General features: G+C 43.5%; 1 protein-coding gene across 2 annotated transcripts; it reads right to left on the minus strand.

Moving 5' to 3' along the window:
* Nucleotides 1-7,051: 7,051 nt before the first annotated feature.
* AGTR1 (angiotensin II receptor type 1) lies at nt 7,052-57,055 on the minus strand. 2 transcript variants are annotated; one of them, XM_029586385.1, is made up of 5 exons: nt 56,726-57,055; nt 47,028-47,196; nt 27,421-27,516; nt 12,197-12,293; nt 7,052-11,172 (listed from the first exon to the last, which is right to left on the minus strand). In XM_029586385.1, the coding sequence occupies exon 5, from the start codon at nt 11,124-11,126 to the stop codon at nt 10,065-10,067; it is 1,062 nt and encodes a 353-aa protein (XP_029442245.1). In that variant the 5' UTR covers nt 11,127-11,172; nt 12,197-12,293; nt 27,421-27,516; nt 47,028-47,196; nt 56,726-57,055; the 3' UTR covers nt 7,052-10,064. The 2 variants fall into 2 exon arrangements, with proteins under 2 accessions (XP_029442245.1, XP_029442246.1); XM_029586386.1 differs by lacking the exon at nt 47,028-47,196.
* Nucleotides 57,056-68,607: the final 11,552 nt, after the last annotated feature.

Consider the following 68,607-nt stretch of genomic DNA (forward strand, 5'->3'; position numbering starts at 1 on the left):
GCTGGGCTTTTAAAATGTACCCATAGGTGCAGGGATACTTGTGGTAGTGCAGTAATGGATTGAATCCTGAAGGTAGCATAAAATCAGTTTTGAGACCTTTGGTTTAATAGGTGAATCTGAGATATATTGTATAATTGCACACCTGGGAAGGCATTCAAAAATTTTGTGGAAAGGATTTAGAACCCTGTTACAGTACATAGTTCTCAGTAATAGGCCTTACACATGTTGTAAGACGGTCAACTGTTACATTTCAGGGGCAAGAATCTCTCCATGTTTCCAAAGTACCTGGAGGAGCCAGAATCCACCACACCTTTCTTAATTATAGCTGAAGATCATGTATGACAGAGCTTCCCAAACCTATCCTGGGGACCCCATAGCCAGTTGGGTTTTCAGGATATCCACAATGAATATGCATGAGATAAATTTGCATATACTGAGTCTCCTTGATATGCAATTTCTCATGCATATACATTGTAGATATCCTGAAATCCTTACTGGCTTTGGGGTTCCCAGGACAGGTTTCCAAAGCCCTGATGTAAGTAGTATCTAAGGTCCCATTCCCATAATTTTAAAATATTGTACCGTATTTACACTGCAAAAAACCATATTTAACTCAGGAAGATAGCAAGGGCTGCCTACTTTCAGACAATCTATTCTGAGAGTTATATATCACCTTTCTGGTCCAAGAATGGACCACCCAATGTGGTATAGAGCAATAAAAGTTCATAATCACATCCAAGATACATAATCAAAATATCCAATACATCATAAATACACTAATCAAAATTCATGAATGTTAGGGATATATTGGAGAGTTGTCCAAGCTTTTCATGTGAGAGTCCACATTGCAAATGTTTCTCAGTTGGGGGGGGGGGGGGGGGAGGAAGGGAGGATAATGAGCCATCCATTATTGCAAATATAATTAACACCACAAAAATGTGCCTTTTTATGAACAAGCTTCAAATAAGAACGTATTAACTTACATTTTTGTTACTACATTGAACAATGTTAGCTATCTCATTAAAACAGAACATCTCATCCTAGTCACGCCCAAAGAGACACACACTAAATCCAGATGGAAACAAATACACACCACGCCACAGCACAACAGAGAGATTACATCACAAAGAGACAGATCCCTGTGTAGAGCTGATACTTCTGCTAGCTGATATATTAAAAATTAAACTTTAGTTGTGCTCCATCCCACTATTACACAGTCTTTTCAATATGCCCTTGGCTTGCACACCCTGGTCTTTTTTTCAAAATATTTTTATTTATAAGGAATTAAATCTTACAGAAGAAAGGTAATGCAAAAGATCAATTAAGAGAAACAAACAATCATAATTATACGTCAAAAGATCCAGTCATAAGCAGAAAGCCCACCGAGTGTAACGGAGAACCCAGAATCCAAAAATATATCAAGACAACATCAGGCAATAAAGAACAGCTATTGAAGGTGAAAAGCTAGACTGAAGCATTCAAAATAAAATCAAAATAGATCCACCAATGAGGCTCCTCAAAAATAACTCCAGATCCTCTGGTTCAGAAAAGAGGCACAAAGGGAAAGACAAACGCCTTCGACTTCCAGGTGCTTTATGAAGTACCGGTAACACAAGAGCCTGCAGAAAAAGACACTCAGCAAATATGTTGCAAGCCTGCCCTACCAAAACAGAACTAGCTGTCAGGACTCAAACAGCAATAACCCTACTTATGAAAAGGCAACACTGAAAATATTGCAGTCTGCTCTAGAACATCAATACACCTTCTTTTGGGAAGTGAAGATTAAAAAGCAGAACAAGCTAGACCGGAATCAGTATCTGCGCCTCATATGCAAATCACAAGCAAAGCCTCACAAATACAGAATAAGTGACTATGATACTAGACTTTATGCAATGCAATACAGTGAGTGTATCCAGCCACCAGGCCAAATGTATAATCACACTAGAGACAATGCAGAACAGCCCCAGAACTTGGATCACCAGGCAAAGAGGAAGCAGTGCAGCTGGTGGGGATCCCAGGCCGCATCAGCCAAAGAAGAGAAGCTGCTGGCAGTCGAGGAGGGAGAACAGGGGGTAGAGTGGTACGAGAGGGAGAGGCTCATTGGTGGGAATACATTCAGGAAGCTTAGATATCAGTCTAAAATGTTTAAGAACCAGGGAAATTTTCTTAATTATTTCTCACTTTTTCTTCTTTGCCATTTTATTATTTTCTTGGCCATTTTTGTCCTCGCTGTGCTCTTTCAGTTTAATTATTTATATTTTTATTCTTCTTTCCTTTTTCTTTTGTGCTTTTCTGAAATCTTAGGCTCCAGGTGCCAAAGTGTAAGGGCCCAGGTGATCTTGACTTCCAGGATTTTTCCAGCCTTTGAGGTGGTAAATGGGCAGGAGAGAACGAGGGGAAGAAGGGAGGGAGATAGGAAAAGGATGGGAGTAATAGAGAGGAATGAGTAGGCGATAGAGAGTAGGTAGGAGAAACAAAATGGATAGAGGGGGAAGGGGAGTAGATGACAGAAGTAAGGGTAAGGAGAGTGGAAGAGATAAGAAAGGGAGGGAGATGGAGGTGGGAGGATAAGTAGGGAGTTGCATTGGAGGGATAGTACAGGAAGGCGAGAGTGCATCACTACCACCAGCCTCAGTGGCCTTTGAACCCCAACCTCTCACATGTTTCCAGATCCTCAAAGGTCACCAATATTCTCACTTTCCTCAAGCAATGGTTGGCACACAGGAAGAAAAGGGATACCATCTACTTACCCTCTTTTCTCAGTTAGTCCAGCCACCAACCAGTGGATCCCTCCTTGCTGTCAAATAGCGCCGCCTCCATGGAATCACAATTGGCCTGATTTACTAAGGCTTCCCCCCCTCCCCAGGCTGTGTAATTAGGGGGTGAGGAGCTTAGTAGTTCAGACCCTAAATTAGTAGCTTGCCTGTAGTCATTTTATTTTATTTGGCCATTGCTCTCACAGCAAGCAAAATCAAAATTTTAAATTATCATTATTTCATTCCACTCGATATTCTGCATTTTCTACAAAATGATTCCAAGTGGATTCCATGAAACAAATTGTCACATTTTATGTGAAGCTGCAAAACAGCTGAATTGCGTTGATGCACATGCATTGCACATTCACCAATATTATCAACTATCAAAGGGTTAGGCAACAGTGTTTGTTACGGTTTCATTTTAGATCACTATTGATCCATCTTAAGGCTGCCTGAATCTCTTTTTCTGTAGGACGATGTTAAACAGCTTCTTTCTGGAATCTTCCATGTTCCATTCAACACTTTGTTTCCATTGTTCTTTATAATATTTGAATTTCTCATTCACAAAATATATATTTACACATTATGATACTAATCGTTGATAGGTGTAAGAGTCTTACAATCATGGAAATGCAGGGATTATTGAAAGCAACATATGTACTGTAGATATAAATGTCATCACTGGGGCTAGACAAATTTTCAATGAGCTGGATTCCATTCAGTTACAGATCTAGGTATATCTGACTTGAATTTCCTCAGATAATCAGAGCCAGTATCAAACTGGTTATCTGGATTTCCATTTTTCCTGAAAACTTTGGATTTACTGAGGTTGGTTCGCATTGCTCCAACTGATGCAAAAATTCACATTTACACATGCTCAAATTGTTCAGAGTTTTTGAAAATAATGCAAAGATTTGCACACTTCAGCTGTTACGTGGATCTTTTGTTTCATGCAGTCTGCCAAATTGCTCCTGTCCACTTCACCGCTGACCCAGTTGGGTATTCTGTCTCATGCCTTTGCTACCACTCTTTGCCTCTATGAAGATTCATATCCAAAGTAGGCCAGAAAGTTCTGAAGCAGGGAGACAAAGAAATTCAAGTCCAGGCATGAATATTTCAGGATTTATGCAAACGAGTCATGGTTTGTGTAGGTGAACTTCTGGTTTTCTGAAAACCTCCTTCCAGTTTCGATGGTGTTTGGACATAGGGTCCTAACTTTCAAACCTATCCATGGTACAGCATTTGTGTGTGCAAGTGAATGTGCTAGTATTTTATAAACTGTAGAGCGGGAGCTCCAAAAGCTCTGCTCCATAAGTACGTGCTTATCTTTCAATGCAAGAAAACATACTTTCGTTTTCCATTTTATAAACAAATGCATGTATATTCTGCGCATGAAATAACTAACATGGCATGAATAAACACCCAGAATTAAATGCGGAGGAAGGTATTTTATAAAGTATACGTTTATAGGGCCTTATTTTCTAAATGTATCGCACGCGGTAAGGGACGTTTCGCACGCGAAATGTCCCTTTTCGTGTGCGATACCAAAATGGGGGCGGAGTCGGCCCCGGAAGAGGAGGAGTCGGGGCGTCACCGGGGCCGACTCTGCGAAGCCGCCGCAGACGACGAAAAGGTAAGGCCCTTTTCGCGTCTGCGTTCGCTCCCAATAGCTACACCTCCTATGGTGGCGCTATTGGGTGTGAAACCGGCAGCCATCGCACTGCGACGGTGCGATCGCTGCCAGCTAGCGCAGGCCTGCCCCCCGTTTCGGTCCCCTGCCCCTCATTTTCTAAAGTATCGCAGGCCTGCGATACTTTAGAAAATGAGGCCCATACTGTTTCGCTAATACTTACGTGTGTACCTGGCATCACCAGTTTGCTGATACCAGGGCCAGTTCACGTAGTCCCTCCAGCACTGCACCCTGAACACCTACCAATTCACTCAGTCCTCCCACCCAAAAATTGTATACAACAGACAAGTCTGATTATACTTGCAGGAGTCATTTAGGAGGTGGAAATTGTACAAGCAAGTTCAATAATGTACATGTGTAATGTATCTTTATTACAAAATAGTAACTACTCATACTTCTGAACCCCAGATACTTGATAAAATATACTCATTCAACTGCAAATATGCGCACACTCTTGATATTTATAAAATGGCATATATGCGAATATATTATTCTTACGTATTTGCTATTTTTACACACAGAACCCCTTTGAAAATTCACTCCTATGTGAACTGGTTTATCCTTTCCCTAGTTAAAATGTATTATCATAATTCACAAGCTGATGTAGATTCAGCATCAATATATTTCTGTTCATAAAAGCAAGGTATCTAAAAATGATTGTTCTCTTAGCCATCTCATAATTAATTTAACATTTTAATTTAGTATATTTTTCAATATAATGTATTGTACTCTGTTCAACAATAAGGTATATGAGCTTTTAAATGATTTTTAAAAGTACTTACAATGTCAATTTTTTCAGATTGAGGTAAGGTGCACCTTTCTGTTGTGTCTATTTTATACCAATTATTTACAATTCTTACCTTTGACAAATTAGTTGAGTGTGCATGCCTATATGAGAAATAGGCATGCACACTACCTCAACATTTACAGCATTTTCTTTTCTTTTAACTATTTATTCTTGAATCCTAAATATGTGCTTTTAGTATTTTTCTCTATTTAACATCTGTTTTACTATGCTTTACTTTTAATTTTTCTTTATTTTAACAGCTAATGTGTTTTGTAATTTTTGATCTTTTAATTATTTTAGCTGTTAATTCTTTTCTGATATGATTGTTATTTCATTACTTTTATGTATTTTATTGAAATGTTAACCGCTGTGAAGGCTATGCTGAGACAACGGTATATAAATGATAAATAAACCTTAAACCTTAATATCATTTGGTATGGCCAAAATGTCCTTGTCAGGAATTGCGTCTTATTGGGATGCACATCTAATATGTTTTTGTTTCGCTGCATCCCAGAAGTTAAATTTAACAAGCATTATTTTGTGTACAAAATTAAACTTTTGGTCCTGGCATCTAGTTAAGTGCTAGTGTGCCAACCCAGCTTGGCTGGGTCATCATGCTAGCAGAACAAAAGGGAAGAGGCACTCTTCTGTTTCTCCTCTCCCAAAAGCAAATCCTTCCCCACATCCCATACACAATCTGCCCTCCAACCCTCCCAATCTGCTCCTCCAGATCCTTGATCCCTAGATCCTCAATATGACCCCCTTTTCTGCCTCTAAAAGCTCAAAAAATGAAGAACCCCTTCACCTTTCTAAAGCTCTTCAGGCTCCCATGAGACCTCTCAAAAACACTTGACCTGCTGGCAGTAAGACCTTATCTTACCTTCAGATGACTTGTGCTTAATAAAAAATGGTGCTGATTGGTGGTGCTGTTCACTATGGCCCATGGGGGAGTGTGCAATTTGTAAATAAAGGAAAACACCGGTGTATAATATCAATCAAGCAAAAAAAATAGGCATCTCAAGGCGTCTTTGTGGTAGCTGCTAACAGCACCGATTCATCAGTTTTCTTGGCGTCTTAATAGTAGCTGTGATCCGGTACCGAATTCTCATGCAAGATAAGTGAAAATTATTTTATTTTCCTTATGGGCAAACATAAACAGAAAGAAAAGGAGAAATATATAGTGACATGGTGAATCTGGTTCTTTTACAGAACTGTTCTTTCGAATGAAAAATTTAAAAGAAACCGGAAACCAGACAAAAAAACTTTTAAGCAATAATTTGAATACAAATCAAGAGAGGTTTTTCAGACCTATGATTGCACCAACCGGTACAAAAATATGATGAAATATTCAGTAGAAAAAAAAACAGCTCTGAGGTATTTTCCTCTAAAAAAAAAATTAAAAAAATTATTAATTGAATATTTAAAAATTTAAAAAACAGACACATTGTTTTATAACAGCAGGAATATTTGTTACACCAGCCATGGTGGATTATGCCAACCAGTGCCATTTGGAATTTGACATTGTAAATTATGACCCATACATGGGTCACAGTGTACAGCACCAGCTGCAAGTTCCAATTTAGATTCAGCTCAGGAAGTGAAATGAGGTAAAATAAAATCTTCCTACTGGTAGGAAGGAAGAGCTGAAGGACCCTCAGGAGGGTCAGGAAGGGGGGGGGGACTGGAGGATGAAGTGTGCACTTTTGAGGCTCAGGAATAAGACATGGGAAACATATTGACCATAAGTATCAAGACTACGTGCCTAGGATAGGTGAATTGGAAAGGAAAAGGATCAGGGGCTTTGTATTTTTTTTTTTGGGGGGGGGGGGTTAACTGGAAGAAAGGGAAGGAAATTGGAAGGTTCTTTGCTCATGAGGAGGAGGGACAATTGGAAAGGAAGGGAATGTGATGAGTGGCATTGTGAGAACTGGTTCAGGCCGAGAGATTCCCTTGAACTAACTAATTCTTTTGTGTGTATGTATGCAATATGTATGTGTGAGTGTGTGTCTGTATATATAAATAAAATAGCTCTCTTTCCCTGCATGATGAGGCCTGTATCCATGAGGAGGAGAGTTTTCAGAAACAGTTTATTGGGATAAATACTGATTTACCTGGGTAACAGGGCTGAGTGAAAATCTTCTGCCCTTATCCCAGCTGAAAGTGCATGCGAGGGTACAAAGTGTCTGTACTTTTAGCCAGATTAAAGCATAGCCTGGGGGAGGGGAAGGGGGTTGAATTTGGGATGGATTAGCAAAAAGCATTTTCAGATGCATGTGTGCTATTTCCTGGCCAAATTTAACCGCCACAAACAGCAGGTGCAAAGCTCCTGGGCCAGCTGGATCCATGAGCAATTCACAAAGGGAAAGTCCAGAATGCTTTCCCTGTGAAAACTTGTACAAAGTCTTTTCATGGACTTTTCATCTGGGTGGCCTATTTTGAAAACTTCCTCCTGTAAGGATAACTGTTCACTAAAACTCTAATATTCATCAGTGACTTTACCCTGAATGATAAAAGAGATGCTATACATGCACATACACAGTGAGAGACACTTTAAAACATAAGATGCTTTTGCTCATTCTGCTAGACCTTTGGATAAAAGAGGCTGATGTTTAAATGATAGGGTTTGTCTAGATGACAGGGATCAAGGAGAATGAAGTGAAAAAAAAAAAAAAAGCTTCTTGATTTTTATTTTTACTTTTGACACTGCAATGAAAGTGTCTGTGCTATAAACAATGGTTACATTTTTTGGGGAGAGAGTGAACACTTGGCAAGTAAGGAGCTCACCTTCATTATTCTCAGTTTCAAAGTACGACATTGAAATGGTCTGGCAAGCGGTGTTCCTGCTAAAGCTGCCTGCAGACCCTCCCATTTGTGTCTTTCTGCGGGGCACTGCTCCAGCAGTCTCACGGTTTTGAAACGTTCAGATGTCTGGAGGCCCCACCAGACTTTGGGATTGAAACTGGAATGCTGTTGGGATGGTCAGGTGGCAAGGTGCCAGTGGGATGGCCAGGTTTAGTTTAGCGGGAACATTACTTGTTGGTGTGCTGGTAACAGCTGCGTATTTAGGGAGCTAATAAATGTAGTTGCATGTAATAGCCCCTTGTCAAGGTGGATGAAACGAGCCAGTCCCGGTTTTGTCTTATTATATAATATACATGGAAATGTAGCCCTGCCTGTCTTTACTGACTTTAAAAGGGAAACCAGACCTACATCTCCATGCTTTCAATAGGGTAAAAGCAGGACTGGCTTAGCTTGCCCCCTGGACATGGAGCTGTGTTCAGTCACCCTAGATAAATGGTACATCAATATGAGGATGCAGACACACACACACCCCTAAGATGCATTTCATAAATGCTTGTCTAAGTTTTTTTTAGGCTATGAATCTTTACATAAATCTGAAAGCTAAAGCATTTCAGCGCTAGCTATTCCTTATAATGCTTTGACAAATACAAATCCTAAGGTAATATTTCAGATCTTCAATGTCTTCCTAAAACAAATGTGACAACTTACATGTAATACAGGAGTTGTTAGAAAGCAGAAGATGCGAGTCATATTATGCCTGTAAGAAAATACATTTAAAACATTAAATATCCTGCCTCCCCTTCCTGGAATAAGCACGCCATCATGGTTCTGCCAGCAGAACCTCCCTGAAAAATATGTATATTTGAAACATGGCAACAAAACACAATTACAGCATGGCATTAAGATTCCATTTTTTACAAAGCACATCCAAGATGGATTTTATAGACATAGTGCATGATAGATATAAAATGCATGTATGGAAAGAGATTTTACATTGCATGATTGAAAGCACTTAACGATTGCTGTCATGAATTAGCAACCACCAGCATACCCTTTAGGATTTATTTTCACTAGAGCTGGCTTCATTTTATGTTAAATTCTGAAAAAGAGAGCAATTTTCAAAGAGTAGGGGGGAGGGGAACAGAGTGATTTGGCAATATTGCATTGAATTGTTAATGGATATTATTTGATGATGCTTGCTGCTTTGAGTCATTTTTGGAAAAGGTTGGGGCTAGAAGCACAATACCATTAAAAATAAAAGTGCATGTGGAGAATTTGATTTTCACATTTCCACATGGGCTTTTCCCCATAGACCTGACCCCACACACAGAGCAAGTGCATAGCCTGCAGATGCGTTTTTACCCACTGGACCCAGTTGGTTGGATTTTCAAAGGGAAACGACACAGGGACCTTTCCTTTGAAAATCAGTTTGCAGACCTGCAGGTTCAGAAGTACCTCTGGTCCTGCAGCCTCCACAGGAACATGGAAAAATTACCCCCAGATATCTGAACACCACCATTATAAAAACAGAAGACTTCACAGTCTATCTCCCTAAAAGCAACATAGATTGAAATATAAAACCTAAAATATACAGTGGTTTAAACGCATATTATTACTATATTTCCAGCAAGCACCTACAAGATTTACAGGCCTCTTTTTATATTGTATGTACCACACTGCATGAATTTTCTGTTTTCATCTCTTGTTCCAGTCATATCAGCAATGCACCATCCTAGTTAAAGCTTTAAGTCAAACATCATAGTGTGGATTTCATTTTTACTCTTTGTATTTATAGTATTGTGAAATTGTTTTATAAAACAAAATTTGTTTGGGAGGTATGTAAGAAATAATACCCTTGTTCCTCACATTGTTCCACACCCTTGTTCCTCACATTTGTAGTCTCCAAAAAGATAACCAAGCATCTTGCATTAGCAGGACATTTGAATATACTTAGACTTCTACTAAATTTCATTACTTTTGCTACTTTATAGACAAAAACACCTTGAAGACAGGTGAATTTAGTTATATATTAACACTCAGTGCCAACTACTCCACAGGACTTTTTAACAGATAGGTTTGAATGATCTGAAGAGCGATATGAAAGAGTACTCAATTTGGTAGTCAAGCTTGGATGGGCATTCATGTTTCGTGGTATATATTTCAGCATCTGAAGGAAATGCTTTCTGAAATTTTTCCCAAAAAATCCATAGAAAAAAGGATTCAGACAGCTGTTTAAGTAAGCCAGGCAGATAGTGATTGGCATGCCTGTATCCACCACATCTTCAATGTTGCAGTCTTTAATAACTTTCAGGTGAAGTAATATGTCCAAAAATGTGAACACTTGATGAGGGATCCAGCATAAGAAAAAGACCAGCACTATTGCTACAATCATCTTGAAAATGTCATCACTTCTGGACTTATTTCTCTGAAACTGATAAGCATTCTTCAAGGCTTTTCCAATCAATGTGTAACTTGTTGAAATCACAATAAAGGGTATCAAGAAACCCAAGATAATTTTTGTCAAGCCCATGCCAACTGGATAAAAGCTGTTGTAGAAACCACAGACCGTCACATTTGCATTTGGAATGATCAATATTTTGCGGTAAATAATGGCAGGCAAACTGGCCAAGCATGCCATCAGCCAGATGGCAATGCAAGTTATTCTGGCGAGAAGCAAGGTGCGCCGAAGCCGAGACTTCATTGGATGGACAATGGCCAGGTAACGGTCTATACTGAGGCATGTGAGTAGGAGCACACTAGCATAGAGGTTGACGGTTACTGCGGCTGATGCGCATTTACACAAGAAGCTTCCAAAAGGCCAATGATAGTGCATTGCAGTGAAGGCTGCCCACAATGGTAAAGTGATGAGAAAGCACAGATCAGCTAGGGCCAAGTTCAGCAGAAAGATGCTAGCCACTGTATTTAACTTTATGTAGTAGTAAATTATAAATATTACTGAGCTGTTCCCTAATATACCTACAACAAAGATGATGACATAAACAGTGGGGACCATAATAAAGATGTAATTATGCCTTCCTGCACTGGAGCAGTTAAATGTGCTTTCCTTTTCCGTGTAAGAACTGTAGTTCATTCTGAACCTTTAGATGCTGGTTCCATCCACACGATGAAATATTAACCTGTGAAAAGAAACACAAATATCTCTTAGTCCTAATTTTGTAATAAAATATTATGGGCTGTATGTACTAAGCATTTTCTCCTTAGGCAAACAGAATAAGATGTACTCAGCAATTCTCCCATAGACACATGGGAAAAGCTCTTTGGTAAACTGGCCCAAAATGGGAGGAAACCCATAGAGGATAACTTTCAAATAACTGTGTGTGGTGCCTTATGGCCGTATTCAAACTTATGATAACTCATGTGTTTCTGATGCTCATGTATTATAAAATACGTGTATCATATGCACATATGTATGCTTGTACGCGAATACATTCAATGCATTTCAGTACATGCAACGCATGCACTTTTCCAACCAATTTTAAAACTATGCATGTGTATGTTTTACATGTGAAAATAAATTAGCATTTCTTCACGAAAATCCCAATTTATGGGCCGGATTTTCGAAAGGTTATGTGCGCCAGGCCTATTTTAAAAAGGCTTGGCGACACGAGTAAAGCCCCGGGACGCATGCAAGTCCCTGGGCTCTACTAAAGGGGTGGTCCGTGGGCAGGGGCCAGAGGCCTCCGACATAGCGGCCATTGCCGCTGTGTCGAAGGATTGCGTGCCGGCAGGCTGCCGACGCATGCAACTTGCGCCTGCCTGGAGGCAGGCGCAAAACGTAAGAAAACAATTTGGGGGGGGGGGGGGTTAGAGTAGGGCTAGGGGGTAGAAAGGTTAGGGGAAGGAGTAGGAAGGTTAGGTTAGGGGGAAGGACCCTTCCAGGCCGCTCCAATTTCGGAGCGGCCTGGGAGGGAATGGGGGAAGGCAGTGCGACTTGGCGTGCACAAGGTGCGCAATTGTGCACCCCCTTGCACGCGCTGACCCCTGATTTTATAACTTGCACGTGCCTGTGTGCGTATGTTATAAAATCGGGTGTACATGTGTGCGTGCTGGGTAGTGCGTGCACAGGTAGGCCCGCGTGCACCCTTTTAAAATCTACCCCTATGTGAGTCAGAATATTTGAAGTGAAATGGCCTGTTTTACCAATTAGTCCACCAGTTTGCCCAGTCCATGTGCAGGTCATCGAGACCCTCCTGGTTCTTCAGTCTGAACTCCCCATAGCTCACACAGACCTCGCACCCTGTCAATAGTACACAATAAAAATGTTTAAGATCACTTAAGCAAGATAATTAGCAGGTTTAAAATTATGCAAATATTCTTCAATATTTTATGAAAATATCTTCCAAATTCTGCAAGAACATTCACATCTTCCACTCATTTTGGGAGGTGATTTTAATACTGTATTACAACCAACAATGGATAGACAACCGCCACACCAAACTTCCAAGATAGATGAAGGGCGAGGTCTTCCATTTATATGTAAATTATTAGATCTTGCAGATGTTTGGAGATTGTTACACCCTAATGATCTTAACTTTACTCATATTTCACGAGCTCATGGATCACAATCTAGACTGGACTATTTATTGGTTAGCTCCACTTATTTTTCTAAAGTGACAGGTTCAGATATAGGGCCTTTAGTTATTTCGGATCATGCCCCTGTTTGGGTGGATTTTGCGGGATTTAATAGCACAGGAGGGGGTAAACATTGGAGATTTCCAGCCAAATTATATTATGATGAAGGATTCAAATCATATATAAGAGATAAATGGAAAGAATACGACTATTTCAATAACCAGCATCAAGGTGATCCAATTTTATATTGGGACACGGCAAAGCCAGTCCTGAGGGGAGAGATTATATCATATAAAGCTAAAAAACATAAGGAATTGTCAGCGACAATAGTTTGATTAGAAAAACAATTAAGGAAAGCTAAAGCCCATTTTACCTCTTTTCCTACAAGGGAAAACCGCATAAAATTTTACTCTCTCCAAAGTACTCTTCATGATTTTATACAACAAAAAACACAAAAAAATCTTCTCTACTATAAGCATCGGTTGTTCCAATTTGGTAATAAGACAGGGAAATTATTAGCTGGATTAGTAAAGTCATGGGAAGGAAAATCATATGTTAAAGTATTAAGGGATTCAACAGGACAAATAAAGACATCCACTAAAGATATTGGGAAAATATTTACAGATTACTATCAAAAATTATACTCAGTGGATACAGACTATCACCCAGACATTCATAAGTACCTTTCTAAGATAAAACTCCCCCGGGTAAATAAAAAGGACCTATCATTAATTAATGCTCCTATGGGAAAAACAGAATTAGAATTGATCATTAAGGATTCTGCTCTAGGTAAATCTCCAGGTCCAGATGGATTCACGTATGAGTTTTACAAAGTCATGTCTGATTTAATTAGTAGTTCTATTCAAAAAGTATATGATAGGCTTTCTTCGGATGAATTACAAACTTGGCAGGCGAATAAAGCAACTATAGTAGTACATCCTAAGTCTAATCGAAACCCGGAGTTACCTGGCTCTTATAGACCTATATCCCTTATTAACTGTGATCTTAAATTAATAGCTAAAGTAATGGCAGATAGACTTGCAACGATCATTACTAAACTTATTTCTCCTTCTCAAGTGGGGTTTGTCAGAGGTAGGCAGGCAGTAACAAATGTCCGCAGAGTTCTGCCATCTATTGCCTTCTCAGAAAAATTACATTTAAATTCTCTTATAGTGAGCTTTGATGCTGAGAAGGCTTTTGATCGAGTGAACTGGGTATTTTTATTTGAAGCCTTGAACCATTATGGATTTCAAGGCTCCTTTATTTCATTTCTAAAAAATCTATATAATCAGCCAAAAGCTAATATTTGGGTAAATGGGGAACTTTCAGACTTTACATTGTCTCGGGGTACTAGGCAGGGTTGTCCCTTGTCCCCTTTATTATTTGTATTATCTTTGGATCCTTTATTACGTATCTTGGAGGATAATAAGAACATAGAAGGGATTAAAATGGGATCAGCAAAATTCAAATTAGCTGCATTTGCGGATGATCTCTTGTTGCATTTGATAAACCCCACCAAATCTCTTCCAGTTGCTCTTCATGTGATTGAAGAATATGGTCTTCATGCAGGTTTTAGTTTAAACCTCGATAAATCTGAGGCCATGGTAATAGGTCCTGCTGCATCTATACCTTGGTATGGGAAATTCCCCTTAAAATGGACAAATGATAAATTAAAATATCTAGGTATTTGGATTCCAAAAAGCCTTTCCAAGCTATATGACTTAAATATATCTCCAATGCAACAGAAAACTAACAGCTTTTTAAATGCTTGCCACTGTTTCCCACTCTCTCTTATTGGAAGAATACACTTAGGGGCGGATTTTAAAAGGCGCGCGAATAGCCTACTTTTGTTTGCGCTCCAGGCGCAAACAAAAGTACGCTGGATTTTAGTAGATACGCGCGGAGCCGCGCGTATCCACTAAAATCCTGGATCGGCGCGCGCAAGGCTATGAATTTTGTATAGCCGGCGCGCGCCAAGCCGCGCAGCCTACCCCGTTCCCTCCAAGGCCGCTCCAAAATCGGAGCGGCCTCGGAGGGAACTTTCCTTTGCCCTCCCCTCACCTTCCCCTCCCTTCCCCTACCTAACCCACCCGCCCGGCCCTGTCTAAACCCCCCCCTTACCTTTGTTGGGGGATTTACGCCTCCAGGAGGGAGACGTAAATCCCCGTGCGCCAGCGGGCCTCCTGCGCGCCGGGCCGCGACCTGGGGGCGGGTACGGAGGGCGCGGCCACGCCCCCGGGCCGTAGCCACGCCCCCGTACCCGCCCCCAAAATGCTGCCGACATGCCCCCGAAACGCCGCGACGACCGGGCCCGCCCCCGACACGCCCCCGACACGCCCCCCTCCGAGAACCCCGGGACTTACACGAGTCCCGGGGCTCTGCGCGCGCCGGGAGGCCTATGTAAAATAGGCTTCCCGGCGCGCAGGGCCCTGCTCGCGTAAATCCGCCCGGTTTTGGGCGGATTTACGCGAGCAGGGCTCTGAAAATCCGCCCCTTATTGAAAATGACATTATTACCATGTTAGCTGTATGTGCTCAGTGTTCTACCTCTTCTATTAACTCAGGTGACTATTAGCAAATATTAGAGAGTAGTGACAAAATTTTTATGGCAGGGGAAAAAAACAAGAATTAAACTATCTATCCTAATGAAACCACTATCCATGGGAGGTATGGGTCTTCTGGATTTGAAACTCTATAATCATGCAATTAATTTACGATACATAGGGGACTGGTTGATGGGCACACAATACTTTTCAGACACCTATATCGAAGTACAATTGCTTATTCCAATATCGCTTCGTTATGCTTTACATGCTCCTAACGCTTCTTTATCTCGCACAATCAAATCAGATCTGCTTTTACAACCTTTAAGAAGAACATGGATATGGCTAATGCGGAAGAATTCGTTATCTGACAATATATCACCATTTCTTCCATTTTGTGGTAATCCAAAGTTCTTTTTAGGATCGGATGCATCACGATTTCGACTTTGGGACTGTGCGGGACTCAGATGCATTGGACAATTAATACATATGGATGGATCTTTTCTTACTTTTAAAGAACTTCGTTCTTTTTATAAACTCTCAGCTATTGACTATTATCAGTACCTTAAAGCTCGACATTATATACAATCGCTTGGTTCACCAACCTTCATGGACACTAATTGGCAATTTCTAAGTAACTGGTTTGATCCAGAAAACCCCCAGAAACTTTCTATATCATATTTGTACAAACAATTAGAGTCTTCATATAAGATTTGGTCCTTGGAGAAGGTGCAACTTAAATGGCAATTAGAACTTGAGCAACCGATATCAGTTGCAGTATTGAAATCTGCATTTGTTAGTACGCGCAAAATTACAATTAATACGCTCTTACGGGAAACTAGATATAAAATTATATATAGAATGTACATTTCCCAGCATCAAGCATTCAAAGCAGGTTTCACTAACTCTGATATATGTATCAGGTGCAAAGGAGGACCAACACACTTGGGTCATTCCTTTTGGAGTAGTCCAACAATTCAAATATTTTGGAAGAAAGTTTATCATACTGCAAATAAAGTTTTGGGTTATAAAATTCCATTTTCTTCATTGGTGGCACTTTTTGGAATCTTTCCTAACTCATTCAAAAGAAATAAGGTCTCGATTCTCTGGATTACAAAAGTTTTTTTATTAGCTTGCAAAGCCATACTAACAGCCTGGAGAACTTCAGAAGGACCATCTATATTATTATGGCGTTCTTCTATAATAAATCTACTAACCATGGAAACCTTGGCTATTAATCACCTGTCTATCAAGACTAGAAGAGCAATAAATGCAGTCTGGCTTCCCTTTATTCTAACCTTACCACATGAATCTAAAAGTCTTTTTTTAAATCGTATAGATATTTGATATGTGATCCTTGCGCTTCTTCGATGCAGGGAGGGAAAGAGGGATGGGGGAGGTAGGGTTATGGGAGGAGGGTTAAGAATATGTGTAGAGTTAAGAAAATATTTATTTAATATTATGTAATAGAATATATATAATGTACCAAATGTTATGCTTTGGTAATGTTCATTATTTATAATAAAAACAGATTTAACATAAAATTATGCAAATCTTTGCACTTTTCTTTTAAAATAACAACGTATGCATGCAAATGTTGGCTCCTTCTTGGAACTCCACCTAGACTACCCCCTTTTTACACATTTATATGTACACATGAAAGAAAAAATATGCATGCTTGTTTGATGTTTATTAAACAGCATGTTCACAAGTAAATGCTACTTATGTGCAAATATGCCAGTTCTTACAAGCATAACTCTGAAAATTCACCCCATAGGGTTTGGGCCCAAATTTTCATTAGAAGTACATAAATTCTATTAAAAAAAATATATAGCAACTTTATGAGAGAAAAACGAATAAAACAGTTACATCACTAGTGAGGAAATGCTACAAGTTTATATATTTGCAATCATCAGTGCTAAAGAATAAATTATCTACCTTATAAATGGCCTGTGACCGACGGCCCGCAAATGCGCAGTAGAGCGCAGCTCTACTGCGCATGTGCGGGCAAGGACGTCGATCAGAAAAAAAAAATGGCGGTGGGGCCGCAGGAGCGGGAGGAGAAGCAGCGGCGCCGCGCGCGCGCGGTGCCGCTGCTTCTCCTCCCCAGATCTGCCGGCAGATCTCGGGGGGGGGGGGAGGGTGTCACTCCCGCGCCCCCCGAGATCTGCCGGCAGGAGCGGGAGGAGTCAATGGAGCCGGGTGAGGGTTGCGGGAAGTCGCGCTTACGGCGCCGGGAGGAAATGGAGGTGGGTGAAGGGAGGGACTGAGTGGGAGGGAGGGAGAGGGGGACTGAGTGAGTGGGAGGGAGTGGGGGGACTGAGTGGGAGGGAGAGGAGGGAGTGAGGGAGAGGGGGGACTGAGTGAGAGGAGAGGGAGGGTGGAGAGGAGTGGGTGGGGGAGGGGGGTGGTGAAGAGTGAGGGGAGAGAGAATGAGGGGGAGGTGAGAGACAGAGGGATGTAGCCCGTTTTAACGGGCTTTACGGCTTGTACTATATATTCCAAATCTATTTGTTGCACTTGATTATCTGATTTTTAAAAAAAAACAAAACTAGAAATGATTTTTTTCACAAATGATTCTCAATATTTCAAACTACCTTTTTCCATAAATCTGCAGCTTTACCAACCTTAATGCGAGGAGTAGAAGCTATTGTTTTTTGAATCACATTCTGCAGTTCTTTATATATGAATAAAACAAAGATAAGTAAAACATGCAGTTTCTCTACTAGAAATTATGGCATGTCTTTTTAATACAGCTTTTAGTTAAGGAGATTGACCAAAAATATATTTTTTAGGCTTATTTATGCTGCCAGAGTTGTTTTATTCTGATCTTGAATTTATGTTGTCATTTGCTAAACAGGCTGATATGATTTGTCTATTGCATGATGGAAGTTGGGAGGAGGTTGGATAGTGGGCTTCTGGGGTTAGAGGGTGGGGGCAGTGGCAGTTTTATTAAATAAATAAATACAATTTATTAATTGCTTTCCAGATTGTCTTTAAAAAAGCACCCAAAATGATATACAAATAGGAAAACATAAAACAATATATATAACAAAATAACAATAAATAAAATGAATAAAAACAAAAATATCCAACTCAGCCAATGTTTGCCTCTCCCTACCTTAAAGAAATTATATATAGAATGTACATTTCCCAGCATCAAGCATTCAAAGCAGGTTTCACTAACTCTGATATATGTATCAGGTGCAAAGGAGGACCAACACACTTGGGTCATTCCTTTTGGAGTAGTCCAACAATTCAAATATTTTGGAAGAAAGTTTATCATACTGCAAATAAAGTTTTGGGTTATAAAATTCCATTTTCTTCATTGGTGGCACTTTTTGGAATCTTTCCTAACTCATTCAAAAGAAATAAGGTCTCGATTCTCTGGATTACAAAAGTTTTTTTATTAGCTTGCAAAGCCATACTAACAGCCTGGAGAACTTCAGAAGGACCATCTATATTATTATGGCGTTCTTCTATAATAAATCTACTAACCATGGAAACCTTGGCTATTAATCACCTGTCTATCAAGACTAGAAGAGCAATAAATGCAGTCTGGCTTCCCTTTATTCTAACCTTACCACATGAATCTAAAAGTCTTTTTTTAAATCGTATAGATATTTGATATGTGATCCTTGCGCTTCTTCGATGCAGGGAGGGAAAGAGGGATGGGGGAGGTAGGGTTATGGGAGGAGGGTTAAGAATATGTGTAGAGTTAAGAAAATATTTATTTAATATTATGTAATAGAATATATATAATGTACCAAATGTTATGCTTTGGTAATGTTCATTATTTATAATAAAAACAGATTTAACATAAAATTATGCAAATCTTTGCACTTTTCTTTTAAAATAACAACGTATGCATGCAAATGTTGGCTCCTTCTTGGAACTCCACCTAGACTACCCCCTTTTTACACATTTATATGTACACATGAAAGAAAAAATATGCATGCTTGTTTGATGTTTATTAAACAGCATGTTCACAAGTAAATGCTACTTATGTGCAAATATGCCAGTTCTTACAAGCATAACTCTGAAAATTCACCCCATAGGGTTTGGGCCCAAATTTTCATTAGAAGTACATAAATTCTATTAAAAAAAATATATAGCAACTTTATGAGAGAAAAACGAATAAAACAGTTACATCACTAGTGAGGAAATGCTACAAGTTTATATATTTGCAATCATCAGTGCTAAAGAATAAATTATCTACCTTATAAATGGCCTGTGACCGACGGCCCGCAAATGCGCAGTAGAGCGCAGCTCTACTGCGCATGTGCGGGCAAGGACGTCGATCAGAAAAAAAAAATGGCGGTGGGGCCGCAGGAGCGGGAGGAGAAGCAGCGGCGCCGCGCGCGCGCGGTGCCGCTGCTTCTCCTCCCCAGATCTGCCGGCAGATCTCGGGGGGGGGGGGAGGGTGTCACTCCCGCGCCCCCCGAGATCTGCCGGCAGGAGCGGGAGGAGGCAATGGAGCCGGGTGAGGGTTGCGGGAAGTCGCGCTTACGGCGCCGGGAGGAAATGGAGGTGGGTGAAGGGAGGGACTGAGTGGGAGGGAGGGAGAGGGGGACTGAGTGAGTGGGAGGGAGAGGGGGGACTGAGTGGGAGGGAGAGGAGGGAGTGAGGGAGAGGGGGGACTGAGTGAGAGGAGAGGGAGGGTGGAGAGGAGAGGGTGGGGGGGGGGGGGGGGTGAAGAGTGAGGGGAGAGAGAATGAGGGGGAGGTGAGAGACAGAGGGATGTAGCCCGTTTTAACGGGCTTTACGGCTTGTACTATATATTCCAAATCTATTTGTTGCACTTGATTATCTGATTTTTAAAAAAAAACAAAACTAGAAATGATTTTTTTCACAAATGATTCTCAATATTTCAAACTACCTTTTTCCATAAATCTGCAGCTTTACCAACCTTAATGCGAGGAGTAGAAGCTATTGTTTTTTGAATCACATTCTGCAGTTCTTTATATATGAATAAAACAAAGATAAGTAAAACATGCAGTTTCTCTACTAGAAATTATGGCATGTCTTTTTAATACAGCTTTTAGTTAAGGAGATTGACCAAAAATATATTTTTTAGGCTTATTTATGCTGCCAGAGTTGTTTTATTCTGATCTTGAATTTATGTTGTCATTTGCTAAACAGGCTGATATGATTTGTCTATTGCATGATGGAAGTTGGGAGGAGGTTGGATAGTGGGCTTCTGGGGTTAGAGGGTGGGGGCAGTGGCAGTTTTATTAAATAAATAAATACAATTTATTAATTGCTTTCCAGATTGTCTTTAAAAAAGCACCCAAAATGATATACAAATAGGAAAACATAAAACAATATATATAACAAAATAACAATAAATAAAATGAATAAAAACAAAAATATCCAACTCAGCCAATGTTTGCCTCTCCCTACCTTAAAGATACTTAGTCTTGTCCTAGGTACGAACCATTCTTCCCTCCACTTACCTGTCATCAGCCATGTCTTTAATTTTCTCCAGAAATGTATTAGACCTTTTCCATCTCTAATTTCCAGAGGTAGCTCATTCCATAGTCTAGGTATTACCGGAGAAAAGGACCTATTCTGAAGCCTAACGTGACAACAAGCCTTAGCCGGGGGAAGCTGCAACTGATCTGTTAGGAGCATGGACCCTTGAGTCAGCTGAGATGGATGGTGATGCACTGTGGGAACCCACAGTGGATGTGGCAGCTGGGAGGCAGCGCTGAGAAGGCCCTGGAAGGCTTCACTCTTGGAAGCCCGTGGTCCCTCTGGGAGGAGTCCATGAGGACCCGAGCCGCTAGGACCTAGGCAAGATCCTCTGCAACCGAGGACCTCAGGAGATAGGCCCGGGAAGCAGCTGGCACCAGGAGGTCGATGAAGACTTCACCCTTGGAAGCCCGCATCCTCCCGGGAGGCGCCTGTGAGGACCCGAGCTGCTGGGACTTCGGCGAGGCCCCCTGGTGGGTGAAGAACCCTGTGGTTGAAGAGAAGCCAGAAGCCGGAGTCCAGCCGGGGGCAGAAGCTGAAGCCAGAAGTCAGTGGACGAGCCAAGGTTGGAAGCCAGGAGTCAGAAGCCGAAGATGAAGTAAAGGACGGAAGCTGAAGCCAGAAGTCAGTGGATGGACCAAGGTCGGAAGGCAGGAGTTAGAAGCCGAAGTCAAAGCCAAGGATGGAGGAAGAATCGGAATGAAGCCGGAGTCAAAAACCAGAAGACAGAAGCCAAAGAGACAATCAGGGATCTGAAGCAGCAACTAGTAACTCTAACAAGAGTGAACCTCGTTGCAAAGCATTGGACAGGCCTAGCTGCAGGGTTTAAATACCCCTGCAGTGTCTGACATCATCGGAGGGCTGTCTTCAATTTTCCCACATTGGCCCCTTTAAATCTGGAGCCCCCGCGTGCACGCGCCTAGGGGCTGGGCCTGATGTGTCGGGCCGGCGGCGTCTCCCTCGAGGAGGGAGCACCACGGCAGGGCCAGGATCGGGCCTTGCCGGCTGAAAAAGAAGCTCAGTGGCCCGGGCCAGCCTCGAGGCCAGACTCGAGGTGAGTGGGAGGACCCAGGCTCGGCCCGGGACCATAACAGTACCCCCCCTCCTACGCCCCCTTCCTGGGAGTCTTGGTTTAGCTGGGTGATCCACATGGAACTGATGGAGGAGGTCCTTTTCCAGGATGTTGGAGGCTGGCTCCCAGGAATTCTCCTCAGGCCCGTAAACCTGCCAAGAGAGAAGGTACTCCCAATGTCTGAGGTGGAATCGCACATCAGGTACTTCTTTGACTTGGTAGACCGTACCCTCGTGCGCTTCAGGTGTGGCCGGTGCGGGGGTCTTCCTATGGAAGACAGACAGAACCAATGGCTTCAACAGGGAAACATGGACGACATTGTGGACCCTGAGTGTAGGCGGGAGGCAAAGGTGGTAAGAAACAGCCCCCACATACTTGCGGCTCCCCTCCATGCTAGGCGCATGGAGGGGAGCCGCAAGCGAAGATATTTCGTACTTAACCATACTTTGTCCCTGGGGAGAAATACTGGAGCCGGACGTCGTAGACGGTCTGTGTATTTCTTAGTGATAATTGTATTGCGTTGCAGCTTCTGTCGGGTAGAATTCCAGAGACAAAGTAACTGTTGGGCCGTGAGTTGTACGGCTGGAGATGGTACTGCCAATGGCAAGGGCAAGGGAGGTTGAAGACATTTCCCACACACCATATAGAAGAGAGAACTGCTGGTGGCAGAGTATTTATGGTGGTTGTACGAGAACTCCGCCCATGGAAGCAGAGCCACCCAATCATTCTGTAAATCTCCCACAAAGGACCGGAGGAAAGTTTTCAACGTGCGGTTCGTGTGCTCCACTTGGCCATTAGCTTGAGGGTGGAAGTCAGTCGTGAACTCTAACTGGACCTCAAACTTTTTACAAAGCACCCTCCAATATTTCTCCATGAATTGCAATCTGTCGGGGTAGTCCATGAAGGCGAAAGATGTGGTGAGTAAACAGGTTCACGAGTTCAGGTGTTGTAGGCAACTTAGCGAGGGGAACGAAGTGGGCCATCTTGGAGAACCTGTCAATTGTAACCCAAATCACCGTCTTTCCTTCTGAAGAGGGTAGATCCACAATGAAGTCCATGGAGAAGTGGGTCCATGGCTCAATGGGGATAGGCAGTGGATGAAAAAGACCCCAGGGGCGGCTGGTAGGAGTCTTCTGTTGAGCACAGGTCGGGCAGGAGCTGACATAGAGCCATATGTCCTTCTTAAACTGGGGCCACCAGTAGAACTTGGAAAGTAATTCCTGGGTTCTAGCTACCCCTGGGTGACCTGCGGTCAGGGAGTCATGAGCCCAAGAGAGTACCTTCTTCCAGAGGCGAACCGGTATTACCGTCTTCCCCATAGGAACCATGTCTGATGCCGCGAGAAGCAACTTGGCTGGGTTGAGTATGTGTTGAGGAGGATTAGGGGTATCCTCCATCTCCACCATGTGGGAGAGGGCGTCCGCCTGGATGTTCTTGGACACTGGCCTGTAGCAGAAGAGAAAGTTGAAGCGGCTAAAAAAGAGGGACCACCGAGCTTGTCAAGGGTTGAGACGCTGGGCGTGGCATAGACATTCCAGATTCTTGTGGTCCGTATAAATGATCACTGGGTGTTGGGCTCCCTCCAGCCACTGGCGCTATTCCTCGAAGGCCATTTTGATGGTCAGAAGTTCCTCGTTTCTTATACCATAATTTTTCTCTGCAGGTGAGAATTTCCGGGAAAAGTAGGAACATGGCAGTCATCTACCGCTGCCGGATATTTGACTCAGGATGGCTCCGACCGCCATGTCAGAGGAGTCAACTTCCACAATGAACTGATGTTGGGGGTCCGGGTGATGGAGACATGTGTCCTGAAGGAAGGCTGTCTTCAGTTCTTGGAATGCTCATAGTGCAGCTGCAGGCCAGTTTCTAGCGTCGGCCCCCTTCTTGGTGAGGGCCGTAAGCGGAGCCACCATCCTGGATTAGTAGGGTATAAATTGTTGGTAGAAATTGGCAAAACCAAGGAAGCGTTGAAATGCCTTGACCCCCACAGATTGAGGCCAAACCTTGATGGCCATTACTTTCTCAGGGTCCATATGGAAACCCGTGGAGGACACAATATACCCGAGGAAGGGTAGGGATTCTTGCTCAAATTGGCACTTCTCCATCTTGGCGAAGAACCGGTTATCCCAAAGTTTCTGTAACACCCTGCGGACATCTCTGCGGTGCGAATCCAGGTCCTTCGAGTATATCAGCACGTCGTCCAGGTAAACAATGACCAAAATATGTAACATATCCCTCAATACCTTGTTTATGAGATTCTGGCAAATCGCGGGAGCGTTGCAGAGGCTGAAGGGCATGACCAGGTATTCGTAGTGGCTGTCCCTCATGTTGAACACGGTCTTCCACTCGTTGCCTGGTCGAATCCACACCAGGTTGTATGCCCCACGGAGATCCAACTTCATGAACACCTTGGCTCCTTGTAGTTGATCCAGTAGCTCTGGAATCAATGGTAGTGGATATTGGTCACGACGTGTAATATTGTTCAGACCACGATAATCTATATAGGGTCTGCGAGACCCATCCTTCATTTCCACGAAAAAGAACTCAGCTCCGGCTGGGGAGTTATATGGCCGAATGAACCCTCTGTCCAGGTTCTCCTGGATATACACGGATATGGCCCGAGTTTCTGGGAGCGACAAAGGATATACCCGTCCTCGTGGCAGCATGGTACCCGGGATCAAGTTGATAGCACAGTCAAAGGGTCAGTGCTCCGGAAGGAGCTCGGCCTTTTCTTTCAAGAAGACATCCCTGTAGTCTTGATATCGTAGTGGCAGCACCAGAGGAGCGGTCAAGAGAGGTATCGAAGGTCAAGGAACAGCGGTCAAACAGGTGTCAAAGCAAGATGGACCCCAGGACGCAACATGGAGAGTATCCCAATGGATTACCGGGGAGTGCTTCCGAAGCCAGGGTAGCCCCAAGATGACTGGATGCATGGACTTTTCCAAGATGAGGAACGAGATTTCCTCCACATGCAGGAGACCCATGCGTAGCATGAGGGGCTTGGTACAGGTAGAAATGGTCCCTGGAAGGGGGGTCCCATGAATGGAAAACACATGGATGGGAGGTCTTTGAGGTTGGACCCCAATCTGAAGTTGTTGGACTAAATCCCAGAGGATACACTAGCGCTGATTGACTCCAGCTCCGGAGTCAATCAGAGCTAGTGTATTGAAGTTCCCTTCGGGAAGGAGTATGGTCACCGGAAAGTACACATGGAGGCAGAAGTGGTGTTACCTAGGGTTAGATCCCCGATTATCCCTAGGTCCGGGCATTTCTCGGATGCTCACCACACCAAGCAAGGAAGTGTCTCTTGCCACCACAATATAGGCACAGACTCTGGACACGACATCTTCTTCTCTCCTCTTGAGAAATTGGGCCCCGGCCCACCTGCATGGGTTCTGCATCTTGATTCCCTGGAGAGGCAGAAGAGGAGGGCACTGGTTGGGAAGGTGTGGTTCCAGAGCTCCTGGGTCTCCGAGCGGACCTCCCTTCCTGGAACCGGCGTTGGATATGGTGGTCCACGCGACCCGCCAAATCGATGAGACTGTTCAGGTGGTCAGGGAGATCCATGGTCACCAGCTCATCTTGGAGTCTTGAGGAGAAACCCTCCAGGAATATGCCGTGAAGACTGTCATTCCCCCAGTTCAACTCGGCTGCAAGTGTCTGGAATTCCACTGCATATTCGGAAAGGGGCCGATTACCCTGGCATAGCTGAAGTAATTCTGAGGTGGCTGTAGGTCCGCGGGAGGACTCATCGAAAATCTGTCGGAAGGTGGCGACAAATTGCACCAGGTTAGCCAGGTGGGAGTTCTGACGCTCCCATAGCGACTAGACCCATGCCAGGGGTTTCCCATCCAACAATGAAATCACGTAACTAGTTTTGATCCGATCTGTGGGAAACTGGGCTGGCAGTAGGTTGAACCGAATGAAACATTGATTAAGAAATCCTCAGCATAGCTTTGCATCCCCAGAGTACTGTGATGGTGCTGGCATTTGTGTGGGCATGGCTGGTCCGATGTCGGCCACGGCTACGAGTACCGAGGGGCTGAGTGTGGCGGCGGCTCTATCAATCCGGTCAGCTAATCTCTGCACGGTCATCATCAGGTTGTCAATGCAGATTTGCTGTTGTTGCAACCTCTATGCAATACCTGGAATGGCTTTCAAGCCCGTGGCATCCGCCGGATCCATGGCCTTGCAAACTGTTAGGAGCATGGACCCTTGAGTCGGCTGAGACAGATGGTGATGCACTGTGGAACCCCCAGTGGATGTCGCTGCTGGGAGGAGGCACTGAGGAGAAGGCCCTGGAAGGCTTCACCCTTGGAAGCCCGTGGTCCCCCCAGGAGGAGCCCGTGAGGACCCGAGCCTCTGGGACTTAGGTGAAGCCCCCTGGTGGGCGAATAACTGGATACCTGTGGATGAAGAGAAGCCAGAAGCCGGAGTCCAGCCGGCGGCGGAAGCTGAAGCCAGAAGTCAGTGGAAGAGCCAAGGTCGGAAGCCAGGAGGCAGAAGCCGAAGACAAAACCAAGGATGGAAGCTGAAGCCAGAAGTCAGTGGAAGAGCCAAGGTCGGAAGCCAGGAGTCAGAAGCCAAAGTCAAAGCCAAGGACGGAGCAAGAATCGGAAGTCCAGGATTGGAGCCAGAGTCAAAAACCAGAAGTCAGAAGCCGAAGAGACGATCAGGGATCCGATGAAGCAACTAGTAACTCTAACAAGAGTGAACCTCGTTTCAAGGTGTTGGTCAGGCCTAGCTGCAGGGTTTAAATACCACTGCAGCGTCTGACGTCATCGGAGGGCTGTCTTCAATTCTCCCGCGCTGGCCCTTTAAATCTGGAGGCCCCACACGCGCCTAGGGGGCGGGGCCAGATGAGTCAGGCCGGCGGCGTCTCCTTCGAGGAGTTAGTGCCGCGGCAGGGCCAGGATCGGCCTTGCCAGCCAAAAAGGAAGCTCAGCGGCTCGGGCTGGCCTCGAGGTGAGTGGGAGGACCCGTGCTCGGCCCGGCACCGTAACATGATCATAGTAATGTCACTATAAACTCCTTTTCAAGTGGTTCCAATTAAAACCAATTTTTCAAATGTGACAGGTCCTTCCTCTCAAGATTTTAAATGCCAATACTAAAATCTTAAACTTACAATGCAGCTTTATTGGAAGCCAATGTAGTTTCAAAAGTATGTATGATTGGTTTTATTTCACAATGTCAATTGTAGCCTGTGCCAACGCTTTTGATTTTGGGCAGTATATCAAATGATATTAAGCCTAAACTTAGAATAAGGGATCTATTTCTAGAAGAAATTCCTATTTTTTTCTATCACAAGGCAAGCAATGTTGCATTATGCAAGGTAGCAATGTACACATGTGTTTTGGGAATTTTACCGTACCTATGCCAAAACATCTTGAATCCTGTTATCAAAATATTTTTTAAATCCATGACACTTATTGAAGGGAGAAAAACATCCGACAATAGGGTTCAGTGCATGGGGAGGATCATTTTCAAAGACATTTTATTTATGCGGGAAAATAACGATTTAAGTGCGTAAAACAAGCCTTCTAAAAAAAAAAATCACCCCCCTCAATGTGGTTGAAGCAGAAGTGCTGACAGATGTGTTGACAGGAAGCTTTCTCAGGAGCGTACGCAGATGAGAGGAGGAAAAACTACATAGAGAGATGGCGTTTTCAAACTCTGCATGCACAATGCAAAAAAGAACATTACCTGCGCAGAAAACAGGGGCAGGCGCACTTCTGCTGGGAGAATAAGTTGGCACCAAGCAATGGTCTATGTCCTAGTGCAGACAGTATGGAATTGGCCCTGAAAGAAAAAAATTAAAAGTTAAAAGAAAAACAGCACAGAAAAAGAAGGTAGAGCTGAACGCATGGATCAAAGCAAAATTTAGTGCATACTTTGGCTTTGAAAACTGGTGCAAAGTTCAGCATGGACCTCGTTCTGAAGCAGAAAATTCCCCCCCCCCCCCCCCCTAATAACATTGCTGGAGAGAGGTATCACATGAATTGGAATACTCTGTATTAATGGAATATTCTGGAGTGTATATTTTTAGTTCCCCTCTGTACGTGCAAGACCGCTCCACACACTGGGGCTGATCTACTGAACCGTGACAAGGTGATTGCCTTGACCTATTTACTAAGGGCCAGATTTTAAAAGGGTTATGAGTGCCGGGCCTATTTTAAAAAGGTTTAACAATGCGCATAAAGCCCCGGGAAACGTGTAAGTCCCAGGACTTTACAAGAAGGACACTCCGGGGGAGAGGTGTGGGCGGGGTGATCTGGAAAAGCGGACATATTAGCCGCTGTGCCGAGGATCGGGTGCCGGCAGTCGGCCAGCGCGCACAATTTGCGCCTGCCTGGAGGCAGGCGCAAAAGGTAAAATAAAGGTCGGGGGGGTTAGAGTAAGGCTGGGGGGGGGGGAGGTTAGGGGAAGGGGTGGGAAGGTCAGGCTAGGGGGAAGGTAACGGGGAAGGCAGTGCGGCTCGGCATGCGTAAGGTGCACAATTGTGCACCTCCTTGCGTGCGCTGACCCCGGATTATATAACATGCGCACGCATGTTATAAAATCGAGCATACATGTGCATGCACCGGGTAGCGCGCGCACATGTAGGCCGCACGTGCTTCTGTTAAAATCTACCCCTAACCGTTTACTGCTTAGATGAGTCTTGGGCTCGCTTAGGCAAGCACGGTAATAGGCAAGCTAACGAAGAACCTGAGTACTTCAGAACTTTTGCCCCTAAAGTAAATGTGATGCGTGCCATATTCAGGCATCTCAACCTGGCTTTCCTTCTAACCTGTGTCAGTTCTGTTTGGAGGCTCAGGGGGACTTCTCTCCATCTGATTTTACTAAGCCCAGTCCTTCCCAGCACGATGAGGGAATGGAAAAAGTTGCCAGAAGTTTCGCCTGGTATTGGGGCTCCCCTAACTGGTTTATCAGCAGGGGAAGGTAGTTCAGGGGGCATAGGACAGATGCCCCCTGGTTTTGGCATGGACCCCTCTGCCTTTTTATGGGTGGAATTTATTTCAAGGACTGCAGTTCTTTTTTCAGGCACAGTCTTCGGCACCAGCCAATCTTAAAAGAGCAGGATCACAGGCTGTGGATTCCCATACCCCTGGTGCTGTGAGTAAGTGTTGGGTACATCTAGACCTGCTGCAGGTCACACCGATAGGGACCCGGATGATGAAGCCAATCTTTACTCCCTCAAGGATGGGTAAATTTCTTCAGGGCTGGAGCCGAAAAGTACTATGTTGTGTTTCTTTCATAGAGATAGAAGGACTAGGGGGCACTCGAAGTTAGCAAGCAGCACATTTAAAACTAATTGGAGAAAGTTTTTCCACTCAACGCACAATTAAACTCTGGAATTTGTTGCCAGGGGATGTGGTTAGTGCAGTTAGTGTAGCTGGGTTTACAAAATGTTTGGATAACTTCTTGGAGAAGTCCATTATCTATTTATCTATCTATCTATTTATTTATTGAATTTTATATACACCGTCATTCAGACGTACTATCACAATGGTTCACAAAGTTAAAAAAAATACAATAAAATAATTATAAAATTTAAATTACATATAAAAGTGGTACCTGCTATTAATCAAGTTGACTTAGGGAATGGCCTCTGCTACTACTGGCATCAGTAGCATGGGATCTTTATTTAATTTATTTATTTAATTTAATAATTTTTATATACCGTTGTTAAGTTAATAACATCACGCCGGTTTACAAATAAGGCACACAAAAATAACATTAAATATCTAAAAAATACTAAAAGTTAAAAAGTGCCAATCAATTAAAATTCGGTTACAAAAATAGTCTCAAGTATCAAAATTTAAATGTATGTAAAACAACTAAAGACTAAATCCATTTCCCAACTTTATACTGCATTTAAAAATTCAAACTATTTTAAGATGGCTATGTAAAATAAGATAAAATATATAAAACAGCTCTCATATTATGCAATACAGAATTCTTCAAGGTGCTAAATAACATAAAATAATCTGCCTGTTATATACACAACATATCTTTACTTCTCATCAAACTCACTCTGAAAAGCCTGTTTAAAGAGCCAAGTTTTTAAAATGCCTTTAAATAGCTTCTTGGTGTTTGGGTACTTGCCAGGTACTTGTGACTTGAATTGGCCACTGTTGGAAACAGGGTGCTGGGCTTGATGGATCCTTGGTCTGACCCAGTATGGCAATTTCTTATGTTCATTATGGAGCATGGGAACTTTAAGGGTCGGATTTGTTGAATCAGGGCCTAAGTAAGAAAAAGAAAAGGCCCTGAAGGTAGTGTTCAGGGCATATTGGATGAAGGAGGGAGAGCCCTTACTTCACAGGACAATAAACCGGGGCCTTGTGTTTGGTTCTGGAGTGGCAAAAGGAAGACAGGAAGGATGAAGAGAGAAAGAGGCAAAAGAGGAAGAGGGAAAGAAGTGAGAGAAAAGGAAGAAAGAGTAAATGTGATTGAGGGAAGAAAAGTAGGGGGAAACTCCAGGGGACAGCAAAGGAGACACAAGGAGACCCTTCAGAGGAGGCCATGCAAGCAGTGCAGATCCAGGACCCTCAATCTGTTCCACTCCGAAATCAGACATCTGGAAACTGACCTTCCCCAGCACGTGGCACTCCATAATGCATGCACGTTTAGCCACATTATGAGATGAGGTTCCTGGGGCAGTGTGTAGGTCAGGAAAGGAGAAAAATGTGCGCAGATTGCATTTTCAAATCTACGTGGGCTATTTTCCATTAAAAAGCTTGGGCAATGCAAGGGGCTGTCGGTACTTTGCACCCACAACAATTTTCAAAGAGAAAAGCATGTGGCTACAAAATACCCATAGACTTTGGGGGTCATTTTCCAAGGAGTTACCGCAGGAGATAATTCCACAAATCACGCTAACAGCCGTTAACGCGATTTGCAAGTTTGTATTCAGGGGGCAGAGTTTATGTAAAGTAGGAAAGAGTTATCATGGAGAGAGAGAGAGAGAGAGAGAGAGAGAGAGAGAGAGAGAGAGAGAGAGAGAGAGAGAGAGAGAGAGAGAGAGAGAGAGAGAGAGAGAGACTTGCTATAATGTCTACTCCCTAGACAGGTATTTGTATCCCTATGGGAGGCCCACCTAGTAACTCGAGGTGGGGATTAGGTATGAGTGTAGGGGGGTTGGGGCCACTTTCACATTCAACATGAGACATACGAACAGAACAGTGGTCTCTTGTGAAGATTTGATGGCCTTCGGAGTAAGGAAACTCACTCCAAGATGAGATTTGGGCAATGTTCTCTCAAACTAGCTTGATGGACACTCTACCTGGGCAACAACAAGCTAGTTTGAGAGAACATTGGCCAAATCTCATCTTGGAGTGAGTTTCCTTACTCCGAAGGCCATCAAATCTTCACGAGACCACTGTTCTGTTCGTACGTCTCATGTTGAATGTGAAAGTGGCCCCAACCCCCTACACTCATACCTAATCCCCACCTCGAGTTACTAGGTGGGCCTCCCATAGGGATACAAATACCTGTTGTCCCAATGTGGACAGTTTAAACACTTTACTTTATACAAGGTTCTGCTTTACCTAGAAAACCCTAAAAGAATCAGGTGTTCTTCCCGCAGCCAGACAAACCCGAAAGCGCAAATGATCGGGCACTCGATTCACATCCCTAGGTTCAGGCACCTCTTTTAACCAATGTTGACTGTTGTCATGCCTTTTTCATAGGCCTGTCCAAAACATAGACTATGAGCTATACTTGCTGTTACAGAATGCTGCTGCTTGTCTGCTAAAGGGCGAGCTATGAAATATTGCAACCTCGATGTTGGTTAAATTATATTGGTTACCTGTGGAGAAGAGAATTAAGTTTAAAATACTAGTTCTGACCATTAAGTAAAATGGTCCAACGTATTTATCTGTATTTTTATTTATGTACGAGCCCTGGCAGATTCTACGCTGCCAAGATGATCTGCTTTTAGTTATACCCCGTCTCCTCCTCCATAAGCTAGTTTGACGTGTGATTGGGCCTCAGCTAAGGACACCCTTACCTAAACAGTTATGACTGATCCAAGATGTAAAAATCTTCCGAAGACAATGAAAAGCCCATTTATTTACCAAGGCATTTGCTGACGTGATACCATGTTTTAATGTAGCCTGTTTAGGAATGTATGCTTTGTTATTGTTTTATAAGTCTGTTTTATAGTGATTTATGTTCTTTTGTACATCACTGACTAACTTATTTGTTATATGTTGTTTATAAGTATCTTTAATAAATAAATAAGTAGAAGCGCTAAATATTACAGTTTTGTAAATGAAAAATTGATTTGATACAACAACTTCAACCAGTTTATACCATACCCAGTACAAATTTGAAAAATACAAAAATTTATACTTTTATTGTATGACTATCTCGTAGAATTTACATATGGATTTTGATAGAATAATCTGAAAATATTTGCCCTCAAGTTTATCTACCTAGTTAAGACTTTAAGATCACAATCTGTCTTCTTAAAAATTCTAACATATCACTTGATTGTGATTTTTCTTCCAAAATTTCATTTTTATACATATAGCATATGCAGGAAACTCTACATAGATAAGTACCCTTATGTAATAAATACCTCCAAACTAACAGGGACTGCAAGGAACCAGCTACTATTCAACATTCAGAGCCTGATGCAAAAAGCTGAGTGTTAATACTGTGCGTTGAAATTCAGTGCTCAATTTCCTAATGCACACGATACATTTTTTATTAACTTCTGATGCAGTAAGCTAATGTTATGCTAATGCATCAGGAGTCAAAATGTGTGCAAACACAATAATGTATGCAAAATCTGAGTTAAAACATGCGCTCAGTATAGGTTGAAATGTACATTTCAATCTCGAGTTGGGGAGGGGAGGGGAGGGAATTCACTGAAGATAGGAAAGGGAAGCTCTGCTGTGTGGGTTCCCTGATGAGAGAGAGAGGTGGTCGAGGCTGTTGCTAGTGCAGTTGTAACAGACTCCTATGGGGATTAATAAAATGTCCTCAAGTGTTTTATAATGGTGAGAGTAGTAGTTTCTTCTCGCTTTTACTACTGGGTGGCTGCAGCTGGGGTGCTAGTTACATTTGTACCTTCTACCTAGATCTCCATTTTCATATTGTGCTAAAGAGATGCAAACTGAGGTTCGCAGATGATCAGCAATTTAGAAAAACTCTCCAGTTATTTATTTATTTATTTAACATCTCTTTTATACCGATATCCGTTTGCACATCGCATCGGTTCACAATAAACAAAAACTTTTGGGCGGTGCCCTTACATGTAACAGATAACTTAGTGAACTAGGAAAAATACAATTAACTTTTGGGAGGAGCCCTTACATATAACAAACATCAATGGGTAGATGCAAAGCAATAGAACTGTAACTATAACTATATACATGAGAGTGCACAGTACAAAATCAGCGGACATAAGGCGTTCATAACAAAATGACATTGTAAAATTCACAGGGGGGTTTTATGTAATAGGGGGTGACATGTGGTAGGCTTGTTGAAAGAGCTAGATTTTAAGTTTCTTTTTGAAAGTGGGGGTATATGTCTCCATGCGAATATCATGGGGCAGGGAGTTCCATATGGTGGGGCCGGCAAGAGAAAAGGCTCTGTTTATAGTAGAGGAGAGTTTAAAAGATTTGATAGATTGGGCACGAAGTGTTCCTTGGAGGGCTGGGCGGGTAGGTCTCTTGGAGGTGCGAGGTAGGAGGGGGGGATTAAGCCAGTTGAGGTTGGAATTTAATAGACTCTTGTGTATGATAGATAGAGTTTTATATAGAATTTGTGACTGTATAGGGAGCCAGTGTAGTTCGATAAGTGTGGGAGTGATGTGATCTCTTTTCTTTGTGTTTGACAGTATCCGAGCGGCGGCATTTTGTAGGAGTTGTAATGGCTTAGTGTGTGTTGCGGGAATGCCAAGGAAGAGTGCATTGCAATAGTCAATTTTCGATAAAATAATAGACTGGAGTACTGTGCGGAAATCAGTGAAGTGTAGTAGGGGTCTGAGTTTCTTTATCGTTTGTAGCTTAAAATAGCAATCCTTTATGATGGATTTAATGAATGGTTTAAAAGAAAGGTGATTATCAATAATGACTCTTAAATTACGAGTGTGTGATGGGAAGTTGGTAGACGAGTAAGCAAGTGGGATGTCTGGGAGCGGTTGCCTATTAGATATGATTAATAGCTCAGTCTTGTTGGAGTTTAGAGCTAGGTGCATGTCCTTTAGGAGTTGGTTGATGGAGGAAAGACAGGATTCCCAGTTTTGTAAAGCAGTTTGGATAGAGTCAGAGAAAGGGAAGATGAGTTGCACATCGTCAGCATAAATAAAATGCTTGATGTGCAGGTTAGTGAGAAGCGTGGTAAGGGGAATCATGTATATATTAAATAGCGTCGAGTTACTTAGAATTAGGATATCTATTGCATTATTTTATCTGTATTCTTGAAACAAATGAGGCATTGGGGCAGGGAAGGACAAGGGCCTGTTACACTTCTAAAGGTCTTCCCTTTCCAGTTTAAGAGCCTGGGAAAATCTTCACTTTAAAACACCTAAGTAAACCTCTGAAATAAACCAGGTGAGACATTTCAAGCCAATTCAAACATTAACCTGGAAAATTGCTGAAACTGCTTTCAAAAAAAGCCTATTCAAAATAACATTTTTAAGTAGTGTTCAGCTTCCTTCTGATTTTAACCATAGTGTCTATCACAATTTGTTGGATACCCTGAAAAAGTTTAACGTACTATCCTAACCCTTTTAAAGCTGTCAACTCTCTGTGGCAGAGAGTGAATTTCACTATTGAAGCAATGATGATTTGTTTTGCAAATATATATGCTAATCTCCAGGGTGTGATTACAGATTGCCAGCAGCTTTAAATGGCAGACAGTATAAATTCTCAGTATCCACGGATTTACTGTGCTAGTTTACGATCTGTTAATTGAAGTTTCTCTTTTAATGCAAACGTTGTTCAGCCTTAATCTTGCATTTCCAAACTGGTCCTTCAGGGGAGGGATTGTTAGTATATTTTATTCTTCAAAACATAAATCAGATCCAGATGCATTATGATTCAACGCATTTACACCAGGTTACAATCTTGAGACCAACCCTTAAAATTTCTAATCCTCATATTAATCCTTTTTTTTTTTATTACAGATATTATGGAGTTTAGTGAACAAGTAAGTTCTGGAACTCTTTAAAATCTATTTAACTTCCAGAATATGAACTTTTCTCTCTCTTGTTTTTGTTTTTTTTTAATAAATGCCCTTTTTAATTTTAATATAGTGGACCTAAAGGTCCACATCATCTATTAGATAATTATGCTTAATGAAATAAACAGTTTTCAATTCAAATTCCAAAAAATACATTTTCTCTGTCAAATTTAACTTTTTCCATTTTCAGGTTTTCTGGAATAGACTGGGATTTAACTGCAAGAGGGATAATTATTCCTTTATAACAAATTTCATGCTCTCTTTTTTTGATATTACAGAACTATCTGCAGGACTGTATGGAATCCTATGCATTTCTGGTAAGGTGTACCTTTTTGTAGAGATTTTTAAAGCTAAGAATGGTATAGTGAATGCACTATTGAGCTAATGCAGTCCTTAAAGCTCCAGTGATGTTCTTTTTCATGTTCCCATGGAGATCACTTTGACGCTCGTAAAATCGTAACGTTATCTTAAAAAAAAAAGTCTCCATCTAACCCCCTTCTACAGGCCATTTCTTCCGTATTGTTCCTGATGCAGCCCCACCTCCTATGCGTGTAAAAAACATTCCATCCAATCTGGAGCTGAACACATTTCTTTCAGCTCAAAATCTCAACATTCTATTTATAATAATTAAAATGTGTATGACAGGTTCTCCCCCTTCGGGGAATGGCCCTGGAAGAGATTTTGGGTGGGGGAGCTGGAGATTGTTGTGTGTGGTACCAGTGAACCACCACTAGATGGAGGCACATCAATTTATGGAAATTTAAAAGCACTATAGTTCTGAAACTGAGAAAAATACCCAAAATGAGAGCCTCAAAGTCTCTCTCCACCTTACACTGGGTGTCAGGATCACTAGAACTAAAATAAAACCTGTGGAAAGGATGTCTGTAACTTTGCTTGCAAACACGTTATCGCCCTAAGTAGCAAAGACTGGAGAGGGGAGAAATGAGACCCTCTTACATCCTCTCTCCTTATAAGGAGGAAAGCGTGAAGAATGCCTTCCCGGATCCTGCCTCCTCCTCCATATTAGGAGGAGAGAAGATAGGGAGGGGCATATGCTCCACCCCTACCCCCACCATCCCCTCTCCCTACGAGGAGGAAGCTGATTAGAGGAAAAGCATTCAGGTCTCCTTCCTCCTTTCAGTGACGACAGGCTTGGATGGTGGTGATGGTGGTGGGAGGGTGGCTGGGGGCGAGTACTCCATTTCTCTGATTCGTCCGCCTGTCTCAGGCAGGAGGGTACACTCACATGCAATAAATGTGATATGGATTCACTTTGCAATCTCTGATTCGAGGGGAATCCACATCAAAATGTGACCAGAGCCAGAAAAAAAAATCAGGCGAGTCCGATCAAAGGCAGGTAAAAGTTGTCTGGACTGGGTATGCCGCATTGTGTCTCCGTATCTAAAATTCACTGTGTTGAAGGATCTGCATCGGACTTTGTTTGACAAACTCATGTGCTGAAATGGAAACTATTTTGGGGGATTCATAGAACTAGGTTACCAGCTTTTGAAAAAAATATTTCACACATTTCTTCTTGAAAACACTGACCAAACAAATGAATATGTAAAAAGCCCATATTTTTATTGAAGAAACTTTTTAAAAAAGTACAGAACAGGAGAGATGAATGCATTGGAAACCTGATGTTTTTTCAGTTCACTATTTAGAGCCATATAATTAAATTCACTCACTATTTTGTAAATGTCATGATGCAATGTGGTGAGCAGAGAACTAGGCCCACCAAATAATTTTGGATAATATTACTTCATCCCCAATGATAACAGATGTCTTATTCCCAAGTTGAACATCTTGCTTTCATTCTGGAGTAAATATGACTGTTTAATAAATATTTTTTATGTGAACTTTTTCCCATTTTCTGGAACTGGGGAAGTGTAGCATTCTAGTAGCCATATTGGTCCTGGAGAAAGCAAGAATATTTAGAGGCTGTGATAAATTTTAAAAAGGGCTAACAAAAATGCTGTTGGGAGTCAGGATGGTGACTAGGCAATGGCTCCCGGGGCCCAGGCCCTGAAACTAGGTGATAGTGCCCGGGGTTTGGTGCTTTTGACACATAGCCGATGGGCAGTAGGTCTGGAGTGGTTCGCACAGTGCCGCCGCCTCTCCTGCCCTCTCTCCTTGCCCCGTGGCATGTGCTGAGCAGACACAGAAGAGCTGCTGTGATCTCTGCAGCTCCCCCTCCTGCGCCTGGCCCCCTCTCCCCCCCCCCGTTGCCACGGGGACTGGAAGGGGTCACGGCAGCAGCTGTTCTCTGCTTCCAGGTCACCGGATTCTGTGCTGCTGGCAAAGACAGGAAGCACTAGGCAGTCAGGCAAGCTGGAATGATGCAGGGGGAGGGAAAGGGGGTTAATTATTAAAAAGAGGATAAGGTGAGGAGAGTGTGAATTCTGGGTGGGTGAGAAGAGCGTAAATCAGGGCTTCCCAAATCTGTCCTGGCTGTGGGGTCTCCAGGATATCCACAATGAAATTGCATGAGATAAAATTTGCATGTACTGAGTCTCCATGATACGCACAGGTTAGGAAAAGGGACCCTCATAAAATTAAGGGTCCGTTTTCCTAACTGGCTGAGAGCCACTTCTCCTGAGTGCCCGCTGCTGAGGAGTCATTGAGGGTGCACACTTTCCCCTTAGTGCCTCCTTTTTACCGTGGCAGACCATTTGCATATTACATGGGGTGCTCCAGAAAGGTCGATCGGCGTGTGTTAGGAGAGTGGGCACTCAATCATGAGCACCCGTTTTCCGTGCGCCTATATTGCATTGGCCTGTATGTGAATACGGCGCAACATTATCCAATTAGGGAACACTCCGTAATTTGGATTTTAAACAGAAGTACAAAATATTTAACCATAACAGGTGTCAACAAAATGAAGCACAATAAACTGAGCGCTTGATTATTGATAAATAAAATATGAATAGAATTTTAAATGAACGTTAAGACATGTTCTATGTATCTTGTCTTTGTAATTCCTTTAAATTGTTTTGCTTGAAGGGCTGTGTGATGGTTTATAGGACTGTGAGCCATGTCATTTATCTGGAAGGACTGTTTTAAAGTTACTAAGGCAGCAGGCTTTGCTGAAAGAGTTGAAAACTGAGTTACTGTGGCTGGAACGGGGGTGGCTGATTGAATAAAAAAAAAACTGGGCATGCTAATCAAAGCAATGACCTGCTAATCCTTCTTGTACTCCACTCTCCTGTTTGACCTCCTACATTTAATGGTCAGTAATCTCTCGTCGTCATACACTATTTTGTAGAGATGTGAATCGGAACCGGAATCGGTTCGGATTCCGGTTCCGATTCACATGTGGGGGTTTTTTTCCATCGGGCCTGATCACAGTTTTGTTTATCGGCTGCGCCCGAGCCGATAAACAAAAAACCCACCCTGACCCTTTAAAACTAATCCCTTTGCTTCCCCCACCCTCCCGACCCCCCACCAAAACATTTTTACAGGTACCTGGTGGTCCAGTGGGGGTTCCGGGAGCAATCTCCCGCTCCCGGGCCGTCGGCTGCCACTAATCAAAATGGCGCCGATAGCCTTTGCCCTTACCATGTGACAGGGTATCCGTGCCATTGGCCAGCCCATGATGGCGCTGGCCATCCAGTGCTCCCTCCATGTGACAGGGGCTGGCCAATGGCACGGATACCCTGTCACATGGTAAGGCCAAAGGCCATCGGCGCCATTTTGATTAGTGGCAGCCGACGGCCCGGGAGCAGGAGATTGCTCCCGGAACCCCCACTGGACCACCAGGTACCTGTAAAAATGTTTTGGTGGGGGGTCGGGAGGGTGGGGGAAGCAAAGGGATTAGTTTTAAAGGGTCAGGGTGGGTTTAGGGGTTATTTTTGTGTGCCGTTTTTTCCGCCCTCCCCCAAAACGATACAAGAACCCCCACGATCAATATCGTGGGGTTTTCCTATCGTTTCGGGGGAGCCCTCGATTTCTGACGATTTTGAAAATATCGACGATATTTTCAATCGTCTGAAGCCCGATTCACATCCCTACTATTTTGGACTGTTCTGTCTCATGCGATTTGTGGAATGGACATGTAGCTCACATTTAAGTTGCTTTGATAAGTAACTGGGATGCTGCACCATAAACCCCATCCCAATTTTTGTCAGCTGAGGTCGATGCAATAAGTTGTGCTCAGCAGACCGCACAGTTTTATCCATAGTTGTATGTGCATTTTATGAGCGTAAACTTTACAAAGAGCTTTATGTTCTTGAAATGTGCTTGTATTTCCTGTTTAGCAAACTTGCATGGAAATCCTATGCAAATGAAGGCATTAAGCACTACCCCCCATGCAGAGCAGGGAAGCCTGAACCTTTTAAGCATGGGAGCAAAGATCAACTTTTCTAGCTGGATATCCTTTGTGCAAAGATCATCCTTCCTCCCCTGTCTGACTCCCTTAGCATAGGTGCAAACATTATCCTCTGCCCTCTTCGACCTCCTGAACAGGGGTGGGCCAAGCTTAGCCTCCTCCTTAGAATGATTCAAAGAGGAGAGCTGCAATGAAATCCTGAGATGGGCTGTGCCATGATGTCAGTGCTAGGGACTGGCTGCAGGAAGGAGTGACTGCAGTCCTCTGACTCAGACTTCACCCTCAGACCTGAAATGTCGCCTGCTCTGCTGCAGCCTACACCAACTAAACCCCTGTTAAAGTTACACTTTTTGACTAGGATAAGTTGCGTTTTCTGTGCCCACATACAGGCCGATTCAGTAAAGTCCGCGGGAGAGCGGAGGAACGCCCGCTCTCCCGGCGCGCGCGATTCTGTATTCAAATTAGATGGTGCGGTAGAAACGGGGAAAAGGAGGCGCTAGGGACACTAGCGCGTCCATAGCGCCTCCTTTTAGCCCGGAGCGGCGGCCGTCAGCGGGTTTGACAGCCGATGCTCAATTTTACCGGCGTCGGTTCTCGAGCCCGCTGACAGCCATGGGCTTGGAAACCGGACGCCGGCAAAATTGAGCGTCTGGTTTTCGGCCCGACAGCCGCGGGCCGACTTCAAATTTTTTTTTTTTAACTTTTTTTACTCTTCGGGACCTCCGACTTAATATCGGAGGGTGCCAGAAGAAATTAGCGCCTACCTTTGGGTCGGCGCTAATTTCTGAAAGTAAAATGTGCGGCTTGGCTGCACATTTTACTTTCTGTATCCCACGCGCATACCTAATAGGGCCATCAACATGCATTTGCATGTTGAGGGCGCTATTAGGTGCCGCGGGTTGGACGCGCGTTTTCCTCCCCTTACTGAATAAGGGGTAAGGGAAAACACGCGTCCAAGAGCAGGCTAACAGTACGCTCCGTCGAGCGCACACTGTACTGTATCGGCCTGATAGTTTGTTGTTTTAAAGAGAAAAGCACTGACGTGATCATCTGTTTGGAGGGTGAGCCTGTGAGGAAAGACTCCCCCATCATATACCAGATGACAGCAGCACCATTTCGGGCAGCTCCAGGAGCATGGCCTCCACCTTCTCCAAGAGCTCTGCCCGAGGTCCTCACTGCCTTTCGGCTACCACTTTTGGAATGTAATCCACTTTGAAACGCTGAAAAAAGTGCGAAAAGCAGAATATAAATCTAAATAAATCTAAATCTACCAACAGACTCAGGCCCTCTTCTTCTGAACGCACTGTCAACCTGTGGTTGGGCACACGTCCACAACCCCTTATGCTATAAGGGGAATAGTGAGTCCCAAAACGCGTGTCCAATGCACGAAACCAACAGTGCTCATCCCGACCTGTACATTTTTACACTCAGAAATTATGCCTGCCCACAGCAGTCAGTCAATTTCTGAGCAGCCCAAAAAATTGTACAGTAAAGCAGAAAATACTGCTTTTTTTGTACATCCTCCGACTTAATATCATGGCAATATTAAGTTAGAGGAACCAAAAGATTTAAAAAAAAAAAAAGTGTGTCAGCGGTCAGGTTAAGAAAAGGGACGCTTAATTAACGAGCGTCCAGTTTCCTAAACCATGGCTGTGCACAGGTTAGGAAAAAGGTAAAATTGAATGTACCTTTTCCCTAACGTGCTGACAGCCACCTGACAGACGCCCGCTGCCAAGGAGGTACTGGGGTGCACATTTGTCCCTAGTGCCTCCTTGGCAGCATAGCCCCTTATTTAAATATTAAATCTCTGACCCAGGAGAGGTGCTGGGCATGCGTTAGGAAAGCAGGCACTCAACACTGAATGCCCATTTTCCGAGCTGATTTATTGCATTGGCCCCAAACACATTTAAAATGTGAATTATGCCTGTTCTGAGCGCACATATTAACGCCTGATGCATTAGCATAAAATTAGCTTACTGCATTGGGAGTTAAAAAAAAAAAAATTAGCTTGTGTGTTAGGAAACTGTGTGCTGAATCTTAGCACACAGTTTTAAGGTTCAGCTTTCTGCATGGGCCTCCTAATGAGACAGCAGCACCTTCTTCATTAGCTGTGAGCCAGCAGCCAGATACCCCAAATCAGAGATGAACATGAGAACATTTACTGAGGCTGCACAGAGTACGTGGCAGCAGGCAGATGAACTCTAAACACCGGGTACACATGCAGCAACATGCAGCCCTGAATGGAGCTACAGGCTTACTAGGCCTGGGCTTAGGGGGGCAAAATTTGGGGCTAGCAAGTTTCCCCACACCCTCCTACCCCGCCGACTGGACAACCACTGTAATGCCGGATTTTAAAAAAGGGTGTTCTGGGAAACTATAGTCCGCTGAGTCTGATGCCAGTGTTGGGCAAAATGGTAGAAGCCATTCTTAAAAACACATTTATTGTTAATGTGGATAAGCACGAACTATTGGGGAGTGGTTGGGAAGAGGTTTGGTCTTCACCCATACTTTTGGATTTTCAAAAGTACTGGCATAAAATTTCCTGGAAAATGTTGGTGTGCGTGTTAGCAGGTATAATTGTGTGTGGGTAGTTTTGTTGAGGTCATTTTCAAAACAAACATACACGCATAAATTCGCTTTGCAAATTGGCGTAGCTTATGCATGTGTTCCCCTGATCTTCTTATGTGCAATGTTATAACATTTATCCCCATATGCATGGGACACCTATTTATTTAAGGCTCAAAGACTGTTTATTTTTATTATTCCATAATAACAAGCACAAAACAAATTGATTGTTGCCACAAAAATTAAGAACTGAAATGAAAAAAACCAAACAATACTTATGAAACATTGCCATAACATTTCCATTTGCCACCATATGAGCTTATCTTAATAGGTGTTTTAAAGATGTTAAATTGCATCCTGTGTTTAACCCAATACTTATGTTCAGAAATTGCTGTAGGTTGAGATGAGTTTGAAAGAATAATATTCACCACTCAAATTTCCTTGCTCTAAATCTGAAATAAAGGTCAGCTGAAACGTTGAAGGTGAAAGATACCTGCTTATTGTACTAACTCAATACATTTGTGGTCAGCTTTTGAGAGAATAAAAAGCTTCCACCTACAACTTGTTTGTAAACCTTCATTTCAACATATCCATATAGACAAACACAGCAACCAGAATACTTTACTATAAATCTGAATGAAATATATTGTGTTTCTATAATCCTACCCATAGATGTCTCCATTACAACCAAGATTTTTTTTTTAGAGGATCACTTATTACTTCCATAAAGTCTCTGCTATTGGACAGTACGTGCTTTATTTTTTAAAAGTGTTTCCAACTTTCTGTTCTATACCTATGACTAAACAGTTGAAAACAAAATTACAGGTATGATACCTAGGGGTAGATTTTCCATATAAGCGCGCCGTGTCCATGTGCACACACTTCCTGGCGCGCACACATGGATGCGCCGATTTTCTACCGTGCACATGCCGGCGCACGCGTAGTGCAAAATCCGTAGGCCACACGCATATGCACGCCGGATTTTATAATCCGCACACATATGTGTGGGAGGCGCGCATAAGGTGGGGGGGAGTTTTGCAATTTTAACAAGACGACGCACCCCAGTTCCCTACCCCCCTACCTAACCTCCCTTCCCCTAAACCCTACCGTTTTTCTTTTTTTCTGCAGCTCCTGAGCTGAAGTTGCGCACGCCAGGCTCCGGGACATCGAGCAATGGCGCTGTGCTGGCCCGCCCTTCCCCCCCACCAGCCCACCCCTTGCAGGAAGCCCGGCAAATGTGCGCATATGGCCTTTACGCGCGTGGCCAGGCTGTGTGGAAAATTGGCTCGGCGCGTGCAAGCCCTGGCCACGCGCGTAAAGGCCAGAATTTACGCATACGGCCTGCGCACGCACATGTACGCCACGCGCGCTCCTTTTAAAATCTACTCCATAGTGCGTAAGAGCAGAAAAAGACCAAGTAATCCATTTAATCTACCCAATTGTGTGACTTTTAGTGATCTCAACTCACTGACCACTAATAGTCTCCTTATGGATTAAAATTTATCAGTAAGGCAACACAGAATCAAAGTTAAATCTAAAAATATCATTGGAATGCATTTTTGTTATTCACTGGTGCTCTCTGACCATGCCATCTTTTGGTAGACATGGATATTTTGTTTTGACCTGATGGAGATTGTAATTCCTGAAAGCTAGTTAAGAAATGTATTAAGATAATACAATAAAAAGGTATATTTTTTGGTTGTTTAATCTTTATTTCCACCCAAAAAAAATCAGGTGAATGAAGTAATTGCATGTCCCAATTGTATATACTGTTAGCCACAAAACCAGCATGGTTGACAGATATTACATTTCTCATTTGCACTAAAGTGAAGTGGTTCTGTGGATGATGGGATATGAGAAAAGATTTGCTAAAGCAGGGTAACCTATGCTGTTAACATGGGTTAACGCATATGATAATCACCACAGCCCCATGATTTTTGATGGGGCTTACTCACTAACCCATGTGCATTAACATGTTAAAGTTAGCACAACCTGAGTTAACATGAACTTGGCTTGCCATCAGTGGCGCACCAAGGGTCTCCGGTGCCCGGGGGCCAATGCATTTGTGTGCTTCTCCACCCCCCCCCCCTCAAATCTTTCTTGTACTAATGCTTAAGGCCACAGAAAATCAGTGGCATCTCTAGACAGAAGAATTTGGAGAGGAGGGAGCCAAAATGACATTTCCTCTATCACACCCACCTCCATAGCTTGGCCCCTGCTTTAAACTTGGCTAGAAAAGTCTTAATAAGAAAGTCCAAAGGGCCTTCTGCGTAATTTTAAAAAGTTGGCTAGTTCCACACTTCTAGTAAAACTACTATTAAAATTATTTGATAGCTTCATTCAGCTAATTCTATATGGCTAGGAGAGTGAAGTCTGGAATGTATACAGGAAGGGAAAGAAAGTCAATATAAATCCTGCACCTCTAGTTCTGTGCATCCACAGAAATTCCCCCAACAATGGAACTTGGATGTTTCCCTTATAGCTCATCATCCAAAAAAAAATATTTTCATTCTGGTGTCACTTCACAGTAACAGCAGCACAAATACCTTCCACTGCCAGACATGTTGTGAGCTAACATAAAATCCTGCAAAAAAGACACTCAAAATCTATACTGCAAACCTATCATAATGTAACAGTAGTAACACCAAGGACTCAAACAACAAGAACCTACCTGTGAAAAAGCACAGGTAAATATTACACTGGGTCCCAGAATACCAAACAAATCTGATTACTATAGATCCCTACACAGACACTACGCGCTAGCAGAATCTCTCATCTTGGTCACTCGGACAGAGCAGAGACAGTCCCTCACCAAATACAGAATAAAGGATCACAAATTAAACAAAAACTGAACTGGAAACCCCAAGAAGCCAGACTCTGTGTGTAACAATGGAAAAATAGAACCACCATTCCTCATAAAACAAATAAAATCAAGAAACATAAAGCATCAATTATAATAGTAAAACCATACTAAAAAGAATTTTTAAAACTACTGACAGAATAATTTCTATTAATTAAAATCATCAGGCAGGCACCCATGCATTCACACACAAACACACATACACCCCCCCCTCCCCCAGGCAGACTCCCATTCGTACACACACACACACACACACACACACTGAAGGCAGATCCCTCTCTTTCTTTTGCCAGCAACCTTGGAGCCTCTCTCGTTCCTCTGCTGCCGTTGTCACTACTGCCACTTGGCTACTGGGGAGGCACCGATCACTGCTACTAGCAATGAAGTCCGTTCTGCTGCCTCCTCTATGCAGGCCCTGCGGTATTAAACATTTGTGGGCTTCTAGTTCCTTCATGCTGATCTCATACATTGCAATATCAGCATAGAGAAATGCTACTCTTGCACAAAAATAACATATGCCAATCATTAAAAATTATTTTTTTTTTTTACCTTTGCTATCGATTCTTAATTTGGTCACAGGCTTTTTTTTTTCCAATTCCTTTTACAAGGTCTTTTTTTTCTGTTTCTTTTCTCTCCATCTCTCTTCTTCTCTCAAACCACAGGTTCTTACATGCTTTATCTCTCTCTCACACACACACACAAACTCAGGGTCTATTCTCAAATGCTTTCTCTCTCACATATACACAGACTCTCATATTCACATGCTGCTCACACACCCACAACTGTCACTCTCACATGCTCTCTTATACATACATACTCTCTCTTGCACATGCTGTCTCACTCTCAGACACACAGACACTTTCATTCGCACCTGCTGTCTTGCTCAAGCATAGGCTCTCACTGTCACATGCTATCTCTCTCATACAAAGAGGCTCTCAGGTCCTCACTCCCAAACACAATCTCTCAACTCACTCTCATATACACACACACACACACACACACACACTCTACAGGCCTTCAGCCTCTCTCGCACCTCTGGGTTTCCTCTTCGTAGGTCGCCATCGGGCTCTGGCCCTGATCTTCTCGGGCTGCCCGTGATGGGATCCGCAGCAACCCTGCTGCCAGGCCTCCTTCTCTTCTCAGGCCGCTGCGATGTGGGTTTTGCGGCAACCCATAAACGCTGCTCCTGTACTGCATGCGGCCGATGCTCCTCCTCCTTCCTGCCCGTGCGGCTCCAGCAACGTTTTTCTTCCGAGGTCACACAGGCAGGAAGGAGGAGGAGCACCTGCAAGTTTGGACATGACCTTTTTTTTTCGGGTCGTGGTGGGATGAGCTCCACCACGGCCCTGCTGATGTTCATGCTGTGTTCGTCCGGCAAACAGCACAGCAGTAGTTCCCTGCTCAGCCGCTGGTTGGATGAGGTCCACTGGCGGCTGCAAGGGCCTCCATGTCAGCCATCAGCGCCCCCCCCATGGCCCTATGCCCGGGGGCATTGGTTCCCCCCTGCCCCCCTCGGTATGCCACTGTTTACCATGCTTTAGGAAATAGCATGGTATGAACTGCATCTACAATGAATTTTATGTTTTTGTCTGGTCTTCTTTGCCACTTTTTTTATGCTGCTCCCACTGGGGCCGATGTAATAAGGTGCACTGAAGCTGCCGCAGTTTGTACGTGCCTATACGTGCATTTTCCCATGCAAAGTCCCGTATGGGTATGTAATAAGGGTTTTGTGTGCGGGAAAAAAAGCTCATACAAATACGCACTTACAGTCACATGATTTTTCTGCGCGAGTGCATACCAATGGCATGCAAAGGTGAGTGAAAGCGCCGGTGTGGAAACCGATTTTTTTAAAATGATTTTGCAGGTCAACCAAGTGGCGGACAGAATGGGTAGAGAGAAGGCAGCTTTTCATCTGCATTTCATACGCTCGCCGGCTGTCGGAGTCCAGTCATGAAGGGGTTAGATATTGCTCCATCCACCTTCACATCAACTTCTGGACCACTAATGTGTTCATTTTTTTTGAAAAAGAAAGGCTTTCGCCCCTAGAATCAATCACAAGCGTTCACACGCTGCCAGGTGTCTCCGGGTTTCTGCGTGTTTTACTACATAGTGCCATTAGCACGCTTTACTGCTTGCATTATGGTGTGTATGTTTGCTGTGCATGGATTTTATGTGCATATCTAATTAGCTTGTGAGGCCGTTATTGCATCCTGCGCTGCCACTGTTTTTTTTGCCAACCTGCGCAAAAAAAACATCCGTGCAGAAAAATCAGCGTGGGTCCTTATTACATCGGCCCCATTGTGGAGTTCAGTATTTTTACATTTTCTGTCAGATACTAAGAAAACATTTTCAGCATCCTACCGTGACTAAGATAACCGAATGTGTCTCTCGGGGATCACGTCAGGAACTCTTTTTTTTTGACCATGGCCAGCAGACACTGCCGTAAGAGCAGCTCTTGTCTCAGCCCAGCACTGAGGGATGGCAATCAGCAGGTTGCTTTCCTTGCACTGCAGAGCAGTGTATCACTGACCTAAGGAAGAGAGGATAACCCGTGAAAGCTTGTCACCGATGTATTGTTAGTCCAGTAAAAAGGCCTCATTTACAACTTCTTGGCTGATTCTTAGTTCTACATATTTTAGTGAACTAATAAGGAAACCACAGTTATTTACTGTAGAGCACTACTCAATCCATCAATCTGTGGAATGGCTTTAAAGCAGCAGGACCAGCTAGAGCTTCCAGCTTGCATGTATCCTGGTTCCATTGCTACCACTTTGCAAATTATTCATGTTCTCCTTTCTTTTAGCATATTTTCTCTCTTCTGTTGGTAACATTTTGTTTTTAATTAAAAGAGGCACAGCTTTTACTGTGCCCATGCCATTCTATTAATATTTTAATTTTTCTATGGCACTCTTTTTTTTTTTTATTCTGCTTTTAACACTTTTTTCAGCACTTCAAAGTGGATTACATTGAGGTACTCTTCAATTGTTTGGGCTACATTCACACTTTACAAATGCTATTCAATGCTAAAATCAGGTTCTGATAAGGATTAGTACAAGTAGGACTTTCAGGCCAATACAGAACGGTGCGCTCGGCTGAGCGCACCGTTAGCCGCCGTTTGGACGTGCTATTATTACCCCTTATACAGTAAGGGGACCTCGTTTGCATTCAAAATTGCGCACCCAGGAGAGTGGCCTGGGCGCGCATCGGGAGAACAGGTGCTCGCCTCGGAGTGCCCTTATACAGTAAGGGGTAATAGTGCGAGGAAAACGCGTGTCCAACCCCCTAAAAACTAATAGTGCCCGCAACATGCAAATGCATGTTAATGGACCTATTAGTTATTCCTGTGCCATACAGAAAGTAAAATGTGCAGCCAAGCCGCACATTTTACTCTCAGAAATTAATGCCTGCCCAAAGGCAGGAGTTAATTTCGGCCGGCACCAAAAATAAAAAAAAAAACCAAAATAGTTAAAAAACCCCCAAAAAAATCAGCCCGCGGCTTGCAAGACGGACGCTCAATTTTGCTGGCGTCCATTTTAAGAACCCGTGGCTGTCAGCAGGTTCAACAACCGACGCTGGTAAAATTAAGCGTCGGCTGTCAAACCTGCTGACAGCCACTGCTTCTGCCAATAAGGAGGCGCTAGGGATGTGCTAGTGTCCCTAGAACCTCCTTATTACTGCGGGACCTCGTTTGCATTCAAAATTGTGCACCCAGGAGAGTGGCCTGGGCGCGCATCGGGAGAACAGGCGCTCGCCTCGGAGTGCCGGCTCTCCCACACATTTTACTGTATCGGCCCGTTTGATTCATGTCAACGGGATTGGAAAAGAGGCACCTTGAAAAACTTTTTAAATAATACAATTTCCTTTAGAATAATGCAAAAATAAGAGTAAAATGGCTATGTTTGCAGCTATTTGGATAAGGAGGTTTTGGCTTGAATTTATCCACATTTTTCCTGTTGGATAATGGTTATCCTCTATCGCAGTATAAGTAGGCTAGTAACAGGATGAAATATTTGTATTAATAATAATATTTAGAGAATATTCCTGACATACTACTGATTTATAAATTATCACTTACAATTTACAGATGCAAAAAATTATAAACCCTTCTAACTCAATTGAAGTGTATCTTTTTTTTTAAATTTTAAATGGAAAACTGCTGTATGTGTTAATGGTATTGCCTTATTCAACTTTTATTGGTAAATAAAACCCAGGTCCGTAACTGTAAATGTGGAAAAGTTTTTGAATCAGATCATGTGAAAACAGAATATCGATGTCTGTCAATTCTGCGTGGTGTGAATAATATGAAAAGAAGAAGAAACCATGTTTCAAAAGAACAGCTGTCACAACTTACATTTGCTAAAATCTCCCTACAATGCTGCAAGGAAACTGCTGAGGATTTGACTGCAACAAAATTTGTAAGTTTTCCTTTTTAACTCCAGTCTCAGCTCATCATGTAACACAATTGTCAGTTTAGTTATAATAACTCAGTTGCAGTGCTGATAAAATATAAAAGACCAATATACTGAATAGTACCAATGCCTTTTTCCCGAGGCTCTTACCAACTCTGCTTCATCCGATGAAACATTCTTGGTCATCTAAAGAAGGGACCTACACCCGAGATGACTGCCTAGTTTGCATAATAGGATGCGCCGGCCCTGTCAAAAAGTACGCCTAATGAGATGTAAAACTTTGTATTAACCTTATTGCTGAGTCGTGATTTGTTTTAGGCGTGTTTCAGTAGAGTGAGAGTGTCTATTGTGATGGGTGCATCCTTCTGTCTGTATGTCTGTCCACTTCAGTTTCAGGCACGCATGTGTAGACGTTTACCCTTTCTCAGGTGGCCTCACAAGCCTGTCTATAAGGTAGCACAGTACCAAGGAGGATAGTGGGAGAAGCAGCAGCAGCGGGAGTCCATGGCACTTTTAAACAGTGGGGGAGGGGTTGGGGTAGGCAGAGAGGTGAGTGATGTTTACTTCGGCTGAAGATGGAAATGCGCTTCTGTGCAGTACTTGTAGCATGCACTAATTTTAAAGTTGCTCCTTTACATTTCTCCTGGAAACAGCAACAAATGACCCTTAAATGGAATGGGATCTTACTGATTCATGTAAGTTGTGTTATGTCGTTTGTGACAACACAGCTAGTACAAACTATTCAGGTGCAGCAAATGAGAAGCGATTTGTGCACTTGTCAGAAAATGTGAAAATATGTTAGAAAATGTGTTTCTGTGTAATCATGCATGTACAGTGTAGTCAGTTAAACCAAGTTTATATTGAAGCATATGAAATGCATTTTATACTATTACTTAGATGAGGGCCTCTTCTGGGCTGCCTCCCAACTTCAGACACCTGGGTCCAAGAAAGTGGGGGGGGGGGGGGCAAAAAAGTTCTTTCTTGAATTGGGATGCCTTCCAACTTTCTTATCTTTGTCCTTGGGGGTCTTCAAAATCTGAGCCCCCACCGGCCAGGCTATTCTGTCTATTTAAACCCCTGTTAAGAACTGTATGGGAGCGGGGTGAGAAAAACCTTGACTGATTACCAGAGAGACTTTAGAGGGCTAATTGCTTCATGATATTGGTAAGCCTTTTAATTATAGTTTTTTTCTGCATAAGAGAATCCTAGCTAGTAAAATTAACCTAGCTAGTATTAGCTAATCTTGTACTAGAAAATGTCGTTAATAGATATTTATCTAATTGCTATAGTTGCAGTCACTATTGTTATCATACTTATAATTATAGCTCTGTACTGTTTGATTAAGATAAGATCTGAGAAGTATAATGCTTCATAAGCCAATCACATGCTTTAAAAGATTATAACTGTTATCCGAATAAAGAGACTTATTTTTATACATCCAGACTGGTTCATTTCTCTAAATAACTCTATTGGGGAACTCTCATCTCTAAATAATAAACTCCTTCCATAACGGCTGGAGGGTCTTATGAAAGGTAGGATAGGAGCAGAGCATATCCTGACTTTCACTGACATACTTCATTCACAAACATGATTCTTCCCCGAGGTTTGAAAGAGTTAATGGTTTCTGAAAATTACCCTTCCCATGTAGGCAGATCAAAATTTGTAGTAGATCTGTGCTGCAGACAATAAGTAATTGCACGGACATGGCTATGACTTTCGCAGGACCTGTCTTACTGGCCAGTCAGCACATGCGCAATGTTCCCGGTAGTAGATCTAAGATGAAATTTGAGCACCTTACAGTTATGCTCGATTGCCATACTATATTGGCCGATTGGGTTGACCCGGTGGCAACGCCCACCACTACTGCCTGGTCTGGCAGAATGGTTTCCTTACTACAGATGGAATTTATGGACTTTCTCAGTGGTACGAGAAAACCGGAAAAAATATATTGTGTGTGTTGGCATGCATATTATACTCTGCTCCCTAATGACTTGCAAGCAGGGTTGACTAATACTGGCTATAAACCCATCTGGTTTTAACATGGAGGTTCCGGGTGGGGGGGAGAGGAGGGGGGTGTTATGACTGGAATGTGTCTGGGGTGTGAAAGTGGTGTTGGAGGGGAGTAAATGGAAAACTGGTGGAGGAGAGCGCCTGCTGAGGGATCTCTTGTTGCTTTGTATTAGAAATGTTGAGCTTGTTCTACAAGATGATTGTTACCTTGCTGTATTGCCTCAGATCCCTGAGTATGTAAGTCGTTCTCTTTGCAATAAAAATTATTTTTAAAAAAAAAAGCCTTTAAAAATAGTCTGGCTAAGTGAATCTGCTACATAAAACTTATTCAGCTAACTCACACAGGATAAGAACATGCCATACTGGGTCAGACCAAGGGTCCATCAAGCCCAGCATCCTTAGATTATGTACACTAACATTATGGGTGGAAGAGTCAGGGGCACAAGTGGTGTAATTTATATGGTTGACTGTGGATAACTTTAAGGAAAGTGTTGTCCTTGCTGATGGATAATTTAAAATAAATAAACACAATCAACCATCACCATGCTCAGCGCACCCGCCACTGAAAAGAGGAGGGTGTTGGTCAAGCAGTCGACTCATAGTCAAGTCGTGAGGAAAGCAAAAGCAGGTGGTATAAATCAAAGTGCTAAATAGCATTATGTAGGTCCACAGTAGCAGGGCCGATGGAAGAGGCAGGTGAGATGGGTGACTGCCAGGGGCGTGCCAATGTACTCAGAAGGGGGTGTGGCACCAGTGCTCCATGCTGCCGCTGCAGCTAAAGTGGTGGTAGGGGCATTTCTGAGTATTTGCTCCATCACTGGAGGGGGGACCCTGGCTGGCTGAAAGTGTTATTGGAAATGGGCCACACCCCCTACCATGCCGCCTGACCCTGGCCCCACCTTCCAGACTGCTGACTGGCCTGCATAGTAGTATAGATTAAAAGAAAAGCAAAAATGTATTATTTGCCTAAGAGCTGTTAATCCAGGAGGTGAAAAAAGTTCTAAATCTATAGATATTTATGCAACACTGTGAAAAATATCCAAATACTCTATTTATGACATGAGAATATAGCTCTGTATTGTATTAGTGGCAGCTGACATACAGCATGAGTGACTGATCAAGAATCATGAGACATTCGTGCTGTATACCACAGAATGCCCTCTACCTGCATCCATAGCATTCAAATATTAAGGAAAATATAGAAAACGTGCATGATGGAAAATACAAGGAATGTGTCTTACAGACAAGTCGGGATGTGGGAATCTTTTTAAAAGTGGTTTATCACCTGATTCGATAAAGCCATAATAAATCAAATCAGTTTAACAAAACTCCTAGAAAACAGAATCTGGAGCGGACCTGCAGGAAATCGAAAGCAGATATGAGGGGATCTGCCATGGTTTTTCCCCCAGATCAGTGAATACTATTTTTTTTAGTTTATGAAACATGAAAATATGTTGAAACACACACATGTATATCTACATATTATTTCATAAATGCTTTAGGGAGGGCCCTTTTACAGTGACGTAAATGAACATGTCCTGGCCACTTCTTATAGCTTGGGGGGTGCCTGCGGGCAAGCTGCCCAGGGTCTTGTGGCAGGAGTACCTGAGCCTGGGTGGGTCTTTTGGAGATACCAGCATGGCCCTGGTATGATGACAGACCAGTGGATCTGGCAAGACACCGAGGTCTAGCAACCTTGCCCTGGAGTGCTACCTCTCAGAAGGGACCGTGACCTCGCTTGCTCACAGTGACTCAAGAGGTCCAGACGTGAATCTCTGGTGGGACCCAAGCACCATTTTCCCCCCTCCCTGTCTTTCGTTTTCCAGCTCCATGGATATGACTGCGATTAGGAGGACTCAGGTATTTCGTTTAAGTAGTGCTAGGTTAATAGGGATGCAGTCACAATTTGGTGTCAGAATCCTTATTGGCAAAGTGGATAATAAGTAAATCCTTATTAGAAAAAGGGGAGCACTGACAGGGTAGGAGTGAACAGGGACCGCTTCTGCTCCACGAAGAACATCAAGATGGTATGAGCATTCAGAGAGAAGGGGGAATTGGGAAGAGGCTCCAGGAGCATTATTAAAAACATTTTTTTTTAGCAGCAAACTTTTTAAAATGAACGCTGCAAAACGAGAAAAATGTAGTTCTTTTTCTTTTGTTTGAAAAACAAATTGAAATGAAAAAGGAAACTGTTAAAATTTCCTGCTTCCTTTCAAGCAAATGCTTCCCTACGCCGCTATGACTGCTTAAGATGTGGGGATTAGTTACTAAATGATGCCAGTGTGCTTTAAATGCTTCTGTTCGTGCTGCAGCACAGTATTAACGTGTTAATGCATTTGTGCTAACAGTGAAGCAATACAGATTTCTACACTAAAATTAAAAAGAACTGATTAGAATGCAAAATTATGCTAAGCAACTCATTTACATACAATGCAGATCACATTCATGCAAAAGGTCTTGTATTAAAAATATGCCATAACTTTTAACGTGTACTGTTTCAGAACTCGAATGTGCTATTTACTAAAGGAAGTAAAGCCTTTAGTGATGAGCACGTCAAATGTGCTTTTAGCATATTTTTGTGAATAGGCCCATTAATTACTTGCATCTCTTCTTTTGCTAATCTATAGATAGTAAAGAAGGAAGCTTGCAGTCTATTTAGATATATTTCATATCAAAGCAAAAGCACCAATTAAGATCGCCGTCTTGAGGCCGTGTCTCAGGGATGCCCTGGCTGAACGAATGTGGCTGAAAATTTTTATTTGATACACTGACAAAAGCAAGCCACAAAGATACTAGGACCCAAAAAAATACACACACAAGGATCTTTTTTCCAGATCAGGTTCCTCCATGGACATACATCTTATGAAATGTGCCTACTCTGTGACATTCTGCCAGGGCATGTATTAGGCCAATTTGCTTTTTTGTGTCATGCTTATTTCTAAGGCATGGTTGTGTGAGAAAATGATTTTGCTCAGCCTGTTACTTAATACAGCTGTGCTTGATGAGACTTTTAGCTGTGTTTTGTGTTAGCACCAGAGAGATTGTCCTGTAAATTCCATGATGAGGCTGACTTGGTTTATGTGGACTGAGAAGTCAATTCACTCTCTCCTAACCACTGTTTTATTTGAAAAATACCTGTGAAAAAAATGTTTTGTTATGCTTTCATTTTTATACTGTGTATTTTGCTACAGTACATTTTCTCTGTGCCTATGTCCCTCTGTACTGCTTTTCTGTGTATCTGCTAAATACTTTCATGAAAAACAGTTTTCGAAAACAACTATTTTGATTGATTGAGCAACAGTTGCTTTTAACTTGACTGGCTAATAAGATCATTTGTAAATGTTTACTAGAAGAGTCATATTTCTATAGTGTGAAATGAGGCCTGATGTGACATCAGATGTTGAAGGGCATCAGATATGATGCCTTACATAATTACATATTTATCATTTGTTGAATTTCAGATTCTCTCACAGTTTAACACATCTCTCAAAATCTGAATCACTACTACAAATTCTTCTGCAGGATTAGATAGGTATCAAAACCTTTGCATACCAGATCAAATATGGAAACATTTTTTTTTTATACCAGATCCTCCATAATCCATACAATTCTCTGCAAGGGACAGTAAGAAGGCTAAGTTACACAAGCAAAAATATTTATTAACAGAGATAAAGAACAATCCTTTTGGTAATTCATAAAATTGTTTTGTTTTTGCTTCTTGTCTGTGAACTGAATTCATTAAAACGTCTCTCGATAAACACATAATGGAAACAAAAGGCCCCTGAAGGAATGGAGGACCTTACTGAAAACAGCATTTTTGAAGCTATGAAATACTATTGAAAAAAGCAAATTGTATAGCTCCAAGTAACCAAAGACGTTTGTTTTCTCCAAGGAAAAGGTACTATTTTTTTTCAGTTGTAGTACAAACTCTAGTACTGACCTGAAAGAAAGAACCATAGCAGGGACGCTCCAATCAAACTCCCTTCCCTACTGCACTAGCTTCCTTTACACCCTGTATTCACTATTCATTTAGCTAAACGAACAGGACAAATTCTCACCCTATCATACACATTTAGGGGTAGATTTTCAAAAGTTACGCGCGCGCTTCCATGTGCGCGCTACCCGGCGCGTGACCATGGATGCGCGATTTTATAACGTGGGCGGACTGGAAGGGAACTTCCCAACCCCTAGCCTAACTTCCCTTCCCCTATCCTACCCTCTCCCTATCCCTATCCTAGCTCCCCCCATTTCCTTAATTCAAGTTTTGCTCCTGCCTTGGAGCAGGAGCGAGTTGCCGGTGCGCAATCTCCCAGCACAGCAGCAAATGGCCACTGTGCTGGGCACCTCTAGACCCGCTCCACACCCAGATAACCCAGCCCCACCCCTTTTTCTAGCCCCGGGACTTACAAGCATCCCGGGGGTTTACGCGCGTGGCCGGGCCCTATGAAAATTAGCGCACGTAAGGCCCGGTCACGCGCGTAAACCCCAGATTTTTATGCACGCAAGTTCTGAAAATCTACCCCTTACTGAACAATTGTCCTGTGAGTAGGTTTAAAGAGTATAAAATAACTGCCTTTTGTTTTCTATCAAAGAAGATGAATACGATACCTTCTTAATGGACTACTTTAACACATTTGGGACTAACTTTCCAGAGCTATATTTCTTCAGGGTCAGCGCTGCAATGGTGAAGGAAGAAGAGCTTTTGGAAAGCAGTCACAAATGTATTTTGTCCAAAGAAATGTCTAATCTCCCACAACTTGCTTGTTGAATTTTATTTCTATTTATATATATGTAAGTGGACTAAAATGGCAATTACACTATTTGCCATGTTAGTCCACTCATCATGTTTCTAGCAAAAATGCACTAATCAAGAAAGGCAAAACCTTTTTTTTTTTCTAAAAAGTATTACTATTTTTGTTCACTTTTATCCTATGATTATGGATTCTTTATAAATTATGATACCTTTTGTTTTACTAACATAAAGGTAATCTAAAGTCGTGCTAGTAAATGAGCTTTAAAGACCACTTGAATGCTTTCAAAGAATCCAGATATTTTTCATGACTGTTATGGCTGCTAGAATATTATCCTATTTCCAAAATTCATATCACAGATAGAGCTGCATGCCTTATAGGCATCCAACTATTTGTAGCCTTTGACATTTTTTCACACTTAGAAACATGCATATTCATTGGGCTAAACATGTTTGTGGCTAGCTTTTCGAGAGCTATGCTTTCCTCATCAGGACAGCGCTGACTCAGTGAAGGGACTAAACTCTCCAAAAAAAAAAAAAAATCACACATGTATTATTTATTTTAAAGTGTTTCTATACCGCTTTTACAAACAAAGTTTAGTCAAAACGGTTTACATAAATGCAGAAAACATAAAAGTAAAAAATAAATTAAAAACGTACACAAATCCAATTAAAAAAAAAAGTCTCACCTACAACTTGTCCAGCCTTTATGTCCGAGTGGACTAACATGGCAACCATGCTGCTTTTTGCAAAATCTTTTCAGAAAGAATTTAGCATACATTACTGCTTAGGACAATAATAGTTACATTTTTGAAGACTTGGGCTTATACATCACATAGTTTAAAAAGCAAAGCACAATGAGCATATGACCATGATTAGAATCAACTTACCTGAGGAAGAATGAGACAAAATTAATATGGTAACAATCATGGAAGAAGTATTACGATAGTGATGAAAATCACATATTTTCTTGGTGATCAATAACTGAAGTGACAGACAAGTCCAAACAAAGAAAAAAAAACCAAAACCTTAAACTTCCTAAACTCACTGAGTGAAGCTGGGTTGACCGCAGCACCACAGCGTTAGTTCTACAATCTCAGCTGTGCCACTCTGGTCTGTGTGCACAGCTGCAGCCTCTGCCTGAGCCTCTCAGTCTGCGATTAATAAAGCACTGGGCTTGCACTCACAGAACGGCTCTGTGCATAATCTCTGAAGGCAGGCTCGCTCTCTCTCTCTCTCTGTCCTGCCCTCTGTCTGTTCCAGTCCCTTTTTTTTTTTTTTTTACCTGTCATATGTTTATATATGGTTTAAGGACAGCCTGCCACTTTTGTATCATGGGATGCTGCTTCCTGGCTTGTTTCCCAGAAGCCATGCTCAGCTGGGATCCTAATCGGACCCCCTCCTTTTCAGGGGGAAGTTGGTGACCTAGCCACCCCTCACTCCCTTCCCCTCCCCTCCTCAAACTGGTGATTGGCGCCCAGGGCCTCTTCATTAATCAAGGGCATCATCTGCTGTAATCTGGTTTTCTTAGCACAGTCAGGAAATTGGTCCTGAAATTTGCACCCATTTTATATTATGGGGCTGGGTGCATTATGTGTCTCTTCATTTTGTCTTCTGTGCAAATCAAGTGCTTCTTTTCACTTCCCGTTTAAGCCACAGCAGGAAAGTGAAAGCTACTAATGGTTTGTAATTGCTTTTCTAAGCCTTTTCAGAAATAAACAGTGTACCACCGCCTGGCTGTAATACTTCTTATTGTCAGAAACCTATCAGACGTGCGTAATTCTAACTTACACTTCTACAGGAAAGTGAGAGGACAATATCATTAATTTATGCTGAAATAAAACCCCATGAAACATCCAAATTGTGAATTAACAGGGAAAAATCCCCTTTTTAACTTTTCTGTTTCCATTAAGTTAATGAAGCATGACGTTATCCTTGACAGGTAAAGAGTATTCATTAGTATGTAAGGAGCTAACATTTTACAATGAATGTGAATTAAGACTATAATTCATAGATTGTGATGAAGGTGATGCATTATATGCAATAGCCCTGAGGTAGCCACATCATTGCCTCAGTTGCAGTTAGATATCCCAAGTTAAGAGTTTGGGAAGTTGTCTCAGAAGAATCAGCTGGCAAGAGGACTACTCCTTTTAAAAAGTGCATCACCATCTGCCTGCTTGAAGACATGATAGACCTTCCTGGAAAAACTTAGCAGAACTGGAAGAACAGCACCAGCTACAGCACCGTCCTAGTTATTTTGGATGTCAGTACACTAAACACAAACATATGTGCATGCATAAGAAGTGCCATGCTCGGTCAGACCAAGGTCCATTGAGCCCAGCATTCTGTCTCTGACAGTAATCAGTACGGGTCACAAGTACCTGGCATTTCCCCAAAATAAATCTATTTCTTGTTACTAATTTCCAAGGATAGCAATGATTTTCCCTAGTCTACCAGACTAATAACATCTTTATAAGTGTGATATTACTGCCTAACAGAAATTCCTACTTAAAAAGACACATATAGAAGATATTTCTGATATCACAGAAATCAAGCTTCTGAAACTCATTCTGTCATCTAGCAATTTTTCATTTGGTGACAGACGCTTATTATTATAGGTTATAGAGATTGTATTAAGTACATGAATGGCACCATAATTTGCCAATATGTCAGATGTAGCCTGGTATCTTTCAGAGACCTGAGCAAGGCTAGAAGGTTCTTTTCTAAAGGAAGAAAACACCTTACTAATGGGAACATCACAGCTGAAATCTCTGCTGTGTAAAAACCCAGTCCTCACACAGTCAAGATTCCTAAGGTGGTTACATCTAAATTAAAGTAAAAAACCACTAACTTCAACCAAAATTCAGTCTATACTTTCCATCCAAAAGCGACAGGTAGGACATCTTCAATACAAGTCACTTCTTCTAGATGGTTAAGAGTGAACACATTTGGAGTTGTTCCTATCTCAGCCCTGGAGGGCAATGCAGACTCAGAGAAAATGTACAGGTCCAAGGCCAGGGCAGGCGGCTAGCAGAGAAGTCAAGGTCCAGGTCAAAGTTGAGGCTGGTGGAGAACAAGCAGCAATCAAACAAGGTCAAGATTCATTCCAAGTCAGCACTGAAGAGGCTGACAAGATGTGGGAATGGATAGGGCAGGAAGGCTAGGACGAGACAGGAACTGGAGGTAAAAGCAGGAATTGGAAACAAGGGCTGGAACTCGGCATCACGCACAGCAGGAGACCTGTTACCAAGGTGCTGGCCGGTAGCAGATGGAATCCTTATATACTAAGACAGGATGTGATATCATCAGCCAATAGGGATGTGCAGAGCAAAATTTTATGTTCATATTTCTTATGTCCGAAAGGGGGTCCCACTTGCGGCCAATATGGACATAAAAAAAATCTAATGAGTTGGGTATATGTACATATGTCGCCCATTAAAGTCAATGGGGGAAGGATTTCCAGCCTATTTTTGGCTGCAGAATTGTGGTTTTCTTATCAATTGGCCCAGGAGAGAGTTCCCTTTCCTTTGTGCAGGGAAGTACTCCCTGGAAAGGGTCCACCCCTAGAGTTGTGTGTACCCGGTGTTTACATTGGCGTCCAGTGAATATCGTTGGCATCTAGTGAATTCCGTTGGCGTCTAGTGAATTCAGACGGTACTTACGCACTTCAGCAGATGACAAAGGAATTGGAGGATCTCTCAGAAATAAGAATACGTGTGGGAACACAAGGTCTGGATGAACAGGCAGGCACAGCAATGGAGTTAAAACAGCAGTAGGAACACAAGGCCTGGATGAACAGGCACTTCCTTCGAGGACAGAGGTCAATCCCAGCTAGGGACACAAGGCCTGCATGAACAGGCACAGGAACTAGGTTAAAACACTGGTAGCTCGCCAGCATCTTTCTGATGCATGCTAGAATATTGGCAGCGGTGTGGGCATGGTCCGTCAGGTGGGTGTGCAGTAAAGCCCACCTCCACCCTCATGCTTGTTCAGGGAAGGACTCCCTGGAACGGGTCCACCCCTAGAGTTGTGTGTACCCGGTGTTTACATTGGCGTCCAGTGAATATCGTTGGCGTCTAGTGAATTCCGTTGGCGTCTAGTGAATTCAGACTGTACTTACGCACTTCAGCTGATGACAAACGAATTGGAGCCTAGGATCTCTCACAAATAAGAATACGTGTGGGAACACAAGGCCTGGATGAACAGGTACATCATTCGAGGACAGAGGTCAATTCCAGCTAGGGACACAAGGCCTGCATGAACAGGCACAGCAACCAGGTTAAAACACTTGTGGGAACACAAGGCCTGGATGAACAGGCACAGCCACTGAGTTAAAACACCTGTGGGAACACAAGGCCTGGATGAACAGGCACCGCCACTGAGTTAAAACACCTGTGGGAACACAAGGCCCGGAAGAATGGGCACAGCAACTGAGTTAAAACACCTGTGGGAACACAAGGCCTGGATGAACACGGATACTCGGATAGTAATTATGTGTTTTTTTAATGTATTTATATTCTTATTTGAAAACGTTTCTAGCACGTCATACTTGATTACACTCAGGTACTGTAGGTATTTCCCTATCCCCAGAGGAACACAAGGCCTGGATGAACAGGCACCGCCACTGAGTTAAAACACCTGTGGGAACACAAGGCCTGGATGAACAGGCAGGCACAGCAATGGAGTTAAAACACCAGTAGGAACATGGATGAACACTGATACTCGGATAGTACAATTTTTTTTTTATGGATTTATATTCTTTTTTTAAAAAGTTTATAGCACTTCATTTATTTTTATATTTATTTGTCATTTTTATATACTGACATTCTTGTATTCAATGCAAATCATACTTGCTTACACTCAGTTACTGTATGTATTTCCCTATCCCCAGAGGAACACAAGGCCTGCAGGAACGGGCACAGCAACGGAGTTAAAACACTTGTGGGAACACAAGGCCGGGATGAAGAGGCGCAGCAGTCGAGCACAGAGGTCGATCCCAGCTAGGGACACAAGGCCTGGATGAAGAGGCACATCATTCGAGGACAGAGTTCAATCACAGCTAGGGACACAAGCCGCGGAGGAAAAGACACTAACCAGGATCCTCCAAGCCCTCATTTTCTCCAAATTAGACTACTGCAACTCTACATTTCTTGGACTCCCTTCCTCATACACAAAACCACTCCAAATGGTTCAAAACGCAGCAGCCCGTCTACTAACAAACACTAGGAAAAGAGACCACATTTCCCCAGTCCTAAAAGACCTCCACTGGTTACCAATTCAGTTCAGAGTCATTTACAAATCCATCACCTTGATATACAAAATCTTTCACCAACACACCATAATCGACCTACAAATTCCTCTCCGTTTATACAAATGCACAAGACCGACCAGGGAAGCCTACAGAGGATGCCTCCTTGTTCCACCCTCCAAAACCACTTATCACAGCACCTTTAGAGATTGAGCCCTTTCCACAGCAGGTCCACCGTTATGGAACTCCATCCCCCCAGATCTCAGAAATGAACCTTGCCTCCTAACCTTTCGGAAAAGACTCAAGACATGGCTTTTCAGGCAAGCCTTCCCGAACTGCACCTAACACACACCATCAATAAATTCTCAGCTCAGAAGCTGTATATATTGGACGCCATATTTGTAATGTACTCTTGTATATTTTTATATTCTACACATGTATATAATTAACCTCCTCTATCCCTCTTTATTTCTTACACTCCCAGTTCATAGCCCCAGTTAATTGTAACTGCATCTCTTCACCACGTGTATTTATGTTATAGGTTGTTTTCTTTGCACCCCTGTTTTCTGTAAAGCGACATCATGTGAACGATTTCATGAATGCCGGTATAAAAAAACCTTAAATAAATAAAATAAATAAGTAAGTACCGCAAGGGAAAGTTGAAAACAACTTTGAAGAGGGAGTTCAAGAGGGCGTGAAATTGTAAAGAGGTAAATGGGTGGGGTCCGTGCAGTCCGCCCGCAGGATTCAACCCGGCGGGTTCGGTCGGACCGGGGTTTCGGCGGATCCCCCACCCCCACCCCTTTCGCGGGGGGTGGGGGAGGGGCGGGGAACGCCTCCCGGACGGCCCCGGCCCTCGCAGGGCGCATTTCCTCCGCGGCGGTGCGCCGCGACCGGCAACGGGTCGGCTGGGAAGGCCCAGGGGGGGCAGGTGGCCCGCTGCTCCGGCGGCGCGTGTTATAGCCCCCCCTCCTGGCGTTTCCTCCTTCCCCTTTGGCAACTGTTAACTTGTCTTAACCTCATTCACTACATCTATGCAGACGATGTTCAGATTCTTATTCCCATAACAGAATCTATTAACAAACTTGGCTATTCTTACAAGCCTTCCCTGATCCTTCAAACTTTCACTAGATAAGTACAGCTACTCAGCTTTGAATATGGAACTTCGCCCCTCCAATATTCTCCTCATTTAGCTACCCTACTTATGCACTTCAGAAAATGACAAAGGAATTGGAAGATCTCTCAGAAATAATAATACGTGTGGGAACACAAGGTCTGGATGAACAGGCAGGCACAGCAATGGACTTAAAACACCAGTAGGAACACTAGGCCTGGATGAAGAGGCACATCATTCTAGGACAGAGGTCAATCCCACCTATGGACACAAGCCGCGGAGGAAAAGAAACTAACCAGGATTCCCTCCGTAACGGCGAGTGAAGAGGGAAGAGCCCAGCGCCGAATCCCCGCTCGTCCGGCGGGCGCGGGAAATGTGGCGTACGGAAGATCGCCTCTCTGGCGCCGCTCAGGGGCCCAAGTCCTTCTCATCAAGCCTCAGCCCGCGGACGGTTGTTAGGCCGGTAGCGGCCCCCGGTGCTCCGGGACCGGGTTTTCTCGTAGTCTGTTTGTTTGGGAATGCAGGCCAAAGTGGGTGGTAAACTCCATCTAAGGGTAAATACCGGCTCCGGCGCGTGTTATTGCCCCCCCCCCCCCCCGGCAGCAGCTTCGCCGTTTCCCCCGGACAAGGGTCCACCTCCAAGTTCAACAATTTCTTACTCTTTACTTTGTCTGTCGAGGCTTGACGTCTCTAAAAGGGTTTTGACCTGGAATGCTGTCCATGTCCATCCAATATCGCATACAATATAAAGTGGCATGTTTAATTCAAAATGTTGTACACGGGGAGATCTCAGAAATGAACCTCGCCTCCTAACCTTTCTGGAAAGACTCAAGACATGGCTTTTCAGGCAAGCCTTCCCGAACTCCACCTAACACGCACCATCAATAAATTCTCTGCTCAGAAGCTGTATATATTGTATATACAGGTGGCCCGCCGCTCCGGCGGCGCGTGTTATAGCCCCCCCTGGCAGCAGCTTCGCCGTTTTCCCCCGCCGTTTCCTCCTTCCCCTTTGCCAACTGTTAACTAGTCTTAACCTCATTCACTACATCTATGCAGACGATGTTCAGATTCTTATTCCCATAACAGAATCTATTAACAAAGCCATCGCACTTTGGAACAACAGCTTACAAGCCATCACTAATCTCCTCAACAGTCAAAGCATGAGATCTTATTAAGAAACTGACATTATCCTCAACAAATTCTTACTCCTAGCAAAACCTCTACCAAGTAAGTACACAGGGGTCTGTATTTTCATACCCCAGTGCTTGCTGTTTGAATACCGCTCTTGCCGTACCGACCCGCAGGGACCACCTAGGGACACAAGCTGTGGAGGAAAAGAAACTAACCAGGATTCCCTCAGTAACGGCGAGTGAAGAGGGAAGAGCCCAGCGCCGAATCCCCGCCTGTCCGGCGGGCGCGGGAAATGTGGCATACGGAAGACCGCCTCCCCAGCGCCGCTCGGGGGCCCAAGTCCTTCTGATGGAGGATCAGCCCGCGGACGGTGTTAGGCCGGTAGTGGCCCCCGGCGCGCCGGGACCGGGTCTTCTCTGAGTCGGGTTCTTTGGGAAATCAGCCCAAAGCGGGTGGTAAACTCCGTGTAAGGCTGAATACTGGCACGAGACCGATGAAACAGCTAGTAGCAATCGGAATCTCTGGATTGGCGCTCGCCTGGTTCAAATTGTTGCTAACCAACAGAGGTTATAAGGTAAAAATCCAGAACAAAGAATCACCACGCCACGACTCGGCCATCGGAGTCCCACAAGGTTCCTCTTTATCCCCTAAACTCTTTAATATTTACCTCCTACCACTCTGCCGACTCCTTACCAACCTCAATTTAATACACTTTCTCTATGCTGACGACATCCAGATCCTGATCCCCATCAAAGAATCATACACAAAAACCCTCGAATACTGGGATTCCTGTCACCTAGAAATCAAAAGCCTCCTCAAAAACCTAAATCTGGTACTAAACTCCTCTAAAACTGAAGTATTACTCATAACTCCTGACAACAATCTCACAGCTTGTCTCCCAACCAACCTACAAACTACTCATGTGAGGGATCTAGGTGTGCTAATCGACAATTAACTAAACTTGAAATCCCATATCAATAAAACCACCAAAGACTGCTTCTATAAACTGCAAGTTTAAAAAAGGATAAGACCACTCTTCCACGCCAAAGACTTCAGAACCATCCTCCAAGCCCTCATTTTCTACTACTGCAACTCTACATTACTTGGACTCCCTTCCTCATACACAAAACCACTCCAAATGGTTGAAAACGCAGCAGCCCATCTACTAACAAACACTAGGAAAGGAGGCCACATTTCCCCAGTCCTAAAAGACCTCCACTGGTTACCAATTCAGTTCAGAGTCATTTACAAATCCATCACCTTGATATAAGAAATCATTCACCAACACACCATAATCGACCTACAAATTCCTCTTCGTTTATTCAAATGCACAAGACCCACCAGGGAAGCCTACAGAGGATGCAATGCCGGTATAAATAAATAAAATCAATAAGTACGTAAGGGAAAGTGGAAAAAAACTTTCAAGAGCGAGTTCAAAAGGGCGGGAAACCGTTAAGAGGTAAACGGGTGGGGTGCGTACAGTCCGCCTGGAGGATTGAACCCGGCGGGTTCGGTGGGACCGGGGTTTCGGCAGATCCCCCACCCCTTTCGCGGGGGGGGCGGGGAACGCCTCCCGGACGGCCCCGGCCCCGTCCAGAAATAAAAAAAATAAAGTAAAGCAATAAAATCAATAAGTACGTAAGGGAAAGTTGAAAACAACTTTCAAGAGCGAGTTCAAAAGGGCGGGAAACCGTTAAGAGTTAAACGGGTGGGGTGCGTGCAGTCCGCCTGGAGGATTCAACCCGGCGGGTTCGGTGGGACCGGGGGTTTCGGCGGATCCCCCACCCCTTTCGCGGGGGGGCGGGGAACGCCTCCCGGACGGCCCCGGCCCCGTCCAGGAATAAAAAAAATAAAGTAAAGCAATAAAATCAATAAGTACGTAAGGGAAAGTTGAAAACAACTTTCAAGAGCGAGTTCAAAAGGGCGGGAAACCGTTAAGAGTTAAACGGGGGGGGGTGCGTGCAGTCCGCCTGGAGGATTCAACCCGGCGGGTTCGGTGGGACCGGGGTTTCGGCGGATCCCCCACCCCTTTCGCGGGGGGGCGGGGAACGCCTCCCGGACGGCCCCGGCCCCGTCCAGGAATAAAAAAATAAAGTAAAGCAATAAAATCAATAAGTACGTAAGGGAAAGTTGAAAACAACTTTCAAGAGCGAGTTCAAAAGGGCGGGAAACCGTTAAGAGTTAAACGGGTGGGGTGCGTGCAGTCCGCCTGGAGGATTCAACCCGGCGGGTTCGGTGGGACCGGGGTTTCGGCGGATCCCCCACCCCTTTCGCGGGGGGGCGGGGAACGCCTCCCGGACGGCCCCGGCCCCGTCCAGGAATAAAAAAAATAAAGGAAATCAATAAAATCAATAAGTACGTAAGGGAAAGTTGAAAACAACTTTCAAGACCGAGTTCAAAAGGGCGGGAAACCGTTAAGAGTTAAACGGGTGGGGTGCGTGCAGTCCGCGGCCCCGGCCCCGTCCAGGAATAAAAAAATAAAGTAAATCAATAAAATCAATAAGTACGTAAGGGAAAGTTGAAAACAACTTTCAAGACCGAGTTCAAAAGGGCGGGAAACCGTTAAGAGTTAAACGGGTGGGGTGCGTGCAGTCCGCGGCCCCGGCCCCGTCCAGGAATAAAAAAAATAAAGGAAATCAATAAAATCAATAAGTACGTAAGGGAAAGTTGAAAACAACTTTCAAGACCGAGTTCAAAAGGGCGGGAAACCGTTAAGAGTTAAACGGGTGGGGTGCGTGCAGTCCGCCTGGAGGATTGAACCCGGCGGGTTCGGTGGGACCGGGGTTTCGGCGGATTCCCCACCCCTTTCGCGGGGGGGCGGGGAACGCCTCCCAGACGGCCCCGGCCCCGTCCAGGAATAAAAAAAATAAAGGAAATCAATAAAATCAATAAGTACGTAAGGGAAAGTTGAAAACAACTTTCAAGACCGAGTTCAAAAGGGCGGGAAACCGTTAAGAGTTAAACGGGTGGGGTGCGTGCAGTCCCCGGCCCCGTCCAGGAATAAAAAAATAAAGTAAATCAATAAAATCAATAAGTATGTAAGGGAAAGTTGAAAACAACTTTCAAGACCGAGTTCAAAAGGGCGGGAAACCGTTAAGAGTTAAACGGGTGGGGTGCGTGCAGTCCGCGGCCCCGGCCCCGTCCAGGAATAAAAAAAATAAAGGAAATCAATAAAATCAATAAGTACGTAAGGGAAAGTTGAAAACAACTTTCAAGACCGAGTTCAAAAGGGCGGGAAACCGTTAAGAGTTAAACGGGTGGGGTGCGTGCAGTCCGCCTGGAGGATTGAACCCGTCGGGTTCGGTGGGACCGTGGTTTCGGCGGATCCCCACCCCTTTCGCGGGGGGCGGGGAACGCCTCCCGGATGGCCGCAGGGCGCATTTCCTCCGCGGCGGAGCGCCGCAACCGGCTCCGTGTCAGCTGGGAAGGCCCAGGGGGGGCAGGTGGCCCGCTGCTCCGGCGGCGCGTGTTATAGCCCCCCCTGGCAGCAGCTTTGCCGTTTCCCCCGCCGTTTCCTCCTTCCCCTTTGCCAACTGTTAAGTAGTCTTAACCTCATTCACTACATCTATGCAGACGATGTTCAGATTCTTATTCCCATAACAGAATCTATTAACAAAGCCATCGCACTTTGGAACAACAGCTTACAAGCCACCACTAATCTCCTCAACAGTGTAAACCTGGTCCTCAATGCCTCTAAAACTAAACTCCTCTTCATTTCCTACAAGCAAGAAAACCTCCCATCTCAGATCCATCACAAACACCTTCTCACCCACAACCATGTGAGAGGACCTGGGAGTAATTATAGACAACCGTCTTCACCTAAAGAATATGATCCAAACCACAACTATAAGATATAATATTATATCTTAATGGGCCTCGACAAAGGAACTCTTTCCTATTGATCTTGTTAGACCTTTCCGCAGCGTTCGACACGGTCAACCACGCCATCCTCCTAAACCAGCTTTCGTCCATAGGAATCAGCGGCACCGTCCTATCCTGGTTCAAAACGTTTCTCAATTACAGAGGTTACAAAGTTAAACTCCAAAACAAGGAATCCTCAAGATTTGACTCTGTCATAGGAGTCCCTCAAGGTTCTTCATTGTCTCCGACCCTATTTAATATCTATCTTCTTCCTCTCTGCCAACTTCTACCGACCTCAATCTAAAGTACTTCCTTTACGCAGATGATATTGAAATCATCATCCCTATCAAAGACACATACTGTAAAACTCTTGAGTACTGGGAAACATGCCCACCAGAAAATCAAACAAGTAGTAAACAACCTACACCTCATCTTAAACTCATCCAAGACAGAAATCCTACTCATCTCTCCTGAAAACAATATCTCCAACACTACTCTTCCCACCAACCTACCTACCACACAAGTTAGAGAGTTAGGAGTGATAATAGACAACCGGCTAAACTTCAAGGCACATATCAACAAAACAACCAAAGACTGCTTCTATAAACTCCAGGTTCGGAAGAGGATAAGACCTCTTTTCCATGCTCAAGACTTCAGAACGATCATCAAAGCAGTCATTTTTGCGAAATTAGACTACTGCAGTTCCCTATTGCTAGGTCTGCCCTCATCCTATTCCAAACCACTACAGATGGTTCAAAATTCAGCAGCCCGATTACTAACAGGCGCAAGAAAGAGAGACCACATATCTCCCATTCTGAAAGAGTTACATTGGCTACCCGTCCACTTCCGTATCATCTATAAAGCCAGATGTGTCATCTTCAAAACTATTCATCAACGCATCTTATGCACTTTAGCTGATGACAAAGGAATCGGAAATCTCTCAGAAATAAGAATACGCGTGGGAACACAAGGTCTGGATGAACAGGCACATCATTGGAGGACAGAGGTCAATCCCCAGCTAGGGACACAAGCCGCGTAGGAAAAGAAACTAACCAGGATTCCCTCAGTAACGGCGAGTGAAGAGGGAAGAGCCCAGCGCCGAATCTCCGCCACTCCGGGTTCGGGATTGAACCCCGACTCCCTTTCGATTGGCCCAGGGCGACGGAGGCCTTCGCCCGTCCCTTCGGAACGGCTCTCGCCTATCTCTTAGGACCGACTGACCCATGTTGAACTGCTGTTCACATGGAACCCTTCTCCACTTCGGCCTTGAAGAAGAATGCTCAGTCTGTTTAAAATAAGAAATGAACGGACCCACTCTGAAGGACCATGCTCAGTCTGTTAAAAGAACAAAATTAACGGACCCACTCAAGGACTATGCTCAGTCTGTTTTAAAAGAAACAAAATTAACGGACCCACTG

Source organism: Rhinatrema bivittatum, unplaced genomic scaffold (genome assembly GCF_901001135.1).
Source record: "Rhinatrema bivittatum unplaced genomic scaffold, aRhiBiv1.1, whole genome shotgun sequence".
Taxonomy (NCBI): Eukaryota; Metazoa; Chordata; class Amphibia; order Gymnophiona; family Rhinatrematidae; genus Rhinatrema; species Rhinatrema bivittatum.

Coding starts and splice junctions, on each gene's coding strand:
- AGTR1 (XM_029586386.1), bottom strand. CDS start 11,126: ATGAACTACAGTTCTTACACGGAAAAGGAAAGCACATTTAACTGCTCC.